The 71,820-nt window shown below is 41.0% G+C and overlaps 5 protein-coding genes across 7 annotated transcripts in view; 4 read left to right on the top strand and 1 right to left on the bottom strand.

Moving 5' to 3' along the window:
- smad6b (SMAD family member 6b) overlaps positions 1-7,413 on the top strand; it is a 19,318-nt gene extending 11,905 nt beyond the window's left edge. Inside the window, exon 4 of the mRNA XM_034141371.1 lies at positions 6,511-7,413. Within this exon, the coding sequence (XP_033997262.1) occupies positions 6,511-7,052 (542 nt within the window). The 3' untranslated portion in view covers positions 7,053-7,413. The remainder of the gene's footprint in view (positions 1-6,510) is intronic.
- Positions 7,414-31,190: 23,777 nt separating this feature from the next.
- On the top strand, positions 31,191-42,334 carry smad3b (SMAD family member 3b). Its single transcript, XM_034141605.1, has 9 exons — positions 31,191-31,653; positions 34,660-34,853; positions 34,961-35,095; positions 35,805-35,879; positions 35,977-36,027; positions 37,386-37,598; positions 37,721-37,858; positions 37,956-38,100; positions 40,562-42,334. Exons 1-9 carry the CDS (start codon positions 31,451-31,453, stop codon positions 40,683-40,685), a joined length of 1,278 nt encoding a protein of 425 aa, XP_033997496.1. The 5' UTR covers positions 31,191-31,450; the 3' UTR covers positions 40,686-42,334.
- A 213-nt stretch (positions 42,335-42,547) lies between these two features.
- On the bottom strand, positions 42,548-45,543 carry aagab (alpha and gamma adaptin binding protein). Of its 3 annotated transcripts, none has more exons than XM_034141607.1 (10): positions 45,368-45,543; positions 44,893-45,083; positions 44,712-44,808; positions 44,509-44,598; positions 44,310-44,393; positions 44,131-44,210; positions 43,855-43,954; positions 43,597-43,701; positions 43,380-43,429; positions 42,548-43,089 (listed from the first exon to the last, which is right to left on the bottom strand). In XM_034141607.1, the coding sequence occupies exons 1-10, from the start codon at positions 45,459-45,461 to the stop codon at positions 43,012-43,014; spliced, it is 969 nt and encodes a 322-aa protein (XP_033997498.1). In that variant the 5' UTR covers positions 45,462-45,543; the 3' UTR covers positions 42,548-43,011. The 3 variants fall into 3 exon arrangements, with proteins under 3 accessions (XP_033997498.1, XP_033997499.1, XP_033997497.1); XM_034141608.1 differs by having other exon boundaries at positions 43,855-43,951; XM_034141606.1 differs by having other exon boundaries at positions 43,380-43,439; positions 43,598-43,701; positions 43,855-43,951.
- An 847-nt stretch (positions 45,544-46,390) lies between these two features.
- iqch (IQ motif containing H) lies at positions 46,391-67,061 on the top strand. Its single transcript, XM_034141504.1, is given in 22 exon segments — positions 46,391-46,441; positions 46,724-46,846; positions 46,960-47,054; positions 47,189-47,264; positions 47,547-47,666; positions 49,375-49,477; positions 49,765-49,845; positions 50,099-50,286; positions 50,415-50,954; positions 52,328-52,394; positions 53,409-53,492; positions 53,580-53,764; positions 54,643-54,915; positions 55,268-55,456; positions 59,918-60,038; positions 60,255-60,322; positions 60,324-60,542; positions 63,664-63,822; positions 65,114-65,236; positions 66,205-66,266; positions 66,737-66,845; positions 66,969-67,061. Coding segments are annotated over 22 exon segments (3,129 nt in total).
- Positions 67,062-68,131: 1,070 nt separating this feature from the next.
- cunh15orf61 (chromosome unknown C15orf61 homolog) lies at positions 68,132-69,244 on the top strand. Its single transcript, XM_034141806.1, has 2 exons — positions 68,132-68,851; positions 68,958-69,244. The coding sequence occupies exons 1-2, from the start codon at positions 68,509-68,511 to the stop codon at positions 69,083-69,085; spliced, it is 471 nt and encodes a 156-aa protein (XP_033997697.1). The 5' UTR covers positions 68,132-68,508; the 3' UTR covers positions 69,086-69,244.
- The last annotated feature ends 2,576 nt before the right edge of the window (positions 69,245-71,820 follow it).

Genomic DNA, 71,820 nt, shown 5'->3' with positions numbered 1-71,820 from the left:
ATTTTGTTTCCTGAGCATGTACAAGTATGTATGTCCTCAGGTTCTGCACAAAGCACAAGTTGACAAGGCAAATGATGCAAGTAGTAGTTATTACAAGTCATAAACATGCTTATGTGAACATTCTCATTGATTAACTTCCCCAGGGAAAATATGTTTGCTTTTGTAGTGTGTGTTTTACTTATCTCCTATTTGTGTGCATTCTGAAGCCTTGCCTGTGCGGCGCAGTACGTGCAGCCAGGCTGTCGCATTTCAGGGTACGGTTTAGATTAGAGGTCTGGCTGAAGCTTCCCCCTCTTCCCCTCTCTGTGACTGCCAGCACATCATTTACTTAATGAAATCCTGCCATTCCCTTTAGCTGCAAGATTTTTCGCAGATGTTGACAGCGAAGGACTTAGTGAATTATTGGAAATGTTCACTCCTGCATTTTTAATGAATGTCTTGCTTGTTGTGAACGGGCTGACTTGTCGGAGATGGGGGAAACAGTTGTCTTTGTTTGGGGAGCTGGTGTCTGGATGCCCGCGGTGGAGCAGTATGGGTTACCGCGCAGCAAGTGTTGTGATTGAAACAGAAACTCTGGTGCCACATTATCCTGACAGAACACATTCTCCTCACAGACTCTGATCCACTGGGCCGATCAATAGAAAACCATTGTTGCAACTGTGTCCATCATAGCTGGTTCACCTCGTAGCCCGGTGGAAACAAAATACCTACCTTTCGCCTTAAATTAGTCAGACTAATATAACTCGTAATAATAGAGTTACTTGTTATTGTTCATTTGAAACCAAGCTCTCGGCAAAGCTTGAGTATGAAGACCAGCTAAAGTCAGTATTCTCAATCAGTGTTCGTTTCTACTCTAAATAAGAAGAATCCAATAAAAGTATGTAAAAGTATCTTAACACACAACCAGCAATTCCTCTGTCACGTGTGATTTAGTGAGAGTTTTACGCCAAATGTCACCCTTAAAGGAGACATAAAGCAACCTTCTCGCTGCACCCCCACCCCCCACAGTCCTAACCAGAGTAGGAAGTTAGGAGGCACAGCGAGGCGAGGAGGGGGGAGTTCAGGAATGTGCAGGGTCTCCTCTGCTCTAACGCTGCAGCCTTCTTGGCTCGAAGCTCCCTCACACACACACACTTGCAAACAAACACACACACGCTCACGCACACACACACACACACACAAACAGATAGGTTGTAGGAGGAGGTGAAAGGGCACAGCCACCCAGCAGGATGTTCGCTGAGTGTTTTGCTTTCTGTGCTCTCTCAGACGTCGCTGGCCTTTAACGCCGCCCGTAGATATGACATTTGCAAACATTCCCCACAGTTTCACAGAGCTTTTACATGCCCTCAAGGACTCTAATAGGCCTCACTTGCATCACCACCATCACTTGAGCTCTGAGTCTCTGACACAGTGCAGACCTTTGGAGGAAACTTTGAGGAAATGAGCAGCACATTCTCTTCCCCTCGAAAAAAAAAAGACTCCCCTCAAACCCTCTTGCTCTCGCGCCCAGACGGCTCCTTTATATTAGCTTCCTGTGCTTTTTACACCCTCTGCTGTTTATTGATTTAATTTATGGATTCTGTTAGTTATCTGCTATCAAGGGTACAGCACTTTTCCTCCCTCACGGGGTCATCCCCAAACAGAAACAGAGGGAAAGTGGAGAGGAAGTGGATGACAATGTAAAGCATTCCCATTGTGACCAGCCAGGCTTGGTGACTGGATTCAGTTTCTCCGGCTCCCACAGTGATTTCTCCCAGCACGTATCTCTCTCCCTCTCTCCCTCTCTCCCTCTCTCTCTCTCTCTCTCTGTCTCTCTCTGTCTCTCTCTCTCTGTCTCTCTCTCTCTGTCTCTCTCTATCTGTCTCTCTCTCTCTGTCTCTCTCTCTCTCTGTCTCTCTCTCTGTCTCTCTCTGTCTCTCTCTCTCTGTCTCTCTCTCGGCAGAGAAAGGCCAGACCTCAGGGAGAAAAATCCATAGACATATAAGAGCAGCTCCAGTTAGCGTGTCTGTCTGATAAAGCCGACTTTGATGGCAGCGATAGCCCAGACGCCAGCCTAAATGTGGCCAGCTCAGGGGTTAGAGTGGGCCTGTAGGAACCATTGTCTACAGAATTAAAGCCATGACTCTGAATAGGAGGGGGGCGCTTTTTGCTTTCGTTCAACTTTGCTGTTTTACTTTTTTTAAAGATGGTTCAATCGAACAAAGTAGTAGGGGGGTGCACAGGAATGCAGAAAGAAAATAATTTGTTCTGAATTTTCACACACACAACCACAAAGTAGACACACACACACACAGGCATACACACAGTCCTCATGCACCCCTCCTCACCACCAGCCCCCAAGCCTATCAGTTCATTGGTAGAGTCTAATAGCTGGAGGGGAATCTAATCCTTGGCACGGGATGAGAGACTGCTCCCCCCCCTCCCCTTGCTGCTCTCCTCCCCTCCACTGCTTAAAGGGACTCGCTACAGTGTTTTTTTTTTCTTCCTCCTTAGCAAAGTTTAGCAGCAATGAGTTCATCTGTGTTTGCAGCTCTGGATTAGGAGAGATGAAGTATAATGGAGGTGGCCCCGGAGCCTGGTGGGGAGATGTTAGCACGGAGGGGAAGCTGTTGTTTGTCTGCCTGTCCCTGACACTCGGCCTCCCATTTATCTCACTCCAAGGCTGCGAGCCGTGTTTACCCCGGGGCAGCTCTTTTCTGCTTCTCCCTCTGCCCTTTTTATCCCCCTCCTTTTCATGCTGTCTTTAAAAGCATTACTGGATGATCATCAAGGATTGCCATTGAAACTTTCAAGCCCCCCATTTTTGTGTACTTAGTAGTAATTATCCAGACTCGCCCTTGAGTGCAAGGAACTCGTAGCGCGGCGATCTGCTTTTTTTCCATATGTAAAAGGCTTGGGAGGGTTCTGTTTAACATAGGCTGATTTAAGGGTTGTGTTAATGGCATGTTGCTCTTCTCTCATAACAGAGGAACATAATATAAAAGATGTAATCATAATCAGTATAAGCCTATTTTTGGTCGGAAACATTCACAGTACATTATCTTCAGTAGTGGAAAGTAACTAAGTACATTTGTTAATGTTTTGTGCTTCAGTATTTCAGGAACTCTACTTCATACTCCAAGACATTCATTTTCATTCAATTTTATCTGTATTATCTTTAGTTTAGTGATATTTTCATTGCATGATTTCTTACTAAAGTGAAGGATTTTAATGTGTTCCTTTTCCGCTGATTCTCTACTTGCAATCTTATTTTTATTTTATGTAAAAATCAATACACAGCAGACATTCTAGTCAGATATTATGCAGACACTTGAGCATGCCTCCGGGATGCAGCACACTTATTCTGTGTTTGTTATCAGACATCATGTCCTGCTTTTGATGCTCTGAATTCCTCCAATCAGACAGGCCACAGGGAAACAGAAAAATCAACATTTTACATGGTTTCCATGGAGCTCACGCCTTGTTATGGAAATCAAGCTCTGCGCACTAAATACTTTTTGTAGTTGCTAAGTGTTTGTTAAATATCTCTGTTGACTGTGTGACTGTACTGAGACACGCAGTACGTGCAGATACAGGCGTCCAAGGTTACTTTTTAACCACTAAACATGAGAGCGGGCTTGTTATATTATGAATGTCGCAATCTGTTTACTTATTTCATGAGGCGTAAGGGAAAGCCAAACAGATACTTATCATCATTTATTTATCATATTGCTAACAAAAATGCTAACTGCTTTATTCCATGTATATCATTTTGTCCGTGGAACATTTTGTAGACCAAACAGTTTCCTCATACCTACATTTTTTCTTTTACCAGCACATTCAGTTGGTTATGTAACGCGCCAGTGTTGATTAACTCCTTCACGTGTGCAGATCATTGCCCCTTGGCAGCAGGAACAGGAAGTGCAGCGGCCATACTGTGGCTGCATCCGTTGGCTCTGAGACTGACGCTAAGAGGACAGGCTTTTGAGAATAAAATAACAATAATAACATGCGCTACTATTCTAATGGGTAAACGGAGCTGTTAAAAGGTGGCAGGGTTAAATGGATGCAGAGCTCCAGTAATTGCTCCCAGCCGGTCATTTCTCCGCCCTGAGCAGACCCTCTGAAAACCAACATGGAGTCTCTTAGAGTTGGGTGTCTTTGCTGTGGTCAGAAGGGAGGAACACACACGCACTCCCTTCACCGCCTCATATCTGGCTTTGAGGTTTGCTTTGAGCCTTGGCCTGGCCTTTTTATGTATCATATTCTGGTCATGTAATAATAATTAAAGCTGGCTTCCTAATCTCTAATATCAATTTGGAAACGATGAATAAACATTTACAGACGGATCCAAACATTGCTGAAAAAGCAAGGCTTCCTTGAAAATCTCACGGAGTGATTAGCAGAAGGCAGCGTGAGCTCTGCAGTGGAGGCCACCGTTGCTGTGGTGATGTTGTCCAAACAGTCTGCCCACTGGTGATAGCTCTGCTCTGTTAAAGAGATCCTAATGAGTTCTTCTCTCAGAGGCCTTTACCTCAGCACCCCCACCTAGCCAAAACACACAAGACCAGGACAAAAACACAAACACGCCGGCTGATTTTCCTCCCCGGCCGAGCAGACACATGTGCGCACAGGCACACGTAGACGCTTAACACAACACAGCGACAGGAAAAGGCCTGGCTCGCGGTGTGCTCATTGTCTTCCCTCAGGCTTAACATTTGATACATTTCTAACCTTTGTCCTGCTCATTCCTCTTCCTGGTCCTCGCAGTCTCACTGTCTACCCTGGTTCCAGGCTACGTGTGAAAACTAGACGCTATTGACCAAATTGCTTTTGCTTTATTCTTCCCATCTGAAAAGGAGGAGACGGTAGCCATTTCGTCTTTTGTGTTTGTGTGCACAGTTTCAAAGTGAGTTTACCTTGATGTGTGGGCTCCATTTGATTTGAGACAATAGAGGGCCGTAAACAAGTTGGGGCTGAGTTCTTTGTGAGGCCGAGCCACGCTGAAGTAAAAGCTGAGCTCAGAGTGGAGGAGCCGAGTGTGGAATTCACTAATGGCACATGCATGTTGGGGCCCCTGAAGAGAGGGGGTCATTTCAGCCATCAGTGTGTGCGCAAACACACAGAGAGCCTGTCTGCAGCTCCCCCCACCCCCACACATCCCCGCTCACTCACTCTTTTCCTCCCCCTCCTCTACACAGAGCCTTGAACCAGCAGGCGTTTTGTCTGTGCAAGTCTGGTCAACGTTTTTGCTAATCTTTGTATAAACTTTACTAGCGTGGGTCACTCAGCAGAAAGGTTTAGTTGGGTGGGAGGTGAGCCAGGCATTTTGTTGCTGTGTGGATCTGCGACGCTCCACCTTAAAGGCGTTTGTTAATGGGGCGGGCGGTCATTAAGCCCTGAGAGCAGAGAGACTGAAAGGAATGAGGCCACAGGCCCAGGCTTTAAATCCTCTGTGCCAATAGACTCTCTGAAGCAAAATAATGGCATCACTCTGTGTGTGAGTTAATGGGAGCTGATAGCATGAAGGCTGGGGGGTCAGCGGGTCACGGGCTTGTGCTAAGTTGTCAGGGAGCTGAATGCCGTCCCTGGGCCCACAGCAGGGGGAAGAGCTGGGTGGAGGGGGAGGGGGACCCCCTGCCTGGCCCTCTCCCGTCACCCCCACTCGTGTGGAATGTGAGGAAGACGAGGGAAGAGGAGAAAGAGGCACCCTCCTGCTGGAGAAGCAAAGGGTGCAGGGACGGATGTGAGATCATGGGACTCTCTGTGCTTTTTCGTCCTCTTCCACCAGCCCCTCTACTCGTAACACACACTTTATGAGCAGTATGACAGCTCTGAGCAGCGTGGACCGAAGCAGCCTCTGGAAGAAGTCGGCAGGCCTGTGTCTGTTCACTCTGGTGAAGATAGAAGTCCACCCAGGGAGCAGTAACTCACTGTGGAGTGCTGAGGCCTGTCACTGGAAAGAGTTCACAGACTGCAGCCATGAAAACTGAATTAACAAGCTGATTTACTGGACAAAGATGTTTAGCAATGGGATGCCAACTTTGTTCCAATGTGAACAAAATAAAAAAAGTGTTTGTCTTAAGCAGTGGCAAAAAAAACCCTGCCTTTTCAAAAAGTTGTTTGTAGATTTCTAATTTCCAGTGCCAACACACTACTGCAAGAAGTGATTTGCCAATGTTCAGTGGAAACACTGAGTGTGATCCTGAGATATTTTTTAATAAACATGATCTGTTTTCCAAGTGCATGAGTGCACTGTGTGCTGGGTGGTCAGCGTTAAATCATCACAGTGCCCTCTTGAGGAAGAGGAGGAAACTGCGTGTGTGTCCGTTGGACGGATGTGCATGCACTGGTATTTATACAAGGCTTAGATTTCAATACAGTGCCTCCTTCAGTATTTATAGTGTGGCCATCTGCTCTGAACAATAAAAAGAGATAGTTAATCCCTAAAAAACTCCAGCCTTCCTTTTTACTAGGCCTGTTTGCTTGTGTTTATGTTTTGTTTAATGACCGTCCCTCTGTCTCCTCTAGATGCCAGTATGTCGCCTGATGCCCCTAAGCAGAGCCACTGGTGTAACGTGGCGTACTGGGAGCACCGCACGCGCGTGGGTCGCCTCTACACCGTGTACGAGCACTCCGTCAGCATCTTCTACGATCTACCTCAGGGCACGGGCTTCTGCCTGGGCCAGCTCAACCTGGAGCACCGCAGCAGCACCGTTCAGCGCACACGAGGAAAAATCGGCTACGGCATCCTCCTCAGCAAAGAGCCGGACGGCGTTTGGGCGTATAACCGCAGTGAGCACCCCATATTTGTCAACTCCCCGACCCTGGACGTGCCTAATAGCAGGACTCTGGTGGTGCGGAAGGTGATGCCAGGATACTCCATCAAGGTGTTTGACTATGAGCGCTCGTACCTCTTGAGGCACAGCACGGACGCTGAGCTCTTGGACGGACCCTACGACCCCAACAGTGTGCGCATCAGCTTTGCTAAGGGCTGGGGCCCCTGCTACTCGAGACAGTTCATCACCTCCTGCCCCTGCTGGCTGGAGATCCTCCTCAACAACCATAGATAACACAGACGGACCCCACAAACTATCCCAAATATCATCTACCTAGATTTAATATAAAGTTTTATATATTATATGAAATATATATTATACTTGTAAATACGGAGTCATTTTTACAATGTAATTATTTATGTATGGTGCAATGTGTATATGGACAAGAGGAAAAAAACGGAAAATGCACTTTGGCTTATATATATTATATATATAAATATATATAAAGATAAAGAATCTTTCAATACCAACTTGAGAAATTATACAGCAAAATTAGGATGAGCCTGGATTTGGTGTATAGTTTTCATATACTATTAATATCCAGACGAAAAGCTAACACCATTCACACATTGATAATAAAGTATTCGCATAATAATTCTCTGTTTGGTCTGCATCATTAGCGCTTTGTTTACTATATGTTCAATATTCTCTCTGATCTATTCTCATTATATCTCAACTAATCTACTAGTATCCTAAGGAATTCAGTAGACTCAACCTCACCTGGTATTATTTGTCTAAAATACCAGGCATGCACAATATGGATGTTTTATCAGCCGATAACAGCCCATACTTACCTGCCTCTCATAGTTGGTTTAATGCACACCTGGGGGAAAGAAAGGCTTGGATGTATTGAGCAAAGATGGGTGATTTCATATTTGATGTCTCTAAACTTACCAAATCTAACTGAAAAAACAACCTAAATTCTAAACAAAGATTATATATTACATAAAAAAACTTGTATTTCATATCGCACTGTCTCCTTGGCAATATTTCAACATCAGGGATGACTTGTTTTGCTTTTCAGTCAGCATATGCATTGCTGGCCAATAACGTAATTATCGTTATACATAATTACCTAAATTCACCATTATGAGCCAATCCGTTATTGACACAAAATATGTTGTGCATCCCTTTTAAAATTCCAACCCTCACAAATGTCGGTATACCACCATGTTTTATACTCGTGAATTAAGGTATATGTCGTGTGGCACTTTACATTTTAGGCGACGGGTTGGTTTACTTTTTGCCTAATCAGCCTGGGATTAGATGGTATAAAGATCAGAGTTGAACTTGTACTCTGAGCTGTGATTTCACTGTGTTCAGTCATTGTGGAAATGATTGTGACTCCGCACCCATGGATATATAGAAGTTCATTAAAAGACCAAATCAGAATACCAATTGTATTTAGATTTCCGGAGCATCTACACAGCATCATGAGAACTTGATTTTAAGACAAGCTGCTCAACGCATCCACATGTCCTTGAGGTCCTAAGGAGCCCCAGTAATGAGGACAGAGAAGAGATGGTGTAGTGGAGGACAGTGTAGGAGGTCCTGATTTCTGTAGGGTCTTCTACTTCAGCACATCCATTAGGGCCCCTGGTCTCAGGCCCCTACAGCTCCTCTCACAGTGGACGTTGTTTAACTGACCCAGGATGCTACTCCCTGAAACCTCCACAGTGATACTGGAATGTGTGCAGAGAAACCAAAAAGTTTTACAAGCCTACTGGAATCTTAAAAACGACAGCCAAGGTGGATGTGGTTTAGCTGGCTTCCTTCATAATTGCTGGTGTTGGGTTGTCAGATTGGCGGTGGTGGTAGTGAAGAAGGAGAAGGAGGAGGGGGAGGCAGACGGTCTCTGCCAACATTCAGCAATAGAGGCATTCAGTAACACTCTGATTTAATGAGTGCTGAACTGTGCAGTTACAAGGAAATGTGTTTTTAAAGTGGCTTCTATAAGACATCAAAACTGTTGGACGAGCTTTTTGAAGTTTGAGAGGAATGTACTTTGAGCAGAGAGACACAATGAAGACGGGTGCTTGCTTCTTTTATGAAGGCCATATTTTGTGTAGAAAATACTACTTTCCAGTGGTGTGTGCTGCTTAGTGCTCCGGCCTTCCCCTCCTCCATAAAGCCTCAGACAGCCTCCTCCAGGCCTGCTGACTGTCTGGAGCCAAGACTGTGTAGAGTTCAAACGGCAGAGAGGAGTGGCTCCACTCCGCCTCTGTCTCTGCCTCCTCTTCCCTGCAACTGGGGGCCATTATCCTGCTCCTTTGTGTCTCTGTTATGGGAAAAGGGCCCACATCACCACTGGAGAGGAACTGGCAGACAATTATATGGGGTGGCGAGGAGCTAAGACATAGTGGGCAGATTACACAAGCCACCACAGAGGGTATGAGAGGGGGCCTAATTAGACAGGGCTAGGGAGGAGCCAGGCGACAATACACATGAAGTGAGGCTGCATCTCAGGAGGCGCCTGCTCTGCTGAGGAATAGTTGTGGCAAGAGGACTTTGAGCAAGATGAAGGAGAGTGAGGAAAAGCCATGTAAGCAGCTTTATGTGCTCCATGAGCTCAGGAATGGCATTGATTAGCAAGCTGCTGCTGCTGTAACCCTCAATCATTTTCTGGAGAAGTCGCTCTTGGCCCCGAAAAACCCAGCCGCCATTTTGTTCCCGTGTTTTTCGATACACTGAGCTTGTAGTTGCAGCGCTGCATTGATTAGGAACGGATGTTAGAGGGAAAAACAACATAGTAGCTACTTTTAACAACACAAATACAAAGCGCTCCCTGTGTAGGGTACAGAAATGCTACATGTGGATGTATCTGCATTTGTGTTTCTATGCACACAGGAGTCTCTGAGCTTGTGTGCGGACAACTGCTTTTTAAAGCTCTGAGTTTCGAAACCCTGTTATTATGGCTTCGGTCCTGCCAAAGCCTCAGAACATTCCTCAGACTGTAGATTCTTGTCTTTAAGCTTTTCAGAAAGCCTGATTGGTTCACAGTTTGCAGCAAAGTATTAAGGTCTTGCTGATAATTACAATCAAGTCCATTCAAACCAAAGGTCAGCACACCTGCAAAATCCTCCCCCGTGTAAAATTTGAGGATAAATAAAACAAGTGAAGTCTAAAGACTAGTTAATTCAGATACAAAAGTCATTTGTGCTGTGCAGATGTGGAACTACTGCAGCTCGCTACTTCTCCCTCCATTTGATGGCCCTGTCCTGCACATCTGGCCCCAGTAAAAACACAGTGAGGTAATAGCACCTTTTGAAACGAAAGGAGATTACACAGAGCGCCTGAGACACTTCCTGCTCTCTTTCTCTCTCTCATGAACGCCGGCCCACGGAAGTCTTCTCACCTTGGTGGAGGGTGTTAATTACGGCTCCTCGCAGCTGCCATGCTCGCCACTTACTGGGCGTGCTGACACTTGCCAGCGCACAGGGGATCCACGCTCTCAGAGAGGATTATGGGCCGGCACGCAGGGCAAGCCAAGAAAGAGAGACTTTTCCTTTTGGGTGTTTTTCCACCTTAATAGGCTGAATTTAAGACCGACAGACGGATGAGAAGCGGTGTGACTGATGTGTCTGCTCTATGGTGTAGGCTGCATGTGTCTTCGCTGCACATGTGTGGGTGGCGTCTCCACAGCCATCACTTTGTCAATGCTGCTCGGTGCTGATCAATTCTGCTCCCTAAGTGACGCTTTTGTTTTGTATCCCCCCCCCAGTGACAAGCCATGATTCTGCTACTGTGCTGCAGGCCTCCGACTGAGCCTGGAACAGAGCATTGAGTAAGCATTTAGGTGGTTTTTCAGAAGCCAAAAGCAGCCCGGGCCTGATGCTCCTCTACAGATCCCACCCTCCCTTCGGTAATTACAGGGTGCACAGGGGCCTCTCTGACGTACGAAAAGGATTTATTTTAGTGAGTTTCCACAGAGGTTAAAAGAATGCCACAGTGTGAGAGCACACACACACACATACACACAGAAACCCTGAGGCTCAATTCTGACAGCATTTATCAACAGCCTATTGCTGCCTCCCCTTATCCAACTTTGATCATAAGAGCACAGTGCTCCTTACTGTTGCATCCAGTGTTATTAAAGTTGTTTGGGAATGTTTGCATTACCCCAATGATCTAAATGAGCTCATTTAATTCAGAAAGATTGCGTTTGTCGGTTGATTCAAGTCACTTCAAAAGGTTTCTCTGTAAATCATGTTGTCATTTTATGAATTTTGCTTTGAAGACTAAAAGGCTGAAGTGAAGTCTCACTCCATCTTCACTGACTGAACAGAGGCGAGTCTTTTAAAGTGCACACAAGCATGACACCACTCTCGTCTTTACTAGGATGTTTTTCCTTTTTAAATCAGAATTCCTCTTTAAGTTTACCCGTACCAAGGGGACCAGGCTTCACTCACTGCAGAAACCGATAGAATTACATTCTTTATTATTACATTTTTCTTGGAGAAGAAGCGTTCTGTCTGCATGCAGAGTTTCTCTGATGAGAAGGAAATGGGTGTATGTCGAGTTCTGTGTGATATTGTCCGAAAAACCTCTATAATTTAGACCAGCCTTTAATAGAGTTGCTTTATGGGCTATAATCAAATCCCTCCAGACCCCTCTATCTAAAGGCAAAAGCACCAGAATGCAGGGCTGCAGCGGTGCTCAGATATATTATGTATATGCCTGCATGGTTGTGGTTGTGCCTGCCTGTGGGTTCTTTTCTTTTCTTTGAGAGTACCAATCAAAAATCAGTTTTACACGTTCTGCTAAGTACTACAAAATACCATCAACACTGAGTATCACATGTTTTGAGAGGTAATCCTATATATTAAAGTATGTCATGCTCATTGAATTGCCAAAAACTCGACAACTTTTTTCCACAGGCCCAGTTTGTCCTTTTAGAAGTCTGACCATTTTTTTTCTTTTTTTTCCGAGGGGCTGTAAAAGTGAAGATCTAGGAACGCGGCCCCTTTTTTTCTAGCGGGCTCCTAATATGTTCCATATTGTGAGTTTAAATGGGGTGGACTCAGGAAATGCAGTCACACTGCTTTGCCTTCCAAGCTTCCAGTCTGAGGTTTGGCCTGCAGTGCCGGTGGTTCTGTGGACGCGGGCTGATTGGGCGGTTAGGCTCAGCCATGTGGGCTTTCTTCCTCCTTTCCTCAGGAGCCGAGATGTCCACGTCGCTGGGTCTGTTTGGTTGTTCCTCTGCCTGCGAGGAGCCCCATGTCATGTAGATTGCACTTTATTAGTTCTCGTTCTGGTCCTCACTTTGTTTGCCTACTGCAACTTTCTCTTAGCTGCTTCATCTGGCCTAATTACGCATTGCTTAAAGGAATGATATGACATTTTATGTAATGTGCTTAGTCACTTTCATTTCATTTCATTTCAAACCTTTATTTAACCAGATGGTCCCATTGAGATCATAGATCTCTTTTTCAAGGGAGACCTGCAAACTTTATTACCAAGAGTTAGATAAAAGGAAATATATAACTCGATGTTAGCTTAGCCTAGCATAAAGACTGGAACAGCTTAGTCTGAATGAACATATTCGCTTGCCACTTAATAACATGTAACTGTAGGGCTCTTCATGAATTGTATTCAGTGTGAGATTGCCAAACAATTGGCAGCGAATTCATAAATAATACAGCTTCTTGCTTAGAATGAGTCCAGTGCATAACGCAACATATATCCACAATTTAGTTTTCTGTACAGGTTGAACAAACAACATGTACGGTGTAAGTGAGCTTTAGAGGAGTGGTAGGGATATTTTGTTACCTATGGAAAGAGTCAGTCCCCCAAGCCTTCATGCTAAGCTAAGCTAATGGCGCCTGGCTGTAGCTTCATATTTACTGCACAGACATGAGAGTGGTATCAATTTTCTCATTCAACTCTCCAACTATAAGAAAGCAAATACGAGTCTTTTCTAAAATGTGAACGTATTACTTTAAGTGTTCCTCTATTCCTTTAGAAGGAAACGCTAATGCTGTCCTCTTGATGCTTCTTTTGTCTCTAATGTGCGGTGAGATCTTCATTTAGCCGGTGCCAGAGCTTTAAAGCAACCCTTCAGTTGTTGGAGATGACTTTATGTAGCAGTTTAAGTACTCTGCTGGGCAGTGTGAGGCTATGAGAGCGTATCTCTGAGAAGAGTGAAGATGAGTGAGGAGGCTCAAATTCCAGCCCAGAGGTCAGGTTTCGCATTCCTGGGGCACACACCACCGCCTGTCTCCACACTGACATACCTGCTGAGTGTATGAGTGCCAGCAAGGGGCCAGGAATGTGTGTGTGTGTGTGTGGGTGTGTGTGTGTGTGTGTTTTTCATGCACACTAAATGTGTCCAAATGAACATATTACATTCCATTTACACATCATCAAACATACATACACAAACTTATCAAAGCAAACAAAGAAGTGAGCTGTTTCTTTGTGAGAAGAAAAACACACACAGATGTAGAGAGGAGTTGGCTCACCAAATCAAACCAAGCACTCATTACTTCGCGCACGCCATTCACAATCAGCTCAGAGGGTGGGTGGGAGTCCAAAAGAGCAACAAAAAAAAAAAACGGGCTCCTTCTAGTCTCATTTGAGCAAAGCTAGTGCCCTTGAAACTCGGAGGAATCCAACGAGGGGAAACCGCTGCAGCTTTTAACTGCTGGTGGTGCCTACCGGGCTGCAGCCTTCAGCATTTTATTTCAATGTAAAAGCCTCACTGAACAAAACTGACTTGTCTTTGTAATTGTTTAGTCATTTTGTTGTGATTTTAATGGGAGCAGGGATATGAATACCAGTCCAGCCGCACACAATGGTTTTCATTATCTTAACAATAGTGTTTATTGCACAGTCTTTGAACTGGGCCTGTATGAATAACATGGGGGAAAGTGAATCACTAATTAGATTTAAGTGTTTCTTTTTCACAAATATATTTACAAGACAGACTTAGTATATAGTTATTTCAGCATGCTTAGGCTTAAGCTGTAAATACCCTTTATTTTACAATATAACTACTAAAAATACACTAAATCTTCCGTCTGCCAACCCTCTGTAAAAGGTTTTAGGCTATGACATTGTCTTGGTTGTTAATAATAATAATAATAATAATAAATTATATTTCTATAGTGCTTTTGTTGAACCCAATTAAAGCAGTATTCATGATGCTATCTCAGTACCAAATTTATGTCAGGCTTGGCAACCCCGGAGCAGTGTAACTTTACATTCAATACTCACCTCTTAGCCAATAAAGTTGCAGTAGACGAGGCGGACTCTGGCCAGGAATTGTTGGCTCATCTGCTCAATACTATGGATCAGAAACACAATACCTCCCTGCACTAAGTTAGCAGTTGTTTTATGGGAACAATATGATGAAAAACGTTACATTTTTTACTTATGTTTGAGTTGTTCTAAGTTGAAGTTTAGCAATCAACAAACGATATCCATCAAACTTCACAGAAACTTTGCCCAGGGGATGTGTTGGGTCCCCAGGCTTGGTGCTTTAGCAGGGTCCCTTGAGAACAGAAATGTCCCCAGGGGGCTTCCCAGCCACCAGCAGCCAGTGTTAATAACATGTCTTATTCCTCGAGGGCTGTGCAACATGATCTCCATCTGACATTCCTGGGCTTTTGTTTGTCTCCATTTGCACTGCGCTCCAGCCCCAACTGCTTTCCCTCGTCCCGTGCCATCCCATATGAGGCTGTTTAACATCTTAATCTACTGCTGTCTTTCATCTGGCTCCTGTTAAAGCCTTAACAGAAAGATTGTGAATGCTAACTTCTGTCAGCACCTGGCTGTAAGAGAGCGGAGAGGTGAGGAGAGGGAGAGCAGCAGACAGGAGAAACACGGGGAACAGAGGATTTAGAAAAGTGTGGAGAGAGTGCACATTTGCTGCACGGTGGAAGGAGTGTCCAAGTCCTTAACTTTATTAAAAGTTCAATTCTGACTGCAATACAACACCATGTACAGTGTGTATCTGTCCAAAATATATCCACACGTTTTTTCAACACTAAACAAGTGTTTTATAAGGGAAAATGCACATATTTGCTCTTCAGTAGGACTGCATCAAAATGTGCTGAAGATGTTGGGTAGTTTTACATTTGGGGTTAATGCCTCTTTGATTGAAATATTAACAACTGATATAATAGGCATCTGAATGGGGTCACACTTGAGAATGGCTAGAAACCAATGTTTTAATTGATTAAATGCACTATATTTAAAAAAGAAAGTAAATGTATCAAATGTTAATGTCAAATCTGAAAATAATCTAGTAATAACCGCTGTCAAATAAGTATAGTTGAGTAAAATGTCTAAAACTGTAGTAGAGTGGAAGTACAAAGTAGAATAAAGTATGTATCCTCAAATTGTATTTGTGAGACCAGTTTCACGAAATCTTTCCACCGCTTCAAGAGCTTTACACATCCTGTGTAGTGAGTGCTGCGTTTGGCTGTTCCACCACCTCTACTACATGGATATGCATGTCCTTCCTGCTGTAATTCATCATGAAGATAAAATGCTTGAGTGTGTGACATGCGTTCATTTTTCTGGCCTGCTTGCTTTGTTATCTCTCTTGTCAGCGTGTTGCTCTGCATGATGGCACTGTCCTCCCAGATTCCTCTGCAGATTTATGTGGACGCCCATCCCCTCGCCTGTGGCAGCAGGTACGAGTGGCGGCAGCCTGTCAGAGCTGCTGGGCCTGATGATGTTCTTACAGCCATTAACATAGCAAACAATCGCTAATAGGAATGAGCCCCGAGCTACAGAGCAGGTCAGCTGCAGTGCACGGCCCCGGCGTTTCAGACAGCCAGGGATCCTATCGTCGTCAGGAGGAAAACAATGTCTAACATCAAGCATCACGCAGATCAATGCAGTCACTGAGCACCTCTCCTCTCCACTGGCATTCCTCTAATTGCTTCACTGTTTTTTTTTTCTTTGGCCTGTATGAACAAAATGAAGCAATCCAAGGGAATTAATATAAATGCTGTAATAACCGCCCTCAGGGCTACTCAAAATCAGGATAATAGCAGGCGCCTCGCAAGCAGAAAGAAGGAGAAAATCCTCATTACACTTGCTTCTGCATTCTTCCTGACTGGCGGACATGCTGCAGCTTGTCCCTTCAGCTTGGAGAGCGCACAGACTTATCTGTGTGGCTATCATTCATTCCTCCTGCGCCCCAGAACAGGCTGCAGATTGAAGCCTGAATCAGACTGAATTATGTGTTTGTGAGGGACGTAATGAAATTCATATATTCTGTAACGTGTTTTATGTCCCTTGGCGCTCTGGTGTAAAAGTTCATTTCTCCTCCAGCAGTATCGAACTCTCGTGCCAAGCTCTCTCTCTCTCTCTCGGGTATAGGTTTAAACTCAGGGCAAGGTGAATTTGGTCCTCAGTGTTGGTTTATTTTTGCTGGCACGCGCACCTTTTTGGGCACAACCAGCCATCTGCTTGTATTTCAGGTCTTTGGCACGGCCTCAGTCGGGGAGGTACAGTATCAGGGGATTTCTTCCCTCTGGTGATGGCTCCAGTCCAGCCTAAGAGGCCTGTTCACGTCTAAAGAGAGGCCCCCTGTGTCAATGTGATCGCTGTGTGAGAACACAAGAGAATAGGCAGGTGGTTGTTACAGCAAGACAAGCTACAGACTAAGGCTGATCACACGAACTACACGAGGAGTCAAAGAGCTGTTTTATTTTGTTTTGACTGGACAAATATTTGTGAGTCCATTATGAGGTTACACCTACAGACATGGGCTCAGGAGACAGTAGGAGTTTGTTTTCATCCTTTTCATCTTTCGCTGGCGGCTCCCCCTCTTCCCTCCCTACTCTCACTCTCCCGCCTCAGCAGAGTTTTTAATATCAAAGTGCGCTGTCTGACAGGGGTAAGTCTCACACAAGGGCGCTTTTGTTGGGTCTCCCTCCAACGGGCCAGGAACGACAAGAACTTGTCAACCCTTGTTCAGTTAGAGAGGAAGATGAAGAGAGGGGGGGGGAAATGGTCGGGACAGAATTGGCTACGTACAAAAGAGATTATTTAGGTGTCTGGCACTGGGTATGAAACTGAATAGCTTAATTTTGGCTTATTAAGGAGCAGACATACTGTAGATATGAAAACACTAGTCATTTTTCAGATTCCCCATATATTTAATATCATCACACATAAAAGGGACACGATCTCTCTGTCTGTGCGAGAGAGGAACACTGTTGTAACTTTGCCAGAAATCAAAATGCCAAGCACAGCCAAGATAAATATAATACTCTGTCAGTGTGGCTGGCATTTAAACTAATGTATAGTTATTACATGTAGACACTATATTTTATGTATACATTCAGCATTGATGTAATGTAAAAAATAAACATTTACCTCCTAAAGAGGTATTCTGATTCTGAGTAACCAAATACTGTCCTCTAAGTATTTAAGGACACTTTTAGGTATGTTATACTTCTTTATACTTATACTTCACTACTAGGCAGCTAAAATATTGTGTCTTTAAGGTTTCAAGGTTTCTTTATCAGTCCCCAAGGGTGAATTTGTTGTTCAGACGGAAGATACTGCTGTCCAGAGTAAAAATAATTATTGCAATTAAAACTATTCTTGTTTCAAACACAACACAACAAAACTAAAATCATCATAATATCAAAAATAGAATTAGTTATGAACTTGTTAGACTGTCATGACCAAGTGCTTTCACACACACTCACACACTCCCAAGGACTTAAAGAGCCATGTCTTGCATCATCGTTTGCTCATTTCGTTTGTTTCCATTTGGTTTTCTGTGTTTGTTTGTGAGCAGGATTGCAAACAAACTACTGGTGGAAGGGTCCAGCATATGGCCGGTAATGTGTACCAATCATTTCACTGGGTTTGCATGGTGTGATTGTGCGCAGTTTGCCTGTGCACTGGGACAGCTGTGAGTACTAAAAACATCCATGTTTGCTGTTCTTACGTTCAATATGATAATGTAAGGTGTTTTCTGATATAAGGAACGATGCGCAGCGCCCTTCAATCCAACACTCTTTCATGGACTCATCGTCCAATTCTGGGGGCAAGGCTACAGTATAAAGGAAAGAGCTAGGATTTATTTTTGGTTAAATACTTTTAAAAACTACTTGAATACTCTTGCTGGTTTCACCAAAGTCTCCTAACCCAGCTTTGAGTTAAAAAATAAACAGTTCCTACTTCACATGACTTGTGAAATAATATGAAAACATTTTCCAAAGGATGGCATGCATGCTCTTGCTATGGAGGGGGAAAAAGCAATGCCCTCAGCTCATGTGACATACCGCAGTTTAAATGCTTCTGTTTGCGATGTGAAAATACCGGCTTTGATGAGCCGCCTGACAAAGATTGTCATGCTGATTTAAGAACTGATATTTAGTTAGTTCCCATGGTTGTAAAGAGCATGGATGGAGTCACGGCAGAGTGGAGGATCATTTGATCTTGTGGATTAACAGTCTGCGCTGCATTTGTGAGTTATTTCAAGTTGCTTTCTATCTGATCATTAACCATGTCACCACACCGGAATGCATTGAGTTCAATCTCTGTGAAGTATGTGTTCATGTTACCAACATGGGTACTGTGACAATCAAGATGAGCTTGATAGCAGGGCTATTTTTTGCTTGATGCACACCTTCAAACAAACCTGGATTTGCACTGAGGCAATATGTTCTTCCCATGCAATGTGTAAACTGTGTTTGACCTCTGTCCACAAAGAATGTGCTTATGAGTTGTGGTTCGGGCTGTAGGTATGAAAATGTACGTTTACAGTGAGCTGTAATGTACACCAGGGGAGGAGGAGGAGGAGGAGTGCATGGCTGGTGGCCAGCTGAGGCCCCAGATGTGCAGTGTTGTTTGGGCCGTGTCCTGTGTTGTAAGTGTGTGTAGTGTGAGTCGGCTACCGGACACACACTGAGGGATCTGGGCCGCAGATGATGGCTCACTGTTCCCAGTCTGTAGGATCAACTGCTGGCTATCAAGGATTTACAATACGAACAAAAAGAAATCCTTGGGTATTGGGAAAGGAAAATGTTCTTGTTAAGAAAACACACTGTTAAACGATACTTTGGGAAAATGAACTGCTCTTGTTTTGAAATGAATCACTTTTAGCTTACATTTGATCATGTCTGACAACTGAAGTAAAACCACTTCATGTCATTTTTTACTAAATATCTGTGTCTGTGATTTGACTTTGAATATTATTCTTCCCTTCCCCAGGTAGGCCATCCAGTTATTTTAGCAGGGCCAGCTAAAATGATTGGTCGTACTTTTTACAGTACTACGGCTTCCACAGATGAAATTTTTTTATGGATTTTTTGTCAAAGCACTTAAGATATTCATTGCTATCGGGATGTTAAGAGCATTCCATGGAATATAACAAAAAGTGTATCTCGAGCCGGTTTCTCAAATGTACCTACCCCACCTTTAAAGGGAGAATTGTAGGGTTAACAGTCAAGTCATAATGACAAAGCAGTGCTTACTATCTAATCTGATAATTTTATACCTGCCTGTCAGCCTGTGTGTTGGAGGAGGGGCTCTGTAAGGAAGTGGCAGATTTTTTCCGGCTGTGTATTTTCAAATTCTAGCGCACTCGAGCTGGTTTCTCCAAAATGACCTACCCCACCTTTAATGGTACATCGTACATAAACAGGTTTGGGCTCTTTTTTGGTCTTCACCCACTCCTGAGAGAAATATCTCTTGCTAATAAATGTTTCGATACATTCACCACCTAGTTGCTATATTTGTTCGCCTGCTGAGCAGCTAATGTACAGTGTGTTTTTAGAGCTTTTAGATGAGAACATCTTTTTAGAATGCCGTTGAGAATAAGTTGCAGGTCGTAGAAAGTAAAACAATTATTGTAAAAATGCCAAAAAAGAAAAAGTTTGGAGGCTGTGTTCATATTTCATACACCTTGCACCAAACCGCTATAGTTTAATAAATGCTAAATCTACTTGCGTCAGGTTCCTTCAGATGATTCTTTGTCAGCAAAAATAAATTGATCTCGAATTTTTCATTCCATGGTAGTTTCTTTTCGACATTTTCTCAAGTGCCACTAGCTCTGACCCTGTTATGCATCTCCTGCTTTACTATTTAACATGTTTCCTTTTCCATCTCCCAGCATGTTAATCTAAGTTTGTCCTCCTCTAGCCTCGGTTTCTTCCTTTTTCCATGCAGTCATGGAGATGGCTACCTTTTCCTACACTGACTTGTGAACACAGAGCTGCAGCAGCGGAGGTAATGTTCGTCTACCTTCCCACCAACTTGTTTGCTTTCCACCTTACGCTTTGCACGGAGAATGAAACCATACTATTTTAAGACACTTGAGGGGGGAAAATACTCCACCCAGAAGTTATGCAATTAAAAGAAAACACTAAAATGTTCCATTTCCCTCATGTACTTTTTTAAGAATGGCCAACACTCCTGAAGGCCCCTATGTGGAGTCCATGAAGGGTTTGTTGGACGGGCACGGCGAACACACAGCTCGGAGGGAGTGGAAGTGTTCTGTCATGGTTGAACATGGGCGTCTGGTGGTGATTAGAGACCATTTGTTTCTGTCAGAGCACAAAGCTTCAGCGTGATAGATGAATTAGTGGAAGTTAACTGGATAAAAGGAAAAAAAAGGCGGGGGACAAGCTCATCAATGAAATACTTTGACACTGAGACGCTAGGTGATTACCTGCACTGGAATGTTTTTCTGCCATCGTCCCGGATCAAATTTAAGAAGAATCTGTTTTTCTTGCCTGTCTGAGTGTCTGTTCTCATGGACAACATTTTCCATTTGTTTTTCAAGCCCTTGTTTCCAATCTAGTCCTCTTCTTATTCTTGTTGTTTTCTTCCCCCTCACACACACATGCACTCACATAATAAACATACTAGTTGATGACCTGGCTAATGCTTGTTCCTTGTCTAAAGAGCAGAGATAAAGACAGAGAGGAAAGTGGCGAGTGGTGCAGTAGACCCCCCCCCCCCCCCCTCCTCCCTTCTGTCCTCCCCAAGGGGATCGGATGTTCTCAGCCGTTATAAGCAAGCAAAGCTGGCGGCCGGCAGACCGTCTGGCTCCAGAGCGGCCCGGGCACACAGACAATGCCAGACCTTCTGTCATGAGGTTTGCTTTCACTGAGGTCAGCTAAACAAGCCTCCAGGCTCTAAACACAGCCATGTGCACACACACTCTTCCCTCCTCGTACACACATGCACATCTGAACACACTCAAGATACTTTATTTCCCACCTTATAACCGTGTCACTGTCTTGTTTGTGTTGTCTGCGTCTGTGTTTGCTGTGTCATCCTGTGCTGCAGCCAATGACATTGCTCATCATCTCTGACTCAGGCGAGGGGCCATCTGTCGTTTGACCGGCTCACCGTGCCAACATCGCCACACTCTGCATGCCGTGGCTGTATTTTAATTAGAGCTGTATAACACCAGCAACTGTCAGAGTGAGCTGCAGGAACTGATATTTGTGGCATATATATATATATATATATTGTTTGTGAATAAATGAAGCCAGCTGTGGAATAGCAATGATAGATGTCAATATTTTTGTCCACCTTATTAACAAATGTGTAGAAGCTCACTTTTTCAAGCGCATTACAGTATTATGTAATCCGTTGGTTCAAATATATTTACTTTAGTACAGTAGACTGCTCGGTTTTGTGATTCTTACTTACATTTTCTAGAACATTTAAGAAGGAAATTACCCCACTCATTTCTTCTGACAGCTACAGTATAGTTACAAGTTACTTTGAAAATGATTTAGGGGGACCCTATTCTACTCATTTTCAGATTCATATTTGTATTTTTTGCTTCTACTGTGACATGTTTACACGTTTAATGTTCAAAAAGGTCTTTATTTGTTCTAATACTGCCTGTGCTGCTGCACCTCTTTTCACCCTCGGTATGAAACCATAGCCCAGTCTGCTCTGATTGGTTAACTAGCCGGCTCTGTTGTGATTGGTCAACCGCTTAGAGATGTCCCTCCCCTTAGCCTGTACAATTTGGCCAATAGAAGCGTGAGTGTTACATAGTGATGTCATTATGTTACAGACGTAAACAAAGGAGTCCAATGGAGGCGTTGAGTGTGTTGGAGAGAAACTCCCTCTGGAGGGAACACAGGGGTTTTAGCCTTCGCAGACCATTTACATGCACAAAGTAGGGCCCCTTTACATTTTTGAATATTTTTCAAAAATGTTTTTATATATACACTCATTGCATATCGGTATGATAATTTATTATATTATATATTATTTTAATATTTTCTGATGGTATCATAAATATCCAGTATCTTGTTCCAGCTCTTTTTTAACATCATATGGTGTTTACGCTTAGTCAAATATTTAAACCTTAGACTCCATGTTTTTCATGGCTGCTCTGCTACATCACCTGGAGATATTATGGATGGTTTTGGCATTGATGTATACATATTTCCCCAACATCCTGCCCGACAAATTTGGAATCTTTATAAACTCTTGGATCTCAACTAAAATGAAAAATAATGTTGCATGGGTTCGAGACATATTTTGCTGAGTTTGTGATGACTGATCCCCCCCCTGTCTGAGCGAGGAGGAGGGCTGCGGGATGGATCTGCTCTCCTGTTTGGGGATGCGCCAATCTGCCTGCACTCAGGAGAGCAGAGTAACTTTTGTGAGTGAGTTATTCCAGCTGAGGCTTCTTTGTAGCCTGCTGCAGCTGCTTTTGATTTCACAGTCCATCCCCCTCCTCTCTCCCAGCCAGCATCTCAGAATGGACCCCCCTCGGCCGTCCCTCCCCCCATTACCACCCCTATACTGATACTCTCTCACAATTACTCTCATGTGTTAAAATAGCGACACGCACCACAACAGGTGTTTACACTCGACTGTCTGTCCACACAGGTTTCAGGGTGATTTATGAGCGACGGGAGGAAATTAAGCATGAAGGATTACATTGTGTTTAAGACACTGGCAAGACCTGCAGAGTGTGTGTGTGGTGTGGTGTGTTTTCTGACTGATTCAGCCTTTTACAATGATGGACACTGTACATAAACACAGTGACATGCACACAAAACATTTGAAGCACACAAGTTTGCAATGCTAATATTGCAGTCTGATCATGAAGATGTTTTATTTTATTCTAAGAGAAAAATATAAGATTTAGGGTTTTATAGTGAATGTATGGATTTGTAAGCTTTATTTTGTCTTGTTGTCATTAGGGCTGCCAATCTAAGTTTGTCTTTGTCTATCCCAGGTACTCAAACCAACAAAAATGCACACATAAGATGATAACTAATATTTTAAATATTTACATTATGACCACATTGTTTTGAGCAGAGGAACAAATAACCCTGCCATTTTAAATTGAGAGGTCTACAGTGCTGTCTCTAGAGGCAAACATGCTCTAAAATGTTTCCTTTTATCCTGCCTCCCCTTTGGCCTGCTCCCACTCTCCTCTCTTGTCTCTTCTTCCCCCCTATATCTCTCTCTTCCCTCTCACCCACCTCTGTTTTGTATCACTCCCTCTCCCTCTGAATGAGCTGCCCTCGGATTACTGGGGCTTGTGGAGGTCTATCAGAAACATGTGTGGAGGGTTGGAGGCGGCTGATGAGAAGTCCTCCGTCAGGCGGCTCACCCTCATTTCTCCCAAAAAGCCAGAGCCAGTGGGGAAGAAAAACTCTCAGAGTTCAAAGACAGAAACGTATTGGCTTTTTGCAGGATATTATTTTCCGTTGAATGCATAAACAGGAAAAAACTTCTCACCCTAAACCACTCTCTGTAAAATACAGGAGCCAGTGGGAAAACTGGATCATTCACCCCTCTCTCAGCACCGCCTTCACTCATCACCACTCGTACTTTAGCATGTGACTCTCCTGCCCTCTGTCTCTGTATGTGTTTGAACCATACATGAGACAGAGTGCATATGTGTTTAAATACATAATAGAGAACATGACACATTGGATTATATCATACTTGCTGAACACACTAAAACATCCTGGTAAATGTCAGAAAAAGGCATTATTATCGGGGGATATGTTCTTAAATTGTGGTACTGCTGATCTCACTTGTATAAAGAACACGTTACACATTGCCACCTTGTGGACTCAAGGTGTATTGTCCTGATGGGCACACAATCTTACAATAAGATTTAATTTTGCATATTCAATGAACTAGTGTAAAACAAAAGCACTTTAAAGATACACTGAAGGTAATTTGTGTGAGTTTTCTTTATTCTGTGTGTCAGTGTTCAGCCTGAAATGTGGACTGATAGAACAAGGACTGGAGCACTTTTAATGAAGAAAATAATGCCATGACAACCATGTCCAATATTGGAGTTAAAAGTATAATTTTTTCAGAATCCTTCTAGATTAACAGTAAAATGTACATAAAGTATCAAAGTTAAAGTATGTGTTTGTTGAGTATTATGGTTATTGTAATGCACCGATGCGTAAGCCATATTTTAGTATTGTAGTTTGTGAGTATTATCTAAATAATATACAGTTTGGTAGTTTAGTCCAGTGGTCCCAACTAAGGCTCGGGCTCCCTTTGGTCACAAATGGTAAAAGAAAAGAAAGAACAAACAACACGCTTCTGTTGAACAAATTTGCATTTATTTTTCTGGATTTTTCTGTAATCTTTGATCCTTTGAAGATATTGGATTACTTCACCTCTTTTGATCTCAAACACAGTTCTGTTGTAGTAGAAGAAAGTGGGAACTAAATTGTTTTCATCAAATGTATCAGCATATCTGCATTTGTAATGAGGCATTCTCTGTGTGTGCAGACAGTGAAGGTCATTTGTAACACAAATCACAGTCTATGCCACCCGCCCTTAACCAAAGCTCTCCATCACTTCCAGTCTATGTGGTTTTAAATTCAACAGTTACTGTAAGTGCATTAAAAGCTTAAAAACCAAGTTTTTGTGCTTACTAAGAAGCAATCACAGCAGAGGAATGCTGCTGAAACAAGAAAATGTCTTCCCGCTCCCTCTTTCAGCTACCGAGCAGAGTCTGTGCCGCTGGAGAATGGGCCAGAGAGGGAATGGAAAAATCCACGGCATTTAGTTAAAGCCATGTCATAAAGGCAGCACTAATGAGCCGGAGGTTTTAAGAGAGGGAGAGGAGGAGGAGGAGGAGGGAGGAAATGGTTTACATATGGATTTGAAAGAGCACAGGCATCACAGCTATGTTGTGTATTTAATGAAGCAAAGTAATCCTGCAGCACATGTCTCTCTGCTGCTGTACCACTCCTCTTCCACTGCTGTTTTATATTCTGTGACACTTTTATACATATTTATTTGATCCCAAAAGTTTGTACACGCTGAAAATGATTGTATTAACACACTGTTCTGCTATAGTTTTTACTACAGCCACATTAAATCCTCTCCTGAGCAACAATACACTTCACTCCTTAAACATTTTTTGATGTTTCAGGCTCTTTCAGCTTCATCTACACATAACAACTCAAATCGTTTTGGTACTTTAGAATGGGGTATTAGTACTTTTACTCAAGGAAAGAATCTGAATACTTCTTCCACCACTGTTGGAACACAAACCTTTACTTTAGTGTAGGGAACCTTTTTAATTTAACTACCACCTATATCAATCTTTAAGAAAATACACTACCTCTTTTACTAAAATGTAAAAAAAACAGGGAAAGGATGTGGTCATAAAAATATCTTCTCAGGCACTTGATCAGGATCAAGTTCCTTAAGTGTTGTTTTTGTGTTATTACATTTTACTGGCCGCCCCTCGGTGTCACGGACATTCTTCACTTTGACCACTGAATTAAAAGAGGTGATTTGGTTGTGTGTGGGAAGCACTATTTTATGTGACACATAATTAAGGCAGTTTGGTCTTAATTGCTCTTCAGGCTTTATCCCACACATCTGTGACTCCCAGTGTGCGGCCTTTAAGTTAAAAAAAAAGTACAGAAGATCAACAACAGCATTGCATCAGTTGCAGCTTCTTTTTTTTTAAATCTTGTTTATTTCGGACCTTGCTTCATCACACTAATTAAGGCCCAGTGGTGCAGCCTACAGGTACACTGCCATGTTTTCATTTAATTGGATTTGATTTTGGGTGGACAAAATGGGGATGTCTGCAAAGGACACAAGATGATGCAAATAATGTTTACCTAAAGACAACAGCTGAAAGACAGGACGGGACTCCCCTGTCAGCACACAGTCAGAGGAATGTGTTTATCTACTTCCCTGAAACACAGCCTCCTGTTGCTGCTGCAGGTCATTCAGCTCAGAAGTGACAGCCTGAAGGTTGGACACATGTAGGAGGTCACAAAAACAAGAATATGGGCTGGAAGTGTAAAACGCATCTATGCCAACACTGCTATTAATGCAAAAATATTAAAGTACATGTTGGTATGAACAGCAATTTGCTTATGAAACGTTAACACCAATATTTATGTTCCAATATTTCATTCGATTTCTTCGAAGATCAGAGAAACAATAAAAGACAACGCAATAAGTTTCACGCACTATTGGAAATCACAGAGGTTTCGTACAACTAACGTGCCAAAAACAAGGATTAGCTCAATTGTTTTACACAGATTACAATTTTTAATACACTTTCACTAATGAAACCCCGTTTTTAGGATACAGTGAAAGAAAGTTTACAATTGCTTGCATGCTAATACTAATGAGAACACATTATTAGGAGACGCCAAAAATAGTGATGAGTCCAATAAGAGTTCTGCACTGCCTGCAGCTCTCTGAAATAAGCAAGTTTTAATGTTCAAGAGTAATGCTTAATTATCCATACATGGCCATTTACAAGCATATTGCCACAGGGCTCCGGCTTCACAACGTTCCCCAATCTAATAGAAAATAGCATTATTGCGTGCACTCAGAATTATTCACTGCATTACCCACGATTCATAGCATGTATTAACGCAAGCAATTTCATGCATATGGATACAGTGGGTCTTAGCAGGGGAGCTCCTGATTGCTCTGAAACTAATTTCACAATCATTAGTTTTGGTGGTGGCGTGAGTGACAGAGTGTACTTACCAGATCTCAGAAAATGACAATTTCCACAAGCTTTGTGGAAGAAGTTGTGAAGATTAAAGTCTAAATAAGCTCAGTGTTTAAACTGCACCGTGATTGCACTGTTGTCAGTTAAAGTAAAGCAGCTTAGACTTCTTTTCAACAAGCAAAACAGGACAAACAAATAGTAAATTATCATAACTATCTAGTGTCTATCTCTTTTTATATCAATGTCGATCAAATGGAGTCGCAGAGGGGGAGCTCCTTGGTAAATACAGGGCCAAGTGCTTGAGGTGCCGGCCGAACAGAAATGCATTTTAGCCTGGAGGTGAAGTTAATGAATCATAGCCAAGTGCTGCATTCCATCCATATGTAAGAGGAGGAGATATACTGCAAAGCCTCTGAATCTACTTAATGCTGTTATGGGCCATTGTTCACAATAAACATGTAAATTGTGTTTATGGAATAGCATATAAATCAATGGAGCTGATTCACAAATAAATTATAATCATAGTGAGTGCTAGAACTCACACATACACAAACACACATACCCACACACACATGCACATGTCCTTTTTCACATAAAGCCAAACAAAAAACATATATTCTTACTATATAATAAGCCTTTTTACATAGGAGAAAGAGCAAAGGTGTTACTAATAACATGGTATTGTTCTATTTAAATGTTCACTAATAATCCAGTGGTTGGAAGAAACTGAGTAGATTTGCTTAAGCACTCTATTTGAGTAAACCTTTGAGATACTTATACTGAACTGGAGTATTTTTATGTTCTAGTATTTTATCCTTCTACTTTACCACATTAAGAAAGATTATGTTATACTGTGCTTTAGTCACTGGTTAGACTGGTTTTAGATAAATAATACAACATATAAACAATAGAATGGGAGTATGTAATGTTATAAATTAGCGCAAAGTTGGTCAGTGGCAACAAAGTGACATACACTTGATGATGATCAAAAACGGGAATATAATAATATAATATCATTATTGTGAAATACTTTTACTGCTGGTACATGTAACTGTCTATTTTGACACTAAAGTATGTGATTTTAAATTAATGTGCAATCAGGACTTCACACTGTGGTGTTGATTGTACCTAGGTAAAATATATGACTTCCACAGGGCCGTCCCTCCCTACAGGCCGATCATGCAGGCTGCATGATCCATTTTTCCCTTTAACCTGTTTAGCCCTGGGCCTGTTTTTCAGGGGGCCTCATCTCACAATGTCGCTTGGGGCCCCAAGTTGGCCAGGGACGGCCCTGGACTTCCACCTCTGCAGTAAACCATGACAGTTAGACATTTGACAATCTGCACAATACCTGAAAATATCAATCGTTTTATGTACTGCTCTTCCAACTGTGAAATGTCAAAATGTATTTTGTAAAAAATGCCTAAAGATTTCCATCAGATTATTAATCAGGTTGGCAGGTAGTAGTCGCATAAACCATAGCAAATGTTGTCACGAAAGTCCAACACAATCATCCCGATCATGTAAGTGTAAGAACCAAAGACTGTATGAAGGTTTAGCATTAGGTGATGTAGTAACATATTTTCTCCACTAGGTGGTGATGTGTTATCTATCTTGTTGAAAGTTGTATTTCATCCAGGGTACCAATTTGTGAATGTCATGGATTAATGTGATCATTCAAACTCAAACATATGTCACAGATTTGCTTACAACTTTGAAAACTACATCTGGATAATATTCTAGATAATAATGCAGATTAAGTGAAGAACAACAACCTTAGTATAAGTTAACGAAATGCCCTGCACTAAGATATAAGGCACCCTTTATAAAAGGTTTAAATCACTACTAATATATGTTTTATAATTAATTGATGCTTTATAGATATAATCCAATCATTTAAAACCAATAATCTGGTTTCTACCTACAGCTAGAATGTTGGTACCCCTTAAATCTATTAAATAAGACATGGGTTCTCCTCTTCTCATAAGCTGTCATATTGTCAAGTGTAAATGTTCATTTTATGTTATAAATAAATAGCTTGTTCCAGCTGCTCGGCTAACCCTTCCCAGAAGTGTTGCGGTAGGACTGTTCATTGGAGGGATCACCCTGATAAAGCCATCAGTTACAACTTTTAAAATCCGTTAATACACTACTTAATATCTGCAGGTGAAAAAAGTAAGGTATCATGTTAGACAAACACAAAATAAATTAAATACACAGAATGTAGAGAATTATAGTGAGGAGACAGAGGATTGCCCCTCCCTCAGGCCTGTGCTTTGGTTCAGGCCTGAGGGAGGGTGAAAGGAGGGAGGTCACTACGGCCCCAGATTTGTAGGTGCCACTGTCTGTGGAGAGATTGATGGCTGCAAGCAACAGATAACAGCTTTCAGTGTGAAGGGAGATTTAAAAAGGAGACATTTGATTGCATAGAGAACCGGACCCCACCCAATTTGGGCTGTGCTGAACTGTCTGATTCTAACACACTGCAATTAGCTGCTGAGGCGATTACAGGTTTACAGAGGATAAATATGAGCTACTCTGATTTATTTGTTGTAATCATACAATATGCAAAGCTATCATTTATCCTATATCATTTGGGTTTATGGCAAACCTGTGATCATGACTTTAAAATGTGCAGTCATTTCAAAACTTTATAAGAATTCAGTGGTCTTATAACAGTTAAAATGTCCCCTACAATTTGCCCATATGGACACACAAAAGGCAATTTACTGTAATTGCTACTCCATCCTTGTCTAAGTATTGTTGTGACAGCAGCCCAGCTGATCGGGCCCCTGCACCACATCCTGCTTGTTTCCCACGTAGCCCATGAGTGCTCCATCACAATGCCATTGTTATCCATCAGATTGTTTGCAGTCATTACTTATTCACACAGCCGTCGTGCCTTTTGTCCGAAATCATTCTTTCTCTCTTTCTAAGACCTTCTCCAGCCTGCTGCGGCCCATCTGCCCCGATGTCTGACACGTTGTACACCAGCCCCCCATTTCTCCCTCACACACGCATACACAGACACACAAACATACACACCGACACGCAGAAACTCTCCACGCCAGCTGTCCAGCTCGTGTCCCCTGGCAGTATAAGGTGCCGGCCCTCGAGCAGATCATCAGAGCACAAGAAAGAAAGAAAGCTCTCCGGCCTGTTTCCTTTAACAATTATATTTAAAACACTGAATAAGTTAAACAGACTTCTGAGCCAACATGTATCTAACCATTTAGATCCTCCAATGTGAACACAACATTGGTATATTCTATATGTATCAATATGTGCTAGCACTATCTTATCCTATAAGCAATATTAATACATTATTTTGAATGTAGAAAAAGCAGTTTAATTAAATGTGTTTATGTCAGACCGACAATTTTCCCTCCTGGCTTCTGGAAACTGTGAATGGTTTACTATTCCTATTGTATACCATTGTGTAAACAAAATGATTAATCAAGAAAATAATCCACAGATTATTCACTAATGAAAACAATTGTTATTAGCAGCCCTTATTGTAAGCCCTCAACTGTATACTATTGGTATACTTTGAGATACACATACCAACTGACTGTTTTACATAAAGCTATGAAGTATCCTCAAATAAATAATTTTCAGCTGCTACTGCCAAGATAGCTATAATATTTATATAAGGAGGAAGTAAGAAGCCATGCCAAATACTTGCTTAAAATAGACAGCAGTCATTGATGGAGGTTATAAATAGAGAGAAGGAAAAGGGGGATGCTCCTGGATATGGATATTTATAGCACAGGCACACTGTTTACTGGAGGCAGCAGCCATGAGGTGCACTTATCAATAACACCATAACCCCAAATACCACCAGTGAATGCAAAGTCACCTTCCTCTTCCATGTCTGGAAAGATGCATCCGTGGTGAAATAAAATCACTTTTATGATGGGATGAAAGGGATTAGTTCTAAGGGTCTTCTATTTATGGACACAGTAAATGTAAAACTTGGATCACTTTTCAGTCTTGCCACATCTCTGATGACAACATTTTTTCCATTTCTTACTTCTTGAGTTATGAGTTGGCTGTGTTGAATAGATGCAAACACCAACAGGCTTTAAATAACTGGCAATGATAACCTGCATCAAAGAAAGATATAATACAAAATGTAATTTAATTAATTAAAAAACATATTGTTTCTGAATAAAAGCAAATCATCACTACCCAGTTTTGTATAGTTTATCGCAGATAACTGTGTTATCACTGCATAGTAGCTTAGTTATTTTTTACTGAATTTAGAAACCCTGACGTTAGAAGTCGAAAAAGTGATGATGCATTTATATTGCTGTACATAATAAATATTGAATGAATGGATTGAAATTAATGTTCAATTTAGTTGTGGTGTAATGTGTTGAAAAATAGTCTTGCTACACTTGGTGGGTGCAGGTGGAGGACAGAGCAGCTGACGGAGGAGCAGGAGCAGGAGGAGGGGCAGAGAGACAGCCGGGCTCAGGAGCTGCTCCCCCCGACAGAAGGACAACTTCATCGGACTGAGCCAGCGACGCACGCCGCTGCTGCTGCTGCTGAGTCCCCGGCAGAGACCCGTCTGTCTGGGAGTTTAGCTAGCTAAGCTAACTAGCTATCTTAGTTGATGTTATATAAACGGATAACTGTACTGTTATCAATTCTGGCAACTGAACCAGAGAACTGAAACTAATTGTGTAGGTTGCTATTTAAAATGTCTATATTGCCGTTCACACCTCCAATCGTGAAGAGGCTTCTTGGCTGGAAGAAGGGAGAGCAGAACGGGCAAGAGGAGAAATGGTGCGAAAAGGCTGTCAAAAGTCTTGTGAAGAAGTTGAAAAAGACAGGACAATTAGACGAGTTGGAAAAAGCCATCACAACACAGAATGTCAACACGAAATGCATAACCATACCCAGGTAAGGACACAAACACAGCTAACTAGCTGCCTCACAATTGGCTAAGCTAAGCAAGCTAATGCTGATGACAGCTAACGGTAGCTTAGTAGCTTGCTAGTTAGCTTAAGCTAATATTAGAAGCATTATACCGTTTTTTTGTGCAGCAGTATAATGTGTTACATTGTTAACGTTAAACTTGACAAATTAATCAACAACTTAGCTGATAAAGAGAACATATGTGATTGTATTCAGTGGGGTTTACGTGCATTGTTAGTTAGCTCAGGCTGTAAACAATCATATATGTGAGCTAACATTAGCTGATACATGCAACCTGCTAGCTTTTCAGGTTGTTGTGTTAACAGGTAATTACCAATTGGAATTGTATTAGTTTGACATACCGATATATTATAACTGTGTTACGTCTATTGCACGTATGTCTGTTGTGTCACATTATATCGTTTGTTTGCACAACTAGTATGACCAGTAGACCAGCTTTAACAAATCAAGCAACTGTAGGAATGTGATGAACATATGGGGTAAAAAAGTCTTAAGTTTCACCTGCTGATATGGTAGCTGTGGTACATATAGTGCCACATAAACAAGTGTGTCCTCAGGTCACAAGTGTGATGATCAGGAGCAGAAGGGCTGGTTTGGCTGAGCAGAGGTCATCTAAACATTTAAAAGGATGTTTAGACTGAGAGAGTGTTTGTGTATTCTGGGAGAGTTGGAATAAGGGCTCAGTTTGGGATTCTCCATATGGGCCTTCTAAACTCAGAAATTCAGATCTGAGCAATATGAGGTAGATGTTTTGGGTGTTGTGCAGGAAAGTGCATACATACAGGTTTTATTCTCAGTGGACTGAATTGGTTGACAGATGGCAATCAAATAGTTTGCAGTTTAGTTACACTGACTTAAATCCGCAGTAACACTAAAAATGAGTTAGTGTTAGCCTTAAATCTTCTAAATCAGTTGTCCTATCCAGATGTGAAAATGTAAAATAAAATAAAATGTGTTACCAAACTCAATGATAACTTGGATAAGAGACATAACAACGTCGTAGAGTAGACTGTAAATACATAATCAATTCTTCATTGTGAACTATTGCTTGTGTTGAAACAATTTCTATTTCTCAATAACTCTACAAAGCAATAGCGTGGGCCACTGTTTGGATTGTGGTTCAACCTCGACGGGTCCTGAGACTGTAGGTTTACAGAATAACAGCTGTCCTGCTATCTGTTGGGGATACTGATATTTCAGACTCTTTAACGGAAAGTGATCTCCTTGCACTCAGGATTGTCTCAGGATAACAGTCTATGCATAGGTGTTGAGATGTCCATGAACTGGCTGGCTGCTGTACAGTTGTTATTTCTTCGAGAGGATAAAAGAGTTCTCAGAGTGGTCATTATGTCAGAGTGGACGATACAGCCCCGGCGATCTCAGCAGAGCCATGGGAAGGCTGACCTCAGCTGACCCCAAAAATATACATCCTCTATCAGAGCTGAACGATTAGTCAGAACCCTTTTCCTTTTGCTGTGGTCACTGATGCTGTCTGAAAGATTTGTGGTCTGTGGTGTGTATTTAAAAGATGTTCCAACTATTTAGGCACCAAACTGCCTAAATCTCCCTGGTACTGTTAGTACCTGTCCCATTTAGCTTGGGGAGCTTGTTGTATTATTTTGTTAATATCTTTTATGCCTTAACGTCTGTGATATCTATGGCTGAATGCATTATGTTTTTCGATCCCCTGGTGTCATCCTCGTGGATGTGATATCTCATGAACAGTAGACAACATCCATTTCTCCGTGCTTGAACATTTGAAAAGTTCTTTATCCATTTGCCTTGTAGATTAACAAAAAGGGAATTGTAATTTGTTATTGCAGGTGCCTCTTGTCATTGAGATGAGAGTCACGGCTGCTCATTGTAGTCTGTGCTCTTGATGGAATGCTTCTGTAAGTCAGTAATGTCCGCAATGTCACAAAACACGTCAATTGAAGTCGTAAATAAGCGATGCATAAATCTGAGGCCTATTTAGATCTGTAGTAAATCACAGTTTTGACAGGGACATTAGCCATTAATTCTTCTTCTTCCTGCTTTTCATCATGCCAAATAAACCTACCGCACCAAAATGTTCAATTTAAATGTGATTGCCATGCATGTTATTCCCTCCGAGACATAATAATAACAAAGTAACGTTGCTTTAAGTTTTCTTGATTATGATATTTGGATTTCCTACTGTAAGTTGCCTTGTTGGTCACCTTGAAACCAGCACAAAGCTAGCATTAAGCAGTTTGTTTTGAACCCCAAGTCCTCTCTGACATACTTCACAGGAGGCCAAGCCATGGTAAAGAATGAAAACCAAATGTTTCTCCTCTGACAGCTCAACAATGAGCTGAACTGTTGTTGAGTTCATCTGGAAGAAAGCCATCACCACACTGAGCTGTATGTGAGGGGAGAGGTCCGGGATCTGTTACAGTCCTCCCTTTCCTTTTTTGGTCATTCGAGTTTCATGGCATATTAAGGGTCACAGTGGCATATAGCTTTGTCAAACAGCTCTCTTTACAGGCACTACCATTTTTAAAATAAAGTTTGACAGTATCACATTATAATTAAAAATCCACTTTGACCATGTTTTATTTAAATGAAAAACATTTTCCATTTAATCAGTATTAAACTAATTCTATCGATTTGTAATAGCCTTTTTGTACGTATTCAGAAATTGTTATTTGGAATATGGGGTTATTGTCGGATGGTTCGGACGGCAGATAGTTCCCTCCATGGTGCTGTTGTGTGGAAAAGGGCTGGTGGATTTGTTGGAATATCTGAAAACATTTTTACTTGTGTGAGATAAGTCAAATGCTTTAATGTTCTGCCCTATGTTAATATATCTATTTACTAGTAAATATGTAAAATCTTATAATTAAAAAAGATATTGACAATAACTGAGCAGAGTCTAGAGCAATGCATCACATTGATTGATTAAATTCAATCTGCATGTCCCACTACAGTCTTTTTGGTGGTCTCTTTCAGGTCTTTAGATGGGCGTCTCCAGGTGTCCCACAGAAAGGGTCTTCCTCATGTGATCTACTGTCGCCTGTGGCGCTGGCCAGACCTGCAGTCCCACCATGAGCTGAGGGCTGTGGACCACTGTGAATATGCCTTCCACACCAAGAAGGATGAGGTCTGCGTCAACCCTTACCATTACCAGAGGGTGGAGACACCAAGTGAGTGCAGTTAATTGCTACACTTTACTAATTACTGTATTTAAATGAATACTTTTGGTATATTGATACAGAACTTGTGCTTAAAGAAAGTGTCTGTGTGTCTCCAGTTTTGCCTCCTGTCTTAGTACCACGACACACAGATATCCCTGCAGAGTTTCCTCTGTTGGATGACTACAGCCCATCCATCCCGGAGAACACCAACTTTCCTGCTGGCATTGAGCCCCTGAGTAACTATATTCCTGGTGAGGAGGACAGCGTCATTATTTGAACACAGAACTTAAAGTGGACCTATCATGCTATATTTGAATAATATAGTGTAGGACCATACCTATATAAGGCATATTTATATTTTTTTCAAAATACCAAACAGATCATGCATTTTAGCCATGCCTCATTTCATTCAATTTGAAAAATGTTAGCTCTGTTTTTGCAAGGGCTGATTCAGTGAGAACAGCACCACCTACAGGCCTGGCATATGTACTACTGCGTCTCCAGCGCTTTCGAACGGCAATGGCCATGGCTGTCTCCTACTGATTGGTGGAGTTGGCCCAATAGCCGTAGCGCCACTGTCCTGACGTCAGGACAGTGTTCAAATCTGGATCAGTTTTTATCAGATCCGTTGCAGCCCCTTTTTTAGAGATTTGGGTATGGAGGAAAATAGAGAGGGTTGTGTTTTCTGACACTTGGTGAGTTCCCTGGAACACCGGGGACACATATTCATGTATAAAAGACATACAAAAGTGCATTTTGCATGATAGGTCCCCTTTAAAAGTCTCTCAGGATTGATTTTTTTGGTTTTTTAACAAGATTGTGCCTAACATTTCTACACACAAACAATGCAGTAAAGGATTTATTACTTCACAAAAACTTGTTTTAGCATTTGAAAACGTGTCAAACATTTGAAATGCTCAGTTCTTCACATGTGTCTGTGTTTGCTTGTGTATTTGCTAGAAACCCCCCCACCAGGGTATCTGAGTGAGGATGGTGAGACAAATGATCACCAGCTCAACCACAGCATGGACACAGGTGAGTCACATGAAAATACACACAACACAAGCTTGTCCTGTTCTCATTATGCCTTATCAGGATCATGAACCAAACCTCTATTGCCGCTCTATTTCAGGTTCACCCAGCCTGTCGCCAAATCCTGTGTCACCCACAACCACCAATCTTGGTAAGCAAAACCACGGGGGTCAGCTTGACTTACAGAGCATATCATTCATTATCTGGTTAGTAGAACTGACATTATGCAAGGTATACTATTATGTATACCATGGCCTTTTTCAACAAACTGGCATTTGTATCAGTCATTACTATGTTACACATTTTGCTCTTGCTTTCGTTTGCTTATCACCATATTTAGTATCAAACAGGTTTGAATTCCGATTTGCACAGTTGTCATTGGTTATGCATGAATAATTGTGTATTCGTTACACAAGGCTAAACCATTAGCTAAACCACTGAACCCTCAACTGTGACTGTCATTACCTTCAGTTAAACGCTGGTGCAACAACTTGAAATGTCAATAGAAACATCTGCGTAAGAGTTGCCTAGATAAACTGTCCTGCTACTGGAAAGATAGCAGGACATAAATACCTCAATATTGATATTGCAGCAATAGCAGTAGGGTGGACTATCGGTTATTTTATATTATATTTGCATATTGGGATTTTTGATAAATAATCATCAGTAATGTGGATATAATGACTTGACACATAATACATTAGAAAATGACATTCTTTTTTTAATGTACTGTAATGCAGACTTTAATACCAGCATAAAATGTATGCCATATTACAGTATTTAGATATTCAAAGCAAGCATGGTATCCAGTATAGTATCACAAAATCAATATATGAGCGATATATTGCCCAGCCCTACTTGGAGGTTCATGTTTATTTGCACGCGAGTAGTATGTAGTTGTGACAGAAAGATCATATATATAAAACCCATACTACAGACCTTTTGAATCTGAATCATCCTACAACAATAGTCCTTCCTACCTAACTGGACACGATGACTACTATAGTAGTCCACAAAATATTTAGAATATTCTTGTAGGGGTTAGCGTGTGTGAGGGAGACAGATGAGCAACGTACAGGAGCAGTGGACAGCGTCTGGGAGGCATGGCCTCAGGGCAGTAACAGAGTAATCGTGGTATGAATGGAGCTTTTGTCCATGGTCTGTCCTTGTCTGTGAAGAGGCCAGCAGCAGACAGCTCAAGGTAATGCAATAATAATATCCGGTTGCCAGGTTATTCTATCTATATGGAAAGCCACCAGAAGGTCATTGTTAAAAAAAAAATAAACATGTACGTCATGTCTTGGCCATTCCTGGCTGGGGCCATGAGGGTCGTGGGAAAGAGCTTTTGAAGATAAATCAAAGGGGAACGTTATCAGTTGTGTGCATCTTCATAATCAAATGGTTGTTTGACCACAAAGCAGTAACTGTTCTCATGAATTTCTAAATGTTTTCTCATAGACTGGAGCTTGTATCTCAGCTAATGTCTCCAATGTCACTCTGTTCACACAGACTTACAACCTGTGACGTACTGCGAGTCTGCCTTCTGGTGCTCTATCTCCTACTATGAGCTGAACCAACGTGTAGGAGAGACCTTCCACGCGTCCCAGCCCTCCCTCACAGTGGACGGCTTCACAGACCCGTCCAACTCTGAACGCTTCTGCCTGGGTCTGCTGTCCAACGTCAACCGCAACTCAGCCGTAGAGCTCACACGCAGACACATAGGTACTCTTCTTATTTCACAGCAACCACATGAGCTCCAATCTAATTTTCTTTCTATATTTGCACTTGACGTGATCAGCAGGTAGGTGTGCGCTGAGCCAATATCTTCTCTCTTCCTCTTTCAGGACGGGGCGTGCGATTGTACTACATTGGTGGAGAGGTGTTTGCAGAGTGTCTCAGTGACAGCTCCATCTTTGTCCAGAGTCCCAACTGCAACCAGCGCTATGGCTGGCATCCTGCCACCGTCTGCAAAATACCCCCAGGTTAGCATGAGAGGGTAATCACAAACTCCATAGGCAATGACCAAAGCAAAGCAACTTAGTTCTATCAAAGCCTTAAAATACATGGTTTTCTTTGCAGGCTGCAACCTGAAGATCTTCAACAACCAGGAGTTTGCTGCTCTGCTCGCTCAGTCAGTTAACCAGGGCTTCGAGGCCGTCTACCAACTCACCAGGATGTGCACCATCCGCATGAGTTTTGTCAAGGGTTGGGGAGCTGAGTACAGGTAAATAAATACATTTCAAACAAATTAAGAAAATTATAATTATATAACAATTACAATAATATGAATACATTACAGTTGTTTCTTAAATATACATGTTATTGACCAATATGTGTTTTTAATGCAACTATATAAGGCTTAAAAAATAGTGCAGAAGGCGTTAGAGAAGTCAACCAGTTCAAATGTAGTGCGAGTAAGTTGCTAAGACAAATATATAATGTGCTGCTTGCCATATTAGAATGATTCAAATCTTGTCAAATTTTTATAAAAGTAATTTCAGTATAAGAAAAGGGCAGCAACTTTTGTCAATTCAGAATTTCTTATTTTCTTGTAATATAGTGCGTGAGCTAGACTTAAAGCAGTGGCCAAAAGTACAATTTAACTGACCCAACAACTGACTATAACTTTCCACATCAACATAGCTTTTTTCCTTTCCTCTCTCTTTGTGAACTTTGTACTTGGATAAACCCAAAGTAATGAGTAATCCCGAGGGAGTGGGGGGAGACAGGGAATTTAAGGGGGTCTTAAGTGGGCCCTCTGCGAACCTGCCCTTCTCTTCAGGGTTCGAACATGTCATTCTGCAGACACAACAGCACATAAAGCAGTTAACAGCCAAGAGTAGACGCGCTATGTCCCTTTCTCTTCTCGCCTTTACACTTAACCTTCTATTTTGTTTTTGTTAGTAGTGTAAAAACCCTATCCCTAGTTAAGTGTTTAATTAGCGGTTCCTATTTCAGCTTTAAAGGGTGGAATAAAGCTCCTGCCTCAACACACAGACCACATGTTATCTTTGTCCCAGCCTGTTATAAGTTATCAGTAAACATTTGGTTTATGTGTTCTTCTTGCTCTCTTGAGTGTGTTGCACAACCTACGTATACGACATAAAAGTGTCATTAAGCTGTGTGCCCGAGTTTCAGAATAAAAGGGGACCTGGGTTGCGGTCCAATAGTCCAAAAATCAGCTCCTAACGTCTAACCCTATCGTCTATCCCTTGACCTCTGTGTGAAACGTCACGGGGTTAAGGGATAGTGGATAGGAGAATTCAAAAGGACTTAGGAGAGTACTTTAGAGAATCCAAATGCACTTTCACTATCCGACGTGTTTATGATGCGCCAGCGGACGTCATAAATGTGCGTCTGCTGCTGTGGGGAAACTATGGAAACTACAGTTTTCTATACAGCGGACTACAACATGGATGTATAATAAGAACGACGGACTACTGTAAACTCATCTAGAGACTCTGCACCGCGCTCTGATGCTGTTGTTTTATGCTTTATGAACGGGGAGGACAGCAGAGAAACATATTCTTCATGACCAAAGTTGGAATTGAAATAAAAAGGAAAGTGAAACTTATGCTCGTCACCCTCTTCCTCCGGTCCACATTAATACAAATGATCCCAATACGTATGATTGTATGAAAAGATCTTAAAATAAATACTGTATTTATTATAAATGTTAGTCCTTAACATCTATCACTGTGTATATCACCATTCAAACATCTTTTAAAAGTTGAACAAACCCCACACAGCTCAGTAAAGACTGAAATGTTGACTTTATTTGATCATTTCAGTAAAAACTAACGTTCATATTTCTCTTTTTGATTATAATACTGATGAACGTTCAAAACAAAGCACTCTGGCAACTTACCACATACGTTTTAAAATGCTTAATAAGCACCGTAACTTTCATGATATTATTTCTCGTTCATAATCGGTTGTTTCCGTGAACGGCCGACTGTTGTGTGACGGCAAATGCTGCGGCCCCCCGCAAGGCATTGTGGGGCAGCATTTTCTCCTCTCCTTTCGTAAAGGGAGGTCCAGTGGTTCCTAAGCTAAAGGAGGTTATAAAGGAAGTTTGAAACTTCCTTTCCTTTCATCTAGAGAATTTGAACGGCACTTATCATGGCGGCCACTGACGTACTTCCGGGTCATTTCACTCCGTTAGGAAGGTTCCTAAGCTAAATGGACTATTGGACCGCAACCAGGGCCTTGATGTTTAGGGTCAGGACAATTTACATCAGTTTTGGGGGTTTAGAAAAAATCAAGGGGTGTTATGCAGGGAAGGTAGCAGACTTGAAAAGGAAGAGGAGGGAGATGGGGGAGGGGGCTGCTGTGAGTCGGCAAGAGAGGGTTGAGTAACGAAGGAAGAATGCGGCAGGCATGCATTGGTGAGGGGGACATGGAGTGGGAGCTGAACACATTTCAGACACCCATTGCAAGGGGGATTCCCACTGAAGCATGAGTGCTGCGTGTTATATTTCTGGCAGCAAACACCTTGGAGGAAAGCATCTCTGATAGAAACTTGAATGACTTCAGAAATAGCCTGTAGAGTTGGCTTGAGTGTCAGAGCCATCCAAGGCAAGACATATTGAGTGTTGTATCTATGCATTGACTATAAGGAAGTTTCATTAATAATGTCAAGCTCTCAGTACCAACACACTGTGCTGCCCTCTCCTTCCCTACAGGCGTCAGACAGTGACCAGCACCCCCTGCTGGATAGAGCTGCATCTCAACGGCCCGCTGCAGTGGCTGGACAAGGTCCTCACACAGATGGGATCTCCCAGCATCCACTGCTCCAGTGTGTCCTAGGAGCAGCCCATGCTTCCCAGAAACCCTCCTTCCCAATACCACACTTAATCACAAACCACATAGGGAAACCCCAGCGTCTCTCCGAGATAATATGGAAAGAGACACCATTCATCACTCTCCTCCATCGCTGTCTCTAACATTTCACCTCACATCGATAGCACTTTCCTCCGTACCGTGTAGTGTCTCCATTTGATGGCTATTTTAGGACTTGTGCACTGTCTTGTTTTCATGTGTTCAACCACAGGGTATTTGCAATAGGTTTCAAAAGACTTAATCATTTTTCATTCAGACATCACGTCTATGCTGTGCTCTAATTTTTATTATAAAGGAGATTGAAATGTTTGATCCAAAGTTATGGTACAGTTTGGTCACCTTTTTAACATGTTTCAAAACATTTGATTCTATGAATTAGCTAAGTTATGCTATCCTCACTGGTGTTTCAGTGTCCCAGTACCACTCTTTGTAATCACTGAATTAGGAGGCTTATTTATCATCGAACCATAAATTAACATGGAAAATGTAATTCTGAGTAGTGATTACATAGAATATATTTAATTAATATCTTAAGTACAAGGTACTTTGCCCATATTGATTTATCTGTAGGAAATGAAGTGACAATTATTTGATTGCTCATGTAATTGGAATTTTATCTATTTTAAACAAAATATAGACATTAGCACGATTGTTTCTTGAAAAGAACCCTTGTATGAAAACTATTTTGCTCAATGAAAGAGACATTTTATAAGTTATTTTTGCATACTGTCCTGCATGGAAATATATATTTTTTAATGCCTCGATATAATTGTACATAAATATTTATAGCTTGTGATTTCTTGTAGTTGTGCAGTGCTTGAAACAGTGGACCTGATTGACCTCTGGCATGAGTAGATTCACATAAACACTTTGCTTTAGTGACCCAAACCCTGGCCTGCTTGAATGCAGGCTTTTTCAAACCTGGGTCAACTGGATCTTAAGTGTGACACGTAGGATTACTTTACCAGCTATTACTGATATTCATATTGTGGACATAGACTATGACTTACAGTTTGAGTGATCATAGTGAACTGGTTGAATTTAGATCGTGTGACCTCAGTGTGAGGGGTGCTCACCAGCAGCAACATGGCTGTGGTTTATCCATAGATGGCATGTAGAGTAAAAACATTATTGCAGATTTCTTCACATATTACCAACTGTTAGCCAGTAGTACACGATGCTCATTGTTGGTAAATAACGCACTTCCAATTCACTGTGTTGATCAGTGTACAGCTTAAGTTCTCGTGGTAATTTGCTTGTCCAGTGAATACTCTATATTACATGTACATTGCTACAATATTAGGCATGTGTAATATGCTCGATTTCCTTGGTCATTGTCTCTGAAGCCACCATGTTTACCCTGCACTTACTTACGGTACACAAGACTGAGTCACCATGTCATCTATTTTAGATTGTTACACGGTGGTAAACGCAAATACTGTAATCTACAGTGCATTGGGTAGTTGGTAGATCTGTATCAGTACTTTTGTTCCTTGATATTCTTAGTTGGTGGTTTTTGTTCCAAGTCTTATGTACATGTTTTTTCATGTATGCTATTTGTTCTCAAATGACCATTGTTTTGTTAACTGTGAAAATAATTAAATAAATTGCAATTGAGTAAAAAGATTCCAAGTCAATGCTCAACACTTTTACTTACTATCTACAATGACCAATACAGCACAGTCATTGAATATTGTCCAGTTTCGGTGCTGAAAGAGGTTTTTTTCTGATCTGTGAATGAGTAAGGATGAGGTGAGCTGTGTGTACCCAAAAAGTGAAACAGTCTTCTGCTTACAATAAATGTGCCACAGTCAGAAAGGAGAACAAAATTAAAATCACAAATGTTTATGTTGATTCAACAGAATGTGCATTAAATGTCTTACAACTCTAGGGATAAGGCACATTATGTCACTTGCAAATATATGTGACAACAGTACCCAAGTAACATACACATAAAATCAAAGACCACATCATTATTTTTTAAATGATTTTCCCACTGCGACACCAACATGTGCTGATGTCCATTCTGACCTTATAGCATAGTATAGAGATGGACCCAGGGCTTGGATCACTTCTTTCCCTTATCAAAATATTCAACTGCTTTTCATTACACACCAGTATTGCAATCATTTCTTTTTAAGAATCACACGTTTCTAAACATGACTATGCCTTCTGTATAGTCTGTAAGCATCTCCACCTTCCTGGTGCAAGAAGCAAGTCAAAGGGTGCTGGGTCTTGTTGGAGCCCCATGAAAGGAGGGGGACCAGGAGAAAAGAGACACAGGATGCTGCTTTTAGCTTTCCTCTCCCGATGATAACCCGTCTATCTCATCATCATCACCACCGATGGCCGTCCAAAACGCTTTTGCTACCTGGAAAGAAGATTTAGTGTAAGTACTGTAATAAAGTTTACATAAACATGTTGAGCTACACAATGTATTAAGTCAAACAAGAGATCTAACTAAAACATAGCTACTGAAATGTTTAATATTTCATCTAATCTGACAAGGGTCGGAAGTTGTGAAGACACTATTTTTTTGTGATTCACTGTTTGAACAATATCATGGGAGATGATAAATACTTTATACATCCAGGATACACAGATTAAGAACATGAACAGGTGCTAGTCTTTGTGTCTTGTTATATTAATACAGTGACTTACCTTCTCTGCATGCACCTTCCTCTGCTCATGGGGTAATGAGGAAGCTTTGTCTGCAAGTTCGAAATGAGAGAAAACAAAAACAGCATGAACGGCGTCAGCTGTAGACATTTTGGACATTCACACCAACAATGGAAGCAGGGTACAAACATCCTGTACGTTTTTTGAATGGCTAACATCATTTTGGCTGAGAAAAGTGCCCTTTTCGTTCCCCAATTACCTTTCATCTCTTTTAATTTGGAAAAGAGACGTTCAAAGTTATCCATATCTACATCTCCAGCTGTTAGATTGGCAAGTTCCTGGATGTCCAAATCAGTCATTGCATCTGAGAGAATCACCAAAAGAGAATATTAACTTAACATTTAATACAACTTTTAATCAGTCAAATACTGATGTTTTGGGTGAACACAGCAGAGAAAAATATGCCAGCAGGAGTTTAAATGTATGGGAAAAAAGATTGTATGAGGAGTTAACTTACCAACTACTGTTTCCACCTGCGTTTCTGTGTTGGAAGTACTTTCTGTCTGGTTGGGTTCTTCACTAACAACTGAGCCCTCTACTGGCAAGCTGGAAGACTGCTATAGAAAACGAGCTAGGGTTAGCATGCCTTATCAAACACGGCGTAAACATTACATTTAAGTGAAAATGGATTGATGAAACACAAAAATGTGTAAGAATACATTGAAAGATAATAACAAATATAAGTGAAATTAAGATCAATTGAATTGAATTGAATAGGGAAACAACAACTGACCTGTGGTTCTTGACAGCTGCGTGGGTTGTTGTGTCTGGCAGCCACCAAACTACTCATCAAACCAAAGCCCTGGTTGTGCCCTATCCAATAGAGATGACCCGATACGATACACACACTGAGTTATATTAAATAGTCTGGGGAACATGGAATATGATATTGTAATGTTGTTGTCATCTCACCATCCTTCATCTCCACACTAGACCACACATTGGCATTGAGAGCCTGAACAATTCTCTTTACTCCAGTGGATTCTGGAAAGTCATCTGATCAGACAGCAAAGACCATGTGTATGAGTACAATACAATTATTCAAAATGTGAAGAAAGGTTATACAAGTGTATGCAATTTCATTGGAATTCCTGCTTTCTTTAAAACTCACCATCCTCATCTGGCAACTCCTGAGGATTGAGCTCCACCAGCTCAAAGGCATGAGCCAAACACCACTGCTGCGCTTCATGTCTGGTGACCCCTTGAATAGAAATGGCATTTCAAAAGCATGTAGTTGACTGAAAAATTGTATTAGATTGCTTTCTGGAGGCTAAAATTAATCATAACAGTGCCATCAACAGCTGGAGTACTAACCTGTTTCACAGACTCTGCCACACACCAGGATGAGCACCTCTGGAGCAAGATCTTCCACCACTGATATCCAAGTATGTAGTTTTTCTAGACCATCCTTCTGTAAACACCATGCACACATAATAATCATTACACATGTATCACAGGATATACTGTTGAGATGATTAAAGTATTACTCACGTACCACTGTACTGTCGAAATAAGCGATGAAAGCCTGCATGGACTGTGCAATCTCCGATGACATTTGAAAGGGGCTTGGCACAACACATAGCCTGACATCCGCTGTATAATATTTGTTGTTGATGATCCATGGATACCAGGCTACTGTTTCTTCTTGCTTGATCGGCTCTGGCAAAGTATCCGGAGTAATGATCTCTGAGGATGTAATAAATGAGACACAAATAGAGACATTAGATTAGATTAACCTGGTTTCATTTTGTCTAGACGCTAAGAAAGATGAATGCAACCTCCTTCAGCTCCTATTTGTGTATCACATCAACAACAAATAAATCCCTAACTAGCTTGACAACCTCAGACATGTGGTTATTAACCTGCATTAGCAACATCCAGAATGTCATGTATTATGCTAAGAGTATGTTAGCTTTGTTTAACGTTAGCCTGTTTGCTAAATCATGCACATTGAGATGAGCTAAACTTACGTTTTATCAGCTCCACTTCTTTAAAGCCACTGTCACAGCTAGTGATGAGCACACATGGAATAGTAATCTCCGTTTCTTCTTCTGAATCTGACATTTTTGCACTATTTAGGACAATTGTCTTCAGCTGCTAGCTTTGCCTGACGTTGGTAACCTTTCAACTCTGACTGAGCCGCAGTGACGGTCACTTCCGGTGCAAAGAAAAAACAAGTTATCTTTTTTTTTTTACCATAGCTTTTGATACAATGAAATGTTTTTCCATTGGGTAATTTTATCTCGTGATGAGGAAACTAAATATTGATTTTGTGTTAAGGGCAACATTGGCACTTCTTGTACTGAATGACACTCTTATTCAACTCGTTTTATTTTCGGGAAAATGTCACATTCAAGAAGAAATGGACTGACTATGAACCAAGTGTTGCACATCTTACATTTTCTACTTAAAATTACAACAGTATTGCACCACTATTAAACATATTAAAAATAAGAAGGCAAACAAAACCAAAAATATGTTTTAGTCTGTATATTTACCTATGTACCCCTGAAGTCAATGTTTTGTGTGTATATAATGTTTGATATAAGATTTTAATAATGTACATATAATATATGTACAATATATAACATAATTAATATCTTGAATAAAGAAGAAAACAATGTGCTGAATGACACAGCTTTTAACGCCCTGAATTTGCCTCTCAGGCAAAGCACCTTCCCTATTAAGCCCCACCAATAAATTATGAATACAGGTTAAATTATACTAAAGAACGGCCATAATGACATTGCTTATCTGCATGTTTAAGACGAAAGTTATCCCGTGTTTGGTCTGGCAGTTCGTACTCGGGGAAAATACACACCACTTGTTGTCATGGTAACGAGTACTGTTTGAAGACTTTTCATTGACGAGTTGCTATAGCTATCTGATTTGGTTACATTAGTTGATGTTTTGTTATAGGTCTTTATCATGATATCGTGACACTGACACGTGTTTGAGTCATATTATTGTTTGTATTATCTCATTACAAGAACATGTCTGACACCCTAAATGACGAAGATAAATTGGGAGCCGTTTTGTTTCAGGTAATGTTGTCTACCTTAGCCTACTAGCTAACGTTAACACTAAGGTCGGTACGTCGGTACACTTCTGACTTAAGGTAACTGTTAGCTAGTTATCGTGGGTTGCTCAAGTTAAGAAGATTGCTTTTGAACACATGCCAGACAGTAGGCCTAACTAAATGTTCATAAACGTTGACGTTGCTCTTCCTTTTTAAACCTCCTGACATTTAGCTAAACTAACAACATGCAAAAACAAGCTACAAGTCAAGTTAACAGTATTTGATCACTGAAATGTGTATGTTACAGGTTCAAGAGGATTTGAGAAAACTCAAATGTAGTCTTGAAAAAATCACCACCAATGAGAGGGGAAACACTCTGGACATTCAAGCCTTGGATGCTGCCATTGGAAAAACAGAAAGTATAATCAGGGTAAGTATGTTAAATGCTAAATAAGTGCTGATTAAAATGATATTAAAACATATATCAGACAAAGGGAGCTTAGTTACAGACAGACAGCTTCTGTGTTATTTTATTGTGAATAGAAGCATGCAGAGGATCATCTGAAAACAGTGACTAAGCAGGTGTCGGTTCTTCCAAGAATTGAAGACTTGGAAAAAAACAAGCAGATTCCAAAATGGTAGGTAAAGAGAAGCGTACATGTGTTGTTCCTTAATAATTGTCTCGAGTGGCAGCACTTTCCTTTATCATGCCATTGATAATTAATACATTCTTGTGGGTATTGATGGGTATTATAATTGTGAAATTGCACAGGATACCTGCTCTGGAGAGTGTCCCAGATGTGCGTCCACAAAGAGAAGAGCTTCCGGGGCCTTCACCTGGGGAAAAGGTAGGTTATTATTATTATTGTTCCTTAATATTTTTGTTTTTAACTTAGTATAGTGTTGCAAGTTACAATATATACTGTAGGGTTGGTTAGTTAGACATTAAACAATATCCTTGTACTATACATTAAGACAGGTGAGACAAAGAGACATGGTGTGATAGAGCAGCACATGAACACATGAATACTTTATGTTTAGCAGAACTTTACATTCATTTCAATCTTTGATATTGCTAACTAAAGTTTTAAAACCTTTCCTCTCTCTGTCCTATTCAGCACTTTTTTCAGCACAAGTCAGCATTAACCATGCGTTTGCTGTGTAATCCTGCTCACCCCCACAACAGAGCCATTTTGCATCAGAAATTTGGGATATCACTACCTGATGTCAACAAGAGGAGTATAAATGCAGTAAGTAATCTTAAATCTACGATAAATGTATATTCATTTAACTGTATGTTAGTATATCATGTGATGTTATGTGTTATCCGACCAGCTTTAAAGTAAACACTGTGAACTTAAAAATGCTACTTGACTCACCCTGGGGCCTTTCAGACTCTATGGAATCAAGGTGATGGTTGATTTATGTTCTCCCATAATTATTTCCTGCAAGTTGTTGTAAGATGGAGAAGTTTACATAACAATCATGGAGTGAGTGACAGTTAATTCAACTCTGGCTTTGTAAAACTGAACACCCAGGAGAACTTACGGTTTTTTATTAGTCGCAGAAATGAGGCTACATCTGGAATCGTGGAGTATATTTTTACAAACAACATCAGAATAATAATTTGCCCTCCATTTATTTGCTTTGTACAATGAGAAATTGATTCCTATGTCTTGAGTCTTTGTTGATATTAATTGTAACATACAGCACATGCCTCAGGAAAGATTTGATTAGGAAGCATTACAAGAGTTTCTGCTGCAACAAAGATTAATTGAGTATCATTGCTCCTTTCCCTGATGCTTACTCTCTTAAACCCCTGAAAATACACTTTATGCTGGAGTGAAGAGTGATGGTACATGTCTGTATTAATGGATGCTTCAAGTGCTCAGAGACACAGTGACACAAAGGTCACTTGGCTCAGTGATGACAGCCAGTCTTGTCATGGCAAATCAATTTATCTTTTCAAAGGTCGACATTAGTTTTAGATATATTTTACACACATCTTTTCCAATATGTTTTTGGTAATCTACACATGACATGAGAAATAGCAGCCAAGACTGTCATTCTGATATAGGAGCGATGGAAGTGCTGGCTGCAGAGAGCGGAAGGCAGCAGATTGCAGCACATCAGCATTCTTCTAAAGAAGCAGGCGCCTGATTGCTGTGCTATGGGCTGCTGGTTTACAGCTGTCTCAGGACAGAAGTGGGTACCTGGTCCAGCATGCCAATAAGACAGCCGTAGCTTCCCCAACTGCTAACCACTGGCTCTCTGCCTGCTGCCTTCTCCTGCAACTCAGGCCAGCTCTTCCTCACCATGCTCTTGCCAGGAAATGAGCTTTTGCATTTTAGCAATTTTAGAAAAAGGTGCCACCTTTTCCCAAACCCATCTGAAACAGATGTGTGCCTGTGAGGGGAGATGCTCCCAGCACCTGGCTGCTACCTGAGGTCTGTCATAGAGCTCAGTGGTCTGAAAAGAACAAGAAGATGACATTCAGGGATAAGTCTGGAGGATCAGCAGCACAAACTTTGTGTTTTCTGAGCATGTTTATATTAAACAAGGGCAATAGATTCACTTTTTGTATCAAAATATTTGTAGAATATGTTGCAGGACAGTTTTGATCTTGGCATTGTCAGTTTTATGGCTCACTCCAAATCTTAATGAATACAGGAAACATATTGTTTGTAAGATGCAAGCTATTATATCTCAGGCTTCTTAGCACTTGTTTGCTAGAAAACTAGTTAAATCTTACATCAACAAGCTGGGATTAGACTGATGGCTGAGGGGTTGGTTAGATCCGGTACTTACAACAATGTCACTTATAAGAAGAAACTCCAGCTGCTGAAGAAGGGTGTTTAATTCAAACAGGGCCAAACAAAGAAATACTGGAGCAGGAGCCTCAATGTTATTTATGTCACATGTACATCCTCTGATGATCCTATGTGAATGTTCTGTTAGGGAAAGCATCAGAGAGTCCCCACTCGCTCTGTGGTGACTCTTCCAGCCATTGAACCAAAGGGCCGTCGTAGCCTGGCAACACCTGAAGAAGACATGGGGACAGGTAAGCAGACATTTCAGCGCCTTATTACCAACACCTCACCTCTGTTTGAGTGTAAGAACTGACACTCACTTCATTGGGCGTGCCTGTGAGTTTGTGTATGGGGCATTTTAAGCAGGCCATATCCTGATATAATATGGCAAAATGCTCACCATTATTTATATTGTTACATCAAAAACAATTACATGTTCTTATATTAACTTGTTTCCAGCATTATTGTGCTGTGGTTTTTTACTCTTACCTAAGTGCAATATTCTGAGAGTCGTTTTTTTAATTCATTTTTTCATCAGATACAAGTTTTCTTCATGCGTCGATCCATCCCAAGGCTGCCTCTCTTCACCCCAGAGAGGATTCATATTCTTCTAAGACAGGTCGGTTTTCCTCGGACATATTGACCCTAATAAAGTCCTGTCACTGGCAGTTCAATATTTAGTGAGGCCTTTTATGCAATTATGCCTTTTATCTTCTGTTTTGCACTCCTGCTAGTTCTATAATTGTTTTTGATAGTATTGTTTAGTTAAAACCCTTAATGGCGCTGTTCTTGTAAAGGTTCTGATTGATTCAACATTGATAACATTTTGCCACTGATAGAGTACAGTTGAACCTGTCTGTTTCTGACGTTATGTCTAATAGGCTCGAGGTCCAGGAGTAACAAGCAACTCAAATGGGAAAAAGATCCTCGATCCACCTGTAAAGGAAGTGAGTGCACACCCCTCTGTACCACCAAGACACCTCCTCCCTCCGCCTCCACAAGTGAGGACCACAAGGGTATAATGCAAGGCACCAACGATCTTATCCCTAAAAGCCCTCAGGTAAAAATACTTTAGTTTTGAATGGATTTTAAACTAAATCAAAAATATAAAAGGCAATCAAAGACAATAATTCAATTGATTTAAAGTGTGAGTTGGTGTCCTGTCCCGTGTTTCCCTGTGCTCTGTAGAATTCACCTGTGGACGTAAACATCAGCAAATACCCCTTTACCATTATAAAGGGTCAGATCAACCCGTTGGCAGCAGATTTCTGTCACTTTAAGCAGAGCTTCAGCTTGTGTTGGAGCAGTGTGCTGGATGCTCTGGAGGCCCTGAAAAAGCTGCTCAGGGACTTTGCCGTTCCGCTAGCCAAAGTGAGCGGGGAGTGTCTGGTGGAGTTCAGCCACAGCTTGGGTACCGGTTGGAGAAAGGCTCCTCCAGTCAGCGGCCTCCTCTCTGTGCTTGGAAACTGGGAGGAGGTATCAGAACTGGTCTTACGCCCAGGTCGGCGTTACAAAGGAGAGGGGGGCATGGAGGCGGCTGCCATCCACATCCAGTCCTGCTGGAGGCGCTACTTAGCCCGGACTGCCTACCTGAGCCACTGCAGGAACAAGTGGGCGGAGGGCATCATCGCTGTCTCATGGCTGATGTACTCTCAGAAGATCCGAGTCAGGAAGGCCCTGCAGGCTCGGCGTGTCAGACAACTGGAGAACCACCGCAGCAGAGCCCAGGTGATGGTGCTTTTACACAACATGTTCATTCTATCTCTATCCTCCTCTGTCTTACTTAATATTGCTCACCTTTTCAAAGCTGTCTTTTTTTTTTTTTATCCCATTATTTTTAAAAATCGCAGTCAGACTTTTATTTATGACTTTTAAAATAAAACACATCTAAATCCAAACTGTGGATATATGGTTCCACCTGATATACTATCAATTATTATTCAAATTAAATCATCTACATAATACATTATGCTTGTGTGTTTTAGAAATTAATTATAAAAGTTTGACAGGTTTATTGTTTTGTTTTTTAAAACAAGAGCAAAAAAGGAACCTATTCATGTTTTATATTTAATTCTCTTTGCTTTTTAATGACTGTTTATAAATGCCATTTTATAATGTGTTTCCGCTGCACTATTTCTTAATGCTCTAAATGTCTTTCAAGCACTTTGAATTGCATTGTGTTGAAAGGTGCTATAGAAATAAACTTGCCCTGCCTTACCTACATTTCGAAGGTCAATTACATCAATCAATAATCAATAATGACATGCTATAAGTATTAAAGATGTTTCAAATAGTTCAATGTTTTGTGTTTTTGATAAAAAATAAATCAGACTATAAAGGGAACATTTGAGTTTTGCTGCTTAAATGATTGTGATTGCAGTGGCATTAGGTAAAGCTATTTAGTTGAGTTGGACACATGGAGCTATTGGCTTTAATGAGGTATTTATAAACTGATTTAATATAATGCAATTACAAATGTAGAAACCCCTTTCTGGGGATATATGCCTTGTTATGCTGAGATGAGGGATTTACCTCAATTTACAAATATTATTTCAGCCATAGCAGAACATTGCAAAGCTCAATAAATACAAATGTGCTTGTATTTATTATTCTTCATGAGAGCGGTATGACGGCACCCTTTTCTTATATTTATAATGTTCTGTTCATTTTTCCCATTCAGCGTAGAAGTCATGTCTGTGCTGTCATCTGGGTAGAACATCTTTAAGAGCGCTGACACAACATTAATTAGTGCCTACAAGTTCATTTAGTTTTTACACGGCTGTGTGTGTATACATGCACTAAATGTATGTTCTCACTCTTCAAACATTCATACCCCGTTAATTAAGCCTGCTAATCTTCCCCTGGCAGTCGCATCATGTACCTTGATGATTGAATTAATTGCGAGAAGATGTTTCTAAAGTAAACGCTTAATTTAATTAAGGTGGTATTTTATGCTTGGTTTGCTTCTGTTAGCCCAGAGAGAGATTGGCTTGATGTCTTTTAGCTATGCAGTGATGATTTGTGTGTGTGGGGTGTGTGTGTGTGTGTGTGTATGCGTTCATGCAGTCCCCTCTCTGATCACTCCTTCTCTCCGTCCCCAGCATCTGGCAGCCGACTGGAAACGTATCCAGTCCTCCAAAAGGACCATTATCCACATCCCTTCATTAGGTAGCTTTCTCTGCCTGCTGCACACACACACACACACACACACACACACACACACACACACACACACACACACACACACACACACACACACACACACACACACACACACACACACACACACACACACACACACACACACACACACACACCACACACACACACACACACACACACACACACACACACACACACACACACACACACACACACACACATCTAGCAGCAGACACCCCGTCTCACCAGTCTGCTGCCCCAGTCTGTGGCCTGGTGGAGGCACTCTGTCTCGTTCAAATGACTCTCTGCAGGAAGGCACTCACAGGATGATGACAGTCCCCGTGCCAGGGAACTGAACAATTTAGTTTCAATCGCCATTTAATTTGCAGATTAAGCAAATGAAAAGCCATTATGTTGAATATTTGCAAGAGGCACAAAGGTCTTGTTTTATTGCTCTGCAAAAAAACACAAACCCAAAAGAGCAAGACGCTGCTGTGTTTTTCCACCAGACACAGAGTGCACGCTATGATCCGTTCTTGTTCTAATTTCACCATGGCACTCACATTTAGACTGTAATCAGGCATGTGCATTATAAATCATTAAGCGATTGTCTAAAATTATTAAGCCTAATTACTAGCAGATGGAACGCTTTATTTGCACTTGGGGTGGCTACAGAGAGTGCTGTGTGAGCAAGGATAATTAGAAAGTTGAACCCCATTGTTGTTAATTAGCATGAATCCAATCATTTAATTACCTTGATTCAGTTGAGGATTCTCTCTCAGGCAGAAATCCAGACAGACAGATCCTGGAGGCACCACTGGAAGTAGCTCAGGGGCTGGACATGTTGCAACAGGACGCCCAGCACATGACACACACTGCCCCTAGACGTATCTATACCACCCCAAGTGTAGACTCACACACATCTGGGCAGCTTCACATAGCTCCAGCTTTTTAATAAGGCCAGGTAGAGCTGATATAAATCCCTCTGAAAGTCTTACTTTTGTGACCTCATGCTGACAGGATACCCTCAGCGCCAACGAAGACATTTGAGGGGATTGGACATCCTGCAGAACGTCCAAATAGGCCGACTGTGTGATATTAGAGGTAGGTGTTCACCTTCTCATCAACATATACACACATTAACATCTGTATGCTTTTAATGCCAACATAATTTTCTTTGGATATTCTAAGATGAAAATGTGGAGGTGATCTACGTCTGTCCGAGACATTTGGGGGAGGATATTCTGGACTATTACGCCAGCCTCCTGAAATGTGATGAAGCAACAAACGAGGAAGATACCGGCAGCGCGCAGGCCTCATCCCTCTCCATCAGGCGCTTCATCATCCTCACACCTGAGGCTGTGGAGTATTTCCCGGTAAACTCAATTAGATCCACATTTTGTCCACAAAGATAAACATAGAAGATAAAAAAACCTCACAGCCTTGCATTTTGTTTTTCAGCAGGATCTCAAAATGAACTGTAGAAAATGGATAATATTGTACTGTGGATGCTACAAGATTCTGTAGTTTGCAAATTCACCTCTAGAGGGTACTAGAGGAGATTGTTTGCCACTGTGTGTTTAATATTCCTTTTAAGTCCCTTTTACATATTTTAAAATTAAACATTTGTGTTATATTGAAGTAAACACACAAGGTTATACTTTATTCAAATGAATATAATGGTTTCCAGCTGGTTAATACTTAAACGTTATATTAACTGTTTATTCTGACTGCTTTAATCTTGAAAAATCTGAATTTGATTACCTCAATACAATAAAATGAAGGTGTTGTTATATTGTTTTTTTACATGCAAGCACTCTATCCATCTTTTGATATCCTTTTGCACAGATTGAATGTGCGACACAACACGGTCCTCTTCATTCCTTTCTATTGATTTTCCTGCTGTTTTGTTGTTAGACTGTGCCAGACGTGTTGCTGAGATGAATCACTGCTACCCATGGCTGGCAGCGCATTCTGCCAGTGACAGAAGGGATAATTCCATGTGGATCAAATAAATACAGATGTGAAGTAATTAGTTATATTCCCAAGGAGCTCATTGCTAGCACACATTAAAGACGTGAAGGATAGGGGAGGCCTCCCACAGGGAGCTTTTATCAATTCAACCTGCTGGAATACAGGAGAGGTTAAAACCCTGCTGGCTATCACAATAATAGATCTGTTGTGTGTACACAGTGATAAATCAGGTCAAGAAACAACCCTTAAAAGACACTTTTTTTACGCTCTTCTCTCCTAGACCCACAACATGTGCCTGTCCACGCTGCTAAAGTACAGTCCGCGCACTCTGAAGCGCATCAGGAACCTGATCCAGGGGAAGCAGGCCTACATTGTGGGTGGGGTGGCCCATGTTGATGACCTGGCCGTGGCTGATGAGCTAGGAGTCCCCATCCTGGCTCCAGAACCAGCTGTTTCAGAACTCTACAGCACCAAGTCTGGAGGGAGGAGGATCTTCGCTGGGGCAGAGGTTGATGTACCCCCAGGTCAAGGGGACATCTACTCGCTGAACCAGGTCCGAGATCAAAAACACAAAGCATACAAAGACTCCATACAGCCTGAGTTCCTTTATTAGTGCCTGGTAACACCAAACACATTTTATCTGTATTAAATATACACTAGAAAAACGGAAACATTGACTTTAATTAAATGTATGTCAACAGATTTCACATTAGGTTAGTTGAAAGTAATAATATCAAGTTTAAAATAAATATATAAGGTTCAACTTAATATTATTGCTTTCAACTAACCTAATACAGTTATGTGAAATGTGTTGACATAATACCCCCTAATTAAAGTCGACGTTTCAGTATTTTCAGTGTACATATGATTCAATTTCGTAATCACTTGTCTCTCCTTTGTTACAGCTTCATGAAACGCTGGCTCGGCTCATGACTGAAAACATGGACGTGCAGCGCTGGCTCTTCAAGATGGACTCTGAGCATGGCGGCCGTGGCACAGCTTCCTGTGACGTCTGCCATCTCAGCTGCTATAAGGGAGTCCTGCAGGAGAGCCATCGCTATGGTCCTGAGTCGGGGAGAACAGAATGGATTCAGGTAAAGACTCTGAGGATTTAGTTATTGTCCCCCTGTCATAAACTATAGAACCATATCTCCGAGGACACTTTTACACACTTACTTTTATGCAGTGTTTTATTATTTTGCTAAAATGTTGTTTCATTTTTTCATTTATTTCCCTTATTACTCGCTAAATTGAAGTTTTCTTTACTATTATGTCCTGTTTTAATAGCACCCCCAAAAGCACTGGTTTTACAAAAAGTGCAATAAAAATAAAGTGTATTGCTATTATTATTACTCTCATACCAGAGAGGGATTGGCCATTTAGAGCTAACATGGTAACAACTAGACACTTAACAGATAACATTAGAGTAACAGTTAGATATTAAAATGGAGATTGTGCTCCTTATTGAGATGAGACAGCTAAAACAAAAGGGGTTGGTTTCATTTCTGGTTTTGAATGAACAAAAGCTTAGGTCACAGCGGGGTCACAGAGATGCCATCATTTAGGAGTCTTAACGTCACCGTCACAATGCTGGTCCCTGTAGTACAGTATTTTGAGCATCGTCCCCAGAGCCACAGAACATGAAATCAATAGATAAAATATCTGTTTATACACACAGCTGTTATCCATTCTCTCGTGTCGATGTGTGTTTGGGAGAACAGGAGCCTGTCCAATGGCAGTAAAGCCCTAACTCACCTGCCAGTGACAATATAATCACAGTACATACATTCTGGCCAACAGAGCATCTCTCTCTATGTACATTTGTTTATATTTATAATCTATTTTGTGGATTAATTTCACACAGATTCAGGCCGATTTGATTTCTGAGTATAAGTATATTGAAGTACAAATGGCACAAAACACTAAAATCCATATTTGCAGCTGTTTTTTTTACCCGCTGCTCTACATCATTGAGATGTTTGTCTCTGACAGTTAATGGATGAGTCGGATCCATTTGTAAGGACAACATTTTAGTACAAATACAATGTGCAGTGTTAAGTGAAGTAAGTACAATATTGTAATTATTTCATACAATATCAACATTTGCTTTTACCTCCAAAAAATAAATTCAGATTGAACTCATGAAAAATAAAAAACAATAATTGGTGAGCCATTCATTTAGTACAGATGCAATCTGTACACTGCTTCTGAGCCCCTGGCTCTTATTTCTCATATGCTTACAAAGTAGCCTTTGATTTTCTGTCATGTGTTAATTACCGTATTTTGCCATTTAACTGGGAGCTTTGTGTAAACTAATTACAGGCTAATGATTGTGGGCTTGAAGCACAACGATTTTACTTTTTATTCCATCCGAAAGAACAGCAGTCATCTCAAGCGTCTTATGGCTCACTCTGTTTTGTTCCTATTAGCTCCTTCTTTGATTCATAGTGTATGTGCGGAGCGAGGCTGTAATTGTTGTTGCATTGGTGCTGTTAATTATGGCAGAGAGTGGCTGAGCTACAGCCAAGGTCCATAATGGTGGCTGAGGCAGCTCAGGAAAGTAAATGGGGTTTGTTTCACCAGCTGGGGTCCCATGGAGAGGGAAGAGTGCCGAGGCCCCCAGTGTAGGCCCACTGCCTCGGGGCTTCTGGGCCATATGGACACAACACTTTAACTGGCCTTTATTTTACACCTTGCTCTTTTAATCAAAGCAAAGCCCTCATCCTGTGCTCCTCATTGCATGATTTTTTTCTCATGACATTGTTTTCCCATAAAATGTGTTTGCCCCTTAAATGTAGAACATCGTCCTTCTGCTGTTCTAAGTGTGTATATTGAAGGAAGCAATTTGGCTCTATATGCTGAAAGATTACAGACAGCGTTGTTGATTAGATAGATACATATGAATATTTGATATCTTTATCGCTATCCTCTCCTCACAGCAGAAGCTGTAGATGGACATATATTTTGAGATATAACACTCATTAACGTAGCACTTTACAGAAAAGAAGTAGACCTAATTGCAACAGCAATGAAAGCTATTGAATAAGATAGATACTGAATATTTGCAAGCATTTAGGCAATAGATGTCTGAAGCTATGTTTATGTAATTGTGTACATTTAATGAATTATTTATCAACAGTAATGGTCAAATGAAACATTTTAAAAATGCATTCATAATTACCAAAAATGAGACCAAGATCATTGTTTACCAAAAACATAAAATAATAAGTGATGCTCGGAGTGTATGTACTATTCAGTTTAATGTCTAATACCCTTTATATTCACTATAAAATAGAGAGGAGATCCAAATTATACTTGGCCTTAGTCTACACAGACTGCGTGCATATTTTTGTAATTATTGCTTGTTCTGAAGGGCTCAGCAGGAAGAAGAATACCATGTGGTCCTTCAGAATAATACCAACAATCCCTTCTGGCGATGTAAAAGAAAGCCTTAAAGGCTACAACAGGAAGGAGGAGGGTTTGCATCCACACTGAGCTTTAGGAGATGTGTTTGTTCCTCTGAATATTGTGAGGCCCACAGCCTCCAGCACAATGTTCCAGCCTGCAGAAAGCCCCCAGGCCTCGTTCAGCATTTACACAGAGAGAGGTTAAAGACATGTAGATCTGCACCCATGCAACGCCTGAAGGGGCCCACACACACACACTAAAGCGCTCACACAGCTTGCATAAGGATCATTAGGCACAAGAGGGTAAAAATTACACCTAATAGCGTCAACAGATGGAGTATTTCTTTTTGTCACGCTGTGTACAAACAGATCTTGAGCAACACCTTATTTAGGTTAAGTTTGTCAACGAAATGGGTCATTTGATAATCACTACCATTGTAGATGTACCGGGACATTTTCTACAGATGTTTACTGTCTAAATAGTGTTCAGTCTGCGATTGCATGGAGGAGTTTAAATATATAATCATCTGCCTTAACATCATTAACCTGAATTAACCTTAATAAGTTGCTTAAACATTTCCTGTGGCTCATGTTTGCTTTGAATTTAGTTTCATGTCACTGGAGGTAATAAGTGCTTTTGGTGCAAGCAGAGGGAATGTAGCTGCCATTGTACTAAGATGTTAAACTCAACCAGGGATGAGGGGAATGTGGTAACAAGAAAAACACTATATATGTCATTTACTATTGCACATCAAATTAGTCATAGCCTTTATATTGAAGTCAAAGCTTTGGTGGGACAGTGCTACAGAGAATTCATATTCATAAAGAATGTATGACTTTTTATTCCAGAGACTTAGTGTCGCTTTTCAGTAGTTTAAACATGTAATAGAGAGAGAAAGAGGCAGCGCCACATCTATTTGATTTATGACCAGATTGCTTGTCTTTATGTGGACACCAAGCAAAGCCTGAATCCTATCACAGGGTACTGTACGCAGTTTAAGTCCAAATAATTTATTGCAAAATACCTCTCTGTCTTTTCCCTCTGTCCTGCTGTTTCTGTGAACTGCATAGGCAAAGTCCTGGGGTGAGCTTGCTCTTCCGTTGAAAATGACAACCGTTCCCTTACACTTTTTGCCGCACCATTGTGTGCTTTATGGTTTGTATAGGGGGAATCACTGTGTAGCATTTGACCTCGCCTCTTACAGTACTTGAATATGATGATGGCTGTTACATGACTGGAATATCAACAGCATAATCTCCAGCCCTGTCTCCAGTGAAGCCCGACAGCATACACTCAAAACAAAGTAACGCTCCAGATAGAACGATGAAAGAACAAAGACATTATATCCATTCAGAATTTAGTCATCTCTCAGACCGGCTTCACATATTTTATTGTGTATGACTAAATTATGTACACAGACATTGTTACATACAGAAACCTGTATTTAAAATAACACTCTGGGCACTTCATACACACCTTCATTGTAGATTTATAACACAATAAACTGATGATATAAAATGATAGCTTAAGGTTAAGTGGTGTCGTTGTTGTAACTTTAACTCTATTACAGCCGTGTCAGAGGTAACCGTGTACTTGAGTCGCCCAACTGTTTTAGAGGACATCCAAAACAAAAGTAAGAAATTAACAGCATAATTAAGTGGCGAAACCATTATGGCATTTCCTAGTTACAGAAACAAGAGTAATATCGATCCCAGTGAAGCCCTGATTGATCCCCAGATAGATGAGGTTAGCTTAGGCATTCATCAGCTGCCCAGTGGAGGGAGTTGTTATTGAGGGCAGGTGCTGTCTCTGTGGCTGTGAGTTAAAGCCATTAGACTCCCGAGGCCTTCTGATAATAGGCTGTCACTCACAGGTAGACCTTCCCGGGGTATCCATCAGACACTCTCACAGACATTGAAGCAGCCACCAAAGGTCTCGGGGATAACAAGCAGTCACTGGAGTCATCCGGATAACACAAGGGTATTCCCAATAATGTGCTCGACACCTAGAGAGTTTGATAATGAGACAAATAAAGTATCCAGGACTTGTTATTGACTTGTGTTTTGAATAACAAACATACATAATGTCCTCTGATCTGTCCCCAAAGCATTTTCCCTAATGTATGCACCCTAACTTTCTTCCTGCAGGAGTCTGTGCTGCCTCGATATTTAGATGAAATCCCAGAGTGGCTTTCCCGTTACGCCCAGCCTGTTAAAACCTCCTGCTATTCCACCTGGGCCTGCTTCCTGGAGACCTTCCTCAGGCAAGGTCAGATACCTATTGTAAGGCACTGAATGCTTTTTACCTCCACATACAACTATTTTGAATAGGTTAATAGTAATTTCCTATGTCCTTCCTAGTTCCCAGATGTTACCTATGTGACCTGACAAGCTTAATAATGTTCATGCTGCTGCTGTTGGTTGTTAAACAGCTGCTGCATGATTGGTAACGTTTTATTTTTCTCTGCTGTCGCTGTGTGTCCAGGCGGTGTGGTGGAGGCCTACCCCCCCTCAGACTGTGTTACCTGTCTGACGGTAGATCTGCTGCTGAAGCCCGGGGGGGGGGGTGACCATGCTGTCCTGCGGAGACCAGCTTCACGGCGCCTGTCAGCTGGAAGCTATAGGCTCCACTGTCCCTCAGACTTCTGTACAGCCGCAGACCTTGCAATCCATCTGCATGCGTGTGGGCCAGGCCTGTCTGCAGCACCTTATCGTAGGGTATGTCTCCGTGGACCTGGCTACCTTTCTGAACCCCAACACCGTGGAGCAAAAGGTGAGACGCAGGCTCATGCTACCACGGTAAATATGGTCTGGGCTGTTGCAGCATATGGTGTCAAAGCTTTCCATTTCAACATATTGGTGAGACAGATAAATGTTTAGGCTGGATTGGGGATCCATTTGAGCAGATAGGTGTCTCCCCTACTGCTCCCATGGGGTTCTGAAAACAGGAAAGGCAAACAGTGGGCGCAGGGACCAAATGTGTCACAGGGCCATCTAATAAACTGTCAGGTCTTATCGTGTCGATACACTGATTCTACCATTTAAGACTTGCCCTTTAACCTCACAGTGTGGAGAAATTCAGAGGCACCTATCTTTCAGACAATAGGTCATTCTAAAGTGATTTGGCAGCTTCACAGGGATGCCCTGTCAGTGTTTAACCCCTCGCTGCTTACCTGCCGCGCTCTGCTGAAATGTGTCTTGTTATTATAGCGAGGCACCAGCGAAGCCTCATCTCATTTGTCAGGATTAAGTTTTGTTGAAACCTTCTTGATTTATGGTATTGGAAATGGGCTGGTTTATGATGGTTTAACCTCTGCTCCTAACATGTGGCTACATTGACTGCTTATTGATCCAGAGCTGTGAAATGAAATGCTTTGTTTATAATATGGTTTATAAAATACTAAACCAGAAAAAACGGTGGAGAAGGCACTAGAGCTACTTAAGGGTTTTCAAAAGGGTATAAAAATAGACACTGAATGTGTTTTATATATATTTCTTCTTTGATACAAATACACTCCTCTTTGAAGGACATTTCAACAAATCTATTCATGTTTTTTTTCTTCACTGTTAGCATTCATAATGTCTTCCCATATATAAAAAATATATTTGAAGATGATGCTATTTAGGGCATGCTTGCCACTAGAGGGTAGTCTCTTATGGATCCGATGTTAAACCAAACGGTGTGAGCAAAAGCGTGTTCAGACAATGCTATTTTAATCTTAAAACTTTAAAATTATACATTTTATTGCATCAATATTATTTGTTCTTTACGTTTTTGGAACAGAAACATTTTTTGTGTTTTTATGGATAGTGGATTTTATCACACTGTAAGTATTTTAAGGTAAGAATAAACATATCTCACCCTATTATAGGGTGCTGGGGGGGGGGGGCGAGTGGATTAATATATACAACCATATTTTTCAAAAGGTCATTATGTCACTAAATTGCAATTTTTGTTTCACTCAAATAAGGAAATGTGCAATTCTCAAATGTGTATTAGGATCCGAAGCTGATTTTTTTTTGATTGTGATAATGACAGCATTAAAATTCATTTTCAGTTTCAACGTTGACCCAAAATTGAATGGGATTCTCTGACAGCATAATTAAGAACAGACTATAAACAGCATGTGCTTCAATAGAGCAGGAACATTGAAGACCGATTCTTAACCATCTCCCCACACACAGACAGAGCAGAGCCACATGGGCAAACCTGTCTGGATTTAAACATCAATTTAGATTCAAACCTGTTGCTAAAAGCTGCCTACTTTATTTGATGGGAAGAAGTGGGTCACATATGTTTGCCCTTGCAGTCTCTCCTCACATTGTGGAGCGGCGGGGCCCCAGCTGCAGCATCAGGGTTTTTAATGAAAATGCAAGGCAATAGAAAACAGGTACAATCCAGGCTTACATTTCCCACGGCTTTGTTAAGAGCGACAATGAGACATCGGAGTATGATTTTTAGTGAGTTGAGTGAATGGTGCGGTGGAGTGTGTCCGTCACTCAGGCCCAGGTATCAACCTGATGCTTAGAGACCAGCACTGTCCACTGCTGCTGACAGTAAAGAGGGCTGAGTGCAAAACGTACAGCTTACCTTTGCTAAACATGAATGTTCACAGTTTGCAGTCGTTTTATTGTGTGTTGTTTATAACACCTTCTGCATATACTGTATAATCTCTTCATTGTTTTTGCCTTGAATGCATTTTTAGAATAGTCAAAGGCTCAAATCACAACAAATCTGTGCCTTACAAATCATAAGCAATGGCTATGTAACGCAACAACATTATAGTTCACATTACATAAATTATTCTAACATAATAGAAAACATTTTTGTCATTAATATTTGATCACATCATTTGGGCTATACCTTAATATGATTTATTGGTATAAGTAGTATTTTTATGTATGACACACTTTTGAAAATGAACACATTTATTATAGGTTTGAAACTATTTATTTATTCTAAAGGTCTCATTTATTGATTGATCATTTCCCTATTTTTCAAACAAAAATGCAAAAATTCTGATTCTAGCTTCTGGAATGTAAAGATTTTCTTTGTCTATTGGAATTTAAAACTGCAGATCTTTAGGTTTTTAAAGGTCACCTCAGAAAATGGGCTCAGAATGTTTAACTATTTTCTCACTTCATTGAAAAAACGGTCAGATTATTAGATACAAAAATGTGTCAATTTCAGCCATATGCTATGACCTTTGTTTCACAATGTATTTGAATAGAAAAAAAAGAAATCCGGCTTATAAGAGAATTACTGTATATGGTCTGATATCCATGTGTTAGTGGAGATATAGTGCTCAGGTTACAGAGACTGCGCGGTTCAGACAGGCAGCGATTTGCATTCAGTGGCAGGAGCGTTTACTTTGACAAATAGGAACAGCAAAAGGAGGCAGCCGACTGCCACTTAGTTATTAACAACTCCTTCACCAGTGATTTATTTGCCACTTTTGAAGAGAGGACATAGCTATTAGGTTATTATTGGGAAAATTAGCCCTGTTTAAGCGGAAGGCTACGACCATACCTGACCCCTTAATATACTTATAATGATGCCATTTACTATACATATCTGAACTTAGCTTAGCTCATCAGACCTGTGCCAAACTAACTAGCCCAAGGCAAGCTGAACACAAAACGCAGCAAAGGATCTACTTTGTGCACGTGTCATTCCACAACTGAATTACCCAAATCTGTCGAGCACACACCATTAACCGTGTTTTCCTTTCCCCTGCCTACACGTAAGGATTAAAAGGTACTGACCCCTCTCTTTATAAGGATTTGTGGGTGAAATACTTTGATGTTCCATTTTTGTGATTAAATTGAAATGTACGTTTATAGTGTGTGTTTTTCTCTGCTGTGACACATAGTTCACAATGTCTTGTGTGCAGGTGTGGGCTATTGATCTGGACCTCACATACAGTGACAATCTGGCCATGACCCAGATGCTTCTGATGATGACTGGAGGAATGCTGAATTTCCACACAGGCTGCTTAGAAGTGCCAATGCCATACAGAGAGAAAGGCTGCGAACACAAGACGGCAGCCAAAGTACCATTTTATATTTGCTTACCGTACAGTTAATCATATTTGAAATATTTCATTTTTTCTTAAACAAAAGGTCGATTTAAAATGCTATATTTGAAGTTGTATTTTCCTACAGTGGCTAATTTTGTTGTTAATTTTAGTCCTCTAGAAGAAACCAGCTCTAAGCAAGCAGAGACTTTAGAGGATATTATTATATGACTACAGTAATCACAAAGATAGATCAATGTTTTGCTCCTCATTTTGTTAAATACAACTAAATACTGTAATTACGCACTGAGCTCAATTGGTGTTTAGGTGCTGAATTCATTATCATTTTGATAGATGAGCCTAAATAATCAACACATTAATAATTCATACCATTTTCATTATGCATGTGTATGCATGCTTGAACACCTCATCAACCTGGTGCCAGGCCTTAAACAATAGAGTTCTTTTATTAGCAGTATGCCTCAGTTTACGCTTGTTAATCTGCGACTTGTATTATTTTATCAAGCGTTCATTTAGTGGGTGGCCTGGTGCTTCGGTGCAGCAGTTGAGCCACAGCAGTGGTTAATGGCTTTAGCAGTGGCCATCATTAGCACCCTGCATATTACAAACACAATTAAATCCCTGTTGGGCACTTTTATTGTTTGTGTGAGGGTCCTATGTTTGACAACCGCTAACACACACCCAGCACGGCGAGTTATGGGCGATCTCCTCGGCTCACAGGGGCTTAGGCCTGCTCTTTTGTCTCCCAGAGGTGCCTGAGAACCAGGACCATTTTTATCCTCTTGAGCCCTGCCACTTTTAAGTAATCAACCTCTCTAGTGTTACTTATGACACTCGCATGCTCAGAACCGCTCTGTTATCGTGATATGTATCGTGTGCGGCGAGTTGTCCTTTTGTGCATTGGCCAGTGCTTTTGTCTCAAACAGAATGCAAACATTTGCACTCCTCAAACTGTGGTTTCTTTGATTGGCATCGTACAATTAAGCTCATCTTGTACTTGGCATGTCTTCTAAACATTAATTGTTGCTCCCCGCAGTTAATTAAGAAAGGCCCAACAGTTTACCACATGTGCCCCACACTCATCATGTTTACTAATCACACACACTCCCCAAACTCAACAGTGACCCTAAGGACATGTGTATGGGGTTCAGCCATCGCTACTTCGCTTACATACACCACCTATTATACTTTAAATCCAAATGTAATAGGACATAAAGGTATTGTCTCATTTTAGATTTATACAGAGCCGTATGCTAACCATCATATTCTATATAATTTCTTGTTTCTTATTTTTCTTTTGTTACAGCCTCCTGTGGTTCCTCGTTATGCAGTTATTGGGAGCCACTTGTTTCACTCAAACCTTTCCATGTTATACCATAATGTGTTCCTTATGGTGTGCAAGGCTCATGGTATAGGATTTAACATGAAGGTAAAATCCCCAAATGTATCTGCTTGCCTTTATATTATCTTAATTTTTGTTTTCATTTTGCAGCTTAGCGTAAAATGGATTTAAAGGTGGGGTAGGTAATTTTGGAGAAACCAGCACGAGTGCGCTAGAATTTGAAAATACACAGCCGGAAAAATTCTGCCACTTCCTTATAGAGCCCCTCCTCCAACACACACGAACGCGCACATGACCAATGACGGCACGAGATAAGTTTGTGCACAGATGGAAGGCTGACAGGCAGGTAGGCCATCCAGTTATTTTAGCCAGGCCGGCTCAGATGATTGGTCGTGCTTTTTACAGTACTACGGCTTCCACAGATGACATTTTTTTATGGATTTTTTGTCAAAGCACTTAAGATATTCATTGCTATCGGGATGTTAAGAGCATTCCATGGAATATAACAAAAAGTGTATCTCGAGCCGGTTTCTCAAACTTACCTACCCCACCTTTAAAGTGAAACTCTATAGACTTTATAAATCCAAGTTTGCTTACCAAAAAGATGTGTAAAGCCTTTTGTTGCTCCAGAGGGAGGTTCACAAAGTCTGATAAGTTGAAATGAGTGATGTGACTTGAGTCAGTGTTGGTTGGGTTTGAAAATAAAAAACATACCTATGGGTGCGTGAAGCCAGACAGAAATGTAATTATGAAACCTCTTATCTCCACTTCTCATCTGCTCTAGAGGCTAGCAGGTTGAGGCTAAATAACACACCCCCATCTTTGATCAAACTGCAATCCAGTTGCATTGTGGGAAATGCACAGGCCAGGTTGTGGCAAGGAAGCAGAATGTATGAAATAAAAAAGATTTAATCAAATTGATTTTGATCTTTAACTGAACATCACAAGTCTGGCAGTTGTATAAGAGAGTAATGCTGGCTCAGAGTATTTTTTTATTTACACTGGTGTTGATGGAGCTCTTTTTTGGCTGTGTGTTTTTGGCTCTAAAATTTCAGAGGAAGCAAGGCACCATTTTTGCTGTTTACGACGGCAGTGAGAGATGCAGGATGGGAATGATGTGAGTATTTGTTTTTGCATCAAATGCATAAACATTATTACAGTATTCATGACATTCAGGGTAAAAAAGCAGTAGGAAGAATTCTGAACACATTAGGGTTTGTTTGCACTCTCTGTTTAATAGACAAGCAAATAAACAGTAGAGGATTAGGTGGATAAAAGACCTCTACAGACTGAGAGAAAAGACAATTTGTTTAGAGGATTAACATGCCACCTCTGGCTTTGTAAATGCTGTTACAAACTCTAGAAGTTGTTAGGCAGAGGGTTATTTAACATATTTATCACTCAAATCCTTTAGCCTGCACAGTGCTGTAACAGTTAAATCAAGCTGTGCTCATCCCCCCGAAGACTGAAGATGTTGTCTGCTGAAAGTTTCATTTACCAGCACCATCACATGAGCAAGGTGATTGTTTCTTAGCTGGCAGCATGGGGGACATTAGTAAACTCGTTTGTTTGGGTCGTCGTTAACAGAGCCGTCTCAGAAGATCTCCAGGGAGCTCTGGTGACCTTTGCTCGGAATCTGTCAGTCATTCATCAGGAGATATCACCCTCTAACATGCAAGGAGAAACCAATTTTAAGGTACCGTGTTAATGACTTAACGATCCCTCCTCATATACATCATGAAACGTTCATCTTTAAGTCAAGCTCTCGTCAGCTGGATGGCAGTCATTTAACTTGTTTAATTTTGGTTTGTTTTTTTAGTATCTGATCAAGGAAGTAGAAGACGTACGGCAGATGACTGTTCAGAACAAGATGCGAGCAGTGGAGGATAAACCTGCTTCACCAATATACTAACATTACTCATACCAAGTTAAGTCTTCTTGTCTTTGCCAGCTTTAATGTACTATTATACTTTGAATACATGATTCACCGAAGATGGAGATCATTGTTGATAGCTAAATAAATCCCTGAAACATTGTCAGATTTTGCCATGAACCTTTATCATATTTTATTATTTAGTTTTATCATCTGTTTTAACTGCCTACATATAATTCACTATTGGAAAATGGCAGCTTTAAAGACATGCAGGAAACTGGGGTTTAAAGTATGGTTCATTCAAGAATTTGAGAACAAGCACACAATTTTCTGCACAACTACTAAACTTATCTTCATGTTCTGTAGATTGGTTTCAAAGATTTAAACATCATCATCAAACCAATGTATATATTTGAATGAAAACATGTACAATATCTTGTATGCAAATTGGCTTGAACATGTGTGCTATTTCTTCAATGTATTCATTAATTCTGGTTGATATGGAGAAATGTTGGTTTAGCTGTGGTTTGTGGAATAACATCCATGGTTATGAATTACAGCAGACTGTTCAATGTTCTTTGAAATATTTCAGGAAAGGCTTCAGTGTATTCGAGTGGATCTAATGTGTACTTAAATGACAACATTCTTGATGATCAGGCACCAACAAATCTTTCATTGCTACTGGGATCAGTTATAAAAGTTGCAAAGGTTTATTTGAATCAATAGTAAGGATAGCAAGCAAATACTTATCTGCATAAATCTGTTAGATCTGTAAAGATTACAGAAAGCTACTAACAATGTGTAAAAAAAAGAATATTACTAGTTATTAGTCATAGTATGTCATTCATTAGGCTGACTTCACACACGTGTGTATCATGTCTTACAAATAAAACCTTGAAGCTAATTTTTTTTCACGTTTGTTGTTGCATAGAGTGGTGTGAGTATAGTGCAAGCTGAACGGTCACATGACACAAGACTCATACCCGCTGAACAGGTGAGCGCATCAGTAAAATACAGGTTGTAGCAGCTAATGCTGTAGAAGAGGAACAGCTTAGCAGCGCTGCGTTTCCAACCGGAGGACTTTAGCAGGAGCACCAGGTCAGAGCAAATACACAGCACTGAGCGCACAGAGCTGCTCTGCACACACAAACAGGCCTCTGCTGGTTAAGATAAAGTCTAATATATGTTAAGCATGTGTATCGGGACGTGTGTGTAACGGAATATCTGCAGCAGAAACACGTGTTTAGCTAGCACCGTGTTGTTTTGCTAACTTTAGCTGACGTTGGTTGTCCTGTGTGCACACTATGCAGCGTCCCACTCATGGTCCCACTGCTTTGAAGGACGTGTAGAAGTTGTTCTGTGGTACATGAGCTTAGGTCTGTACATTTAAAAGCTAGTCTGAGCTCTGTCTAGCTTGTTAGCAGGCAGCCCAGTTAAAAACACGAACAGCAGAAAAAGGTGAATCATTCTCCTCTCAGTTAAAGTCATGAGGGAGTTTTTGAGGAAGGTCCACGGTGTCTTTATAAAGCTCGCCCTGTTTCCGAGCACTTTGGGCAGGACAGGCCCGCGGCCCGCAGCCTCAGAGGTGCTGACCTGCCACCTGCTGCAGCGCAAACTCCCGCCCTGGACCTCATACTGTGTCCGCTACAGCTCCGTGCATAATGACCAGTTCGGACTGTCCAACTTTAACTTTAGAGTCCAAGGATCCAACTACCAGATACTGAGGACAGGCTGCTTCCCCTTTATAAAGTATCACTGCTCCAAAGCACCTCATCAAAACTTGGACTATGAAGACAAGTTTTTTACCATTTTGAAAGTTCTTAACCTAGGTCAGTGAACTTCTTTAATCCTCTACCTTATTCCCACAAAATACATATAATATTTCATTTTCAAACACTTCGAATATTAACTAATCAATGGGTTCATTATTTGCAGGCATCCCTTGTTTGGCCTATGGCATCGGCTGCTGGATGGTGGTGGGAGCTGCAGAAACAGTGCAAACGAGTGTTGGACCCGTCACAGTCTATTTCGCCTACAAAGAAGATGAAGGCGCACCGTTCTAAACAAAATACTTATTTAAGTGTGTTTTAAGAGACTCTTGTCTGCCAAGCTGCTGTATTTACATTTCCCCATGATGTTCTGCTGGACCTATGTAAACAAAAGTGCTGTATTGTATGACTCATGCATCTATTGTCTGACTGCACAGGTTCATTTGTGTTTAATTATTTAATATTTAAAAGTTGCATAGTCAGTTATTACACTGACATACAATACTGACAGTGTGTGAACGGAAAGCTAGCTTTCCATTAAAGTTGAATGGTTTAGGATTTTTAGACTTCTTTTCCTGTATGTTTTCACAGGGATGTTGTGAACGCTGCGTGAAAGTGTATTTTTGCAAGAATTATTAAATTATACAACATTACTTTGAATATAATTTTTTTTTTTTAGGCAACATGACTTTTACACATGCCTACTGTATAAGGGTCAGCCAGCTTCCCTAGATGAATCTTCTTCTTTTTTTATGGAGACACTATCTTCAAGATTAAAAGTATTAATAATTCATATAAGCGATACCAGGTGGTGTTATTTATTTGACACTGTTGCTTCATTTTGTGTGACAAATTTAGGAATCTAAATAACCCTGGCTCATTTATTTAAAGGTAAATTAGTGATCACTCTGCATGCAACAGATTGTCAATAGTGTTAGAGAAAAACTAGTGACAAGACAGGTCTGATAAAATAGGTTTTAATTACCAAAGTGTGGCCTTTGTACAGACACATCTACATCCCTTCCTCCGGGCCTTCCCTGGCCTTTGATTTCTGGTAATGTGCTTTGCTGACAGGGCACCCTCCCCTCTGCTGCAGAGCCCTGCTCCCTCTGAGAGGCAGGTTGACAAACTGCCATATTGATTTCTTCACTCCTCAGCATCTCCTACTAATAGCATTTATCAGCGACCTCAATTTTCTGGCCTTGGCCTCTTCATTTTTAGCAACAATGAAACCAAACGATTAATTTCTTGTTGTACATGTAAATCAATGCACCTTTTGACCTTCTTTTCACTTGAATGCCTACATGCTGTTTGTGATGTATCGCCGCTTCATGATTGTCCTGCTTGGTAAAAGTTGCCCGTCCTGTGCATGGACATTGAACAGGTTCATTTAATTCTATCATTATTTTCTTTATTGTTCCTTCATTGTGGTCTTAAGATATAATTAGCACTACTAACACATATTTTATACCAAAAGAAAATGTTTATTTATTTTGCTGAAGCCATCACACTAATTACTAAATTAGATATTAAAGAGATATTTAGGGTCCCTGAATGTATAGTAATTTGCATGTTTATTTTATTCTAAGCATCGTAACCTCTGTTGTGTAAGAGATGTCTAAACCTCGTGCAGAATTCATGGGCCAAATCCTCTTTAAACAGCGTGATGACGCCACACTATCTCTTAATCATACTAATTGCCTTGAACAACGAACATTTAGACACACTTATAGAAATCTGATCTGTAGTATCAGGCTGCACTTAAATCCCCCTCCTTTCATCTCGTACCTTTCATCAGGACTGAAAGTGTGCATGGGGAATGCTCAGGCAACCATGTCTTAATTACTCATTGACCCTTTGACCCAGGCGCTGCATTGATACCGCCGTACAGGCAGACACAATTGCACACGGTTTGCATCTGACTGCAGCTTTGTGTGCGGCTATTACAGGATGATGTGAGTTGCTGAAATTTAAACTGTGGAGTACATTGTATTTGTTTTCAGGGCTTCACCTTTGAGTCACTCTAAACTGCAGGAGGGCAGCCCACAGGCTTAGCGTTTCACATCGAACCTCAGTCACCACCAGAGCAGGTCTAAAGTATCTAGACTGCAAATGAGATGCTGTAAATTAACAAAATATATCAGCATTTGGTGGGAGATTGATGCCTTTTAATAGCCGAGGTAGTCTAGTCCTGTATTGAAGTGTCTAAATTAACCAACACATGTCTTTTGTGGTAATGAACTCAGAATGAATGCCTGTTTGGCAAGTTTAATTGCATACTGATGCTGGTAATAAGTTTTGTCAAGGTGAAATCTTTAAATACTTGTACTGTTTAGAATTTAGGTAAGTAAAGCAAAACAAGTGCCGAAATGGAGTGTAGTGTTGCTGTAAATTGTTAATGTTCAACAGTGAAATTGCTAATCAACTTGCAGACACTTGTAATTATCCTCTAATTAGCCAATAACTTCTCAGATTCTTTAGTGCAAAAATAAATAGCACAAACCATTTTCATCTGGAAATAGTTTATGCAGCCAATTCTTGAAATAAATTATTTAGTAGGGGAGTCACAGCAGTTTTCTCTCTGTCATATAGATATATGGCTTGGCAGAAACAATTATTGTGTGAACAACCCCTGCAGCTAACAGTGGCAAGGTTATCATTACTACGCCTCTGGATCGGCCACCAGCACCGCCTCTCGCTTGCTCCACGAGCAGCAGGGTACCAGAGCCATCACTCAGATCACTTTGAGGATCACACTTGGAATTACATCTCAATACAGATGTGTCAGCCAACATTGTCACAATATTCACTGTGAAATGGCACTTCATAATTACAATATGACAAAGGAAACATAAACCTCATTTCAAATCTACTAGAAACATCTCCAGTTGTAGACATATGCAAAGCTTTGAAATGGTAGTACTTAAAAGCGTGAGTGAGATGCGTACAATTTTGTTATTTGTAGAAACACTTTTTCAGTATAATTGCTGACCTTTTGTCATTGACACTTGAACCACTACCTCACCTTT

The sequence above is a fragment of the Trematomus bernacchii genome, unplaced genomic scaffold (assembly GCF_902827165.1).
Source record: "Trematomus bernacchii unplaced genomic scaffold, fTreBer1.1, whole genome shotgun sequence".
NCBI lineage: Eukaryota > Metazoa > Chordata > Actinopteri > Perciformes > Nototheniidae > Trematomus > Trematomus bernacchii.
This window is presented reverse-complemented; position numbering and strand designations above follow the sequence as displayed.

Excerpts from the sequence above, each read along its gene's own strand:
- smad3b (XM_034141605.1), top strand. The coding sequence starts at position 31,451 with ATGTCTATATTGCCGTTCACACCTCCAATCGTGAAGAGGCTTCTTGGC. Across the intron at positions 34,854-34,960 it reads CCAGAGGGTGGAGACACCAA|TTTTGCCTCCTGTCTTAGTA; the intron begins GTGAGTGCAGTT and ends GTGTGTCTCCAG. Across the intron at positions 36,028-37,385 it reads ACCCACAACCACCAATCTTG|ACTTACAACCTGTGACGTAC; the intron begins GTAAGCAAAACC and ends CTGTTCACACAG.
- aagab (XM_034141606.1), bottom strand. The coding sequence starts at position 45,461 with ATGTCAGATTCAGAAGAAGAAACGGAGATTACTATTCCATGTGTGCTC. Across the intron at positions 43,440-43,597 it reads CCAAATTAAAAGAGATGAAA|GAACTTGCAGACAAAGCTTC; the intron begins GGTAATTGGGGA and ends TTCTCTCATTTC. Across the intron at positions 43,090-43,379 it reads GGAAGGTGCATGCAGAGAAG|GTAGCAAAAGCGTTTTGGAC; the intron begins GTAAGTCACTGT and ends TCTTCTTTCCAG.
- cunh15orf61 (XM_034141806.1), top strand. The coding sequence starts at position 68,509 with ATGAGGGAGTTTTTGAGGAAGGTCCACGGTGTCTTTATAAAGCTCGCC. Across the intron at positions 68,852-68,957 it reads TTTGAAAGTTCTTAACCTAG|GCATCCCTTGTTTGGCCTAT; the intron begins GTCAGTGAACTT and ends CATTATTTGCAG.